Below are 60,948 nucleotides of genomic sequence, written 5' to 3' on the forward strand. Positions count from 1 at the left end.
TTGTGTGGATGATTGGTTTGGAGCCCCGAGGGCTTAGATGAGTTTCAGTCCTTTCGGACGTGTTTCGAAAAGGTTTGGACTGAAATAGGATTTTCTGGTGTGCCGATGCTCTGATGTAGCAATTGCGAGCACCGGCCTCACAATTGCGAGCATGGCAGGGGAGGCTCTGGTATCGCAATTGCGATAATTTGTTAGCAATTGTGAAGTATGGGGCTGGATAGGCTAGTTCGCATTTGCGACTGGTTTCTCGCATTTGTGAAGAGAACAGATTTCGCAATCTGTGTCGCAATTACGCCATTTCCTCATTGTATCATTGGTCACAATTGCGAGGGTTCGCAATTGCGAACCCAGTGTCACAATTGTGACATTTGCAACTGAACAAAAGGGCTGTGAATCGGGATTTCACATCATTTTCTCTCAATTTAGAACCCTAGACTCGGTAGGAGGCGATTTGGAGAGATGATTTTTATCTACAAATTTTGGGTAAGTAATTCTAATCAATTTTCTACTATATTTTATAATTATATCTTAGATTTAACATCAAATTTATGAGAATCAAAGAGGAAATTTGGAGATTTTGTCAAAAGTTTTGAAAAATAAAGATTTGGGTTCTGAAAGTCGATTTGGACTCGGATTTGAAAATAAAATACATATATGGACTCGTGGAGTTATGGATAGTCGAAATCTATCATTGGACCCGAATTTTGACCGGGCGGGCACAAGGTTGACTTTTGTTGACTTTTTGAGAAATGTGTAAAGATCATAGCTTTATCTATTATAATTGGTTTCTCTTGCATTGTTTGATGTTGTTAAGTCATTTTTATTAGATTTAAGCCGCGTGGAGGCAAATTTTAGGAGAAAAGCTATTTTCGAGGGTTGAGTTGGCCTAGTTGAGATAAGTATCTTGTCTAACTTTGTGTGTGGGAACTACCTCTTAGGATTTGGTTGATGTGCTCTTTGTGTTAATGTGGAAAATATGTACGCGAGGTGACGAGTGTGTACACTGGCTATATGTGGTACTTGACTGGTTTAGGTTATTTAGACTATTTCCATGCCTTTAATTGAATTGTCATAACATGTTATATTTTTCATTGTTAATCTACTCTTACATGTGTTAATCTACTCTTGCATACTACGTTGTTAGCACTTGTCCTACCTCTTACTTATTATAATGGCTCTCATATGCTTTAGTTGAAGTTGTTACCTTCCTTATTGTCTTAGTACCTCTTTATCGTTGCATTACTCTTACTTGAAATTGTTATTTCGTGGGAATATCTTCTTTTTGGATTATTGACCGTAACGATCCGACCAGTCATTTTACTTTTTAGAACCCCATTCCCCTAAATAAGACTTTTCGTACATGCTTTTACTGTTTTATGACTTGCGGGAATGGTTAGTTCGGGATTTGGAAGGGTTCGGGTTAAAATCGGAACACTTGGTTCCTTAAGGTTGGCTTAAAAGGTCAAGTTTGACTTCGGTCAATATTTTGAGTAAACGACCTCGGAATTGGGATTTGATGGTTCCAACAGGTTCGTATGATGATTTTGAACTTGGGCGTATGTTCGGATCTGGTTTTGGATGATCCGGGAGCGTTTTGGCGCCTAATAGTGAAAGTTAGTTCTTGAAGGCTTTAAAAGTTCTTTAAATTTGGTTTGAAGCGGGTTTTGGTGATATCGAGGTCCAAACGGAATTTTGAGACCGGAAATAGTTCCGTAATGTCATTTAAGACTTGTACATAAAATTTGGTGTCATTATGAGTAGTTTAAGTACGTTTCGGCGCATTGGAAGTAAATTGAAGAACTTGAAGTTGTTAAGTTTGGTTCAATTGGTTTTGGGGTGAGATTCTTAGTTTTAATGTCATTTCGAGCGTTCCGAGAGAGTCTGTTTTATGATTCCAAACTTGTTGGTATATTCAAAGGGGGCCCGAGTGTCAATCGGATGAGGCTCAAACTAAGATGAAAAATTGGAGTAACAGTTGATGCACCAGATCTGTCAAAACCGCACATGCGCTTGGTCAGCCGCAAGTGCGAGCTCGCAGGTGTGGGCCAAGCCTCGCAGAAGTGGACAAAGGAGGGCAACCCAGGTTCAGCATATGCGGCCCATTCTCCGCAGAAGCGATCTCAGTCGGCCTAGTGAATTCTGCAGAAGCGGACCCTTATCCACAAAAGCGAGGGCACAGGTGCGGCCCTGTGACCGCAGGTGCGGAAACCGCTGGAGGCAGTGAGCCTAATTTTTTACGGGTTAGGACCATTTTTATCACATTTGCTTCCACTCTTGGGTGATTTGAGAGCTTCTAAGGAGGGAATTTCGGCCTAGCTTTGTGAGGTAAGTAATTTCTTCTAAATATGAGTTTAGTACATATATTATGGGTATATTTCCACATGAAAATTGGTAGAAATCATGGGCTGAGATGAAAAAAAAACCTAGGGTTTAATAAAAATGAGATTTTACCACGAAAATGATTATGAAACTTAGTGAAAATCATATATTATATTCCTAAGGTTATGGGTAACAACTTTCTTCAAACAATTTTCGGAATCCGGGCGTGTGGGCCCGGGGAAATATTTTAGGAATCTTGCAATTTTGATTGGGTAATCACCTTAATAGTGGAGGTATGAACTTTTGAGTAATAGATTGATCGATTTATATTATGTTTGGCTAGTTCCGAGTCGTTTGGCATCAAATTTGGAAGTTTGAGCGCATTCTTGAATTGGGAAGTAAGCTTTGAGATGAGGTAAGTCTCTTTTCTAACCTTGTAAGAGAAAACTTACCTCATAGGTGAACTTAATTAATATGTGTTGTTATTTGTGAGGGCTACGTACGCACGAAGTGACATGAGTCCGTACGCAGCTACTATTCTTGTTTATGTCAGGATAGTTTTAGATTTACACCATGCTTGTGGACACCGTTATTTGATCATATTTATTAACTGTATCAAATGGAACTGAGTTGAGGATTTTTAAGGATTTAAAAGCTTCAAGTCGAATTGTCTTTATTTTGAAAAGAATCAAGGAAGGGTTATGATTTATTGATAAATTTATATTTGACCGCGTCGCATGTATGATTCGCGAACGGGGTAATAGATGCATCTATGGTTCACGCCGTTCGACCTCGGCAGTACACAATTTATATTTATGTTGGATCGGACCGAACGTCCTCGGTGGTATTCATGTGTGATAATAAAACTGGAAGTTCCTTTCATACTCGATATAAATTCATTATTTGTCTGATCGTATGTTTTAAAGGAAGGAAGTGATTCAAGCTCTTAAATATTTCTGAAGACTTGCTCAGTTATTTCTTGTTCTGAGACTTATTGTTGTATATCATGCTTAATTAGAATTTTATATTATCATGTTATTGGCCTTAGTAAGTGTCGGAGTCGACCCCTCATCACTACTTTTTCGTGGTTAGGCTAGATACGTACTGGGTACATATTATTTATGTACTCACGCTATACTTTTGTACTTAATTGTACAAGATCTGAGGCAGGTGCATCTGATTACCAGTCTGGTGCGCAGATTTGATCCCCATCTCGAGACTTCACGGTGAGTTGTCTTCCGAGCCGTTCTGCAGCAGCTGAAGTCTCCCTTATATTTTATTTTGTTTCTGTCTATTTCATTTCAGACAGTAGACTAGTGTTCTTTTGTATATTCTACTAGATTGCCCACATACTTGTGACACTAGGTCTTAGCACACACACTAGTAGACTTATGATTTTAGATTTGTTTACATGATTACGATTTGTACTCGTTAGCTTCCGTTTAATTATGTCACCTTTGCAAATTTCTAAATCTTTTAAACAAATGAGGAAATGTTATCCACTTAGTAATTTATTTAATCGGAAAGCCATTAGTTTGATCATTGTTGGCTTGCCTAACAATGGTGTTGGGCGCCATCGCAGCCTTAGATGAAATTGGGCCGTGACAACATGGTATCAGAGCAATAAGTTCACGTAGGTCTCACAAGTTATGGGCTGACTTAGTAGAGTCTTGTGGATCGGTACCGAGACGTCCGTACTTATCTTTGAGAGGCTATAGGGTGTTAGGAAACTACTTTTTATTAATCTCCTATCGTGCAATTGGTGGTATACTAAAACCCTTTCTCTCATTCTCTCACAGATGGTGAGGACGCGTACGGCGGACATTCATGACCCGGGAGAAGTTGCTCCCCCCGTTGCTAGAGGCCGAGGCAGAGGCCGGGGGAGGGCACCGACCCAAGGTAGGGGACGAGGGCATCCCAGAGCTGTCCCGGTAGCAACACCAATGGATCCAGTGGAGGATCCCATTATTGAGGAGCAGAGCTAGCCCCGACAGATTTCATGTCAGCACCGGGTTTTCAGAAGGTCATGGGTCGTATGCTGCGGTACATGGACACTATGACTCAGGCTGGTTTATTTCCAAAATACCTAGCCACATCTCAGGCGGGAGAGGGAGCGCAGACCCCTACTGCCCAGGCTCCGGCGCATGCAGCTGCAGTATATCAGACTCCGGGCACACTACCCGTAACGGTGCCTAGCCAGTTACAGCGGTTACACCTGAGCCTAGACCAGTTGCAGACGGCGATCCGTAGAAGCTATTGGACAGATGGACTAGGATACACCTTCCTATCTTCGGGGGCGAGCGGCATGAGGATCCCCAGGACTTCATTGATCGGTGCAGGGACAGACTGCACAATATGAGGATATTGGAGTCCCATGGAGTGGATTTCACTACTTCCCAGCTGGAGGGCAGGGCCCGTAGATGGTGGCAGTCTTATCTTCATGGCAGACCAGCGGCTTCTCCTCCCATGACTTGGAACCAGTTTACACAGCTCTTCTTGGACAGGTATATCCCACCCTCTCAGAGGGAAGAGTTGCGAGGTTAGTTCGAGCAGCTCGAGCAGGGTCAGATGTCAGTGACCGATTATGAGGCGGGATTCTCTAAGTTGTCTCACCACACACTTATGATACTTCCTACCGATGCAGAGTGAGTGCGGAGATTTGTCGCGGAGTTGCATCCCGGTATTCAGGCTAGTATGGCCCGAGAGGTTGAGATGGGTACTGATTATCAACTAGTAGTAGAGATTGCTCGGAGGATTGAGGGCTACCGCCAGAGGGGTAGAGAGCAGATGCAGCAGGACAAGAGGACCCATTTCTCTGGAGAGTTTAGAGGTGTCCCGACTAGGGGAAGAGGTCAGTTTGGGAGGGGTCAGCCTAGCAGGCCCACATATCCAGCACCACCACCTCCTCGGGGTGCTCCAGCGCGACCCTATTTTAGTGTTATGCCAGAGAGTTCTTATCGCCCACCAGCTCATCAGGGTTCTTCCAGTGCCTATTTTAGTGCTATGCTAGAGAGTTCTTATCGCCCACCGGCTCATCAGAGTTCTTCCAGTGCCTATTCCAGTACCATGTCGGAGAGTTCATACCGCCCACCAACCATCCAGGGTTTTTCTAATGGGTATTCAGGTCGTCAAGGTCAGACTTCGGGGCAGCGGTCTATGGTATCGAGAGGTTGTTACGAGTGTGGAGATACGGGTCACATGAAGAGAACATGTCCCAGACTTCGGAGCAAGGCAGTACAGTAGGGTCATCAGCCCATGATTGCAGCACCAGCCGTCCGACCGCCCAGAGGTGGAGGAAGACGAGTAGGGGCTGTCCTAGAGGTGGAGGCCAGGCAGGGGGAGGTCAGCCAACTATTGTTCAGTCAGGTGGAGGCTAGCCAGTCGATGCTCCAGCTAGATTCTATGCTTTTCCGGCAAGACCAGATGCAGTGGCCTCATATACCGTGATCACATGTATTATTTCTGTCTGCGGTAGGGATGCTTTGGTGTTATTTGATCCAGGATCCACCTATTTATATGCATCGTCTCTGTTTGCTCATTTCCTAGATATTCCTCGCGAGTCCTTGGGTACTCCTATTTATGTGTCCACTTTTATGAGAGATTCTGTGGTTGTGGATCGGATCGATCGATCCTGTGTGGTCACATTTTGTGATTACGAGACTAGAGCGGACCTTCTGTTACTTGATATGACTGACTTTGAGGTCATCCTGGGCATGGACTGGTTATCCCCATATCACGCCATCCTTGATTGCCATGCCAAGACTGTTACCATAGCAATGCCAGAGTTGCCTAGATTGGAATGGAAGGGTTCATCTGTCAGTACATCTAGTCGGGTTATCTCTTTTCTGAAGGCTCGACATATGGTCGAGAAGGGTTATTTGGCTTATCTAGCCTATGTTCGGGATACCACCGCAGAGTCTCCGACGATTGATTCAGTGCTAGTAGTCTGGGAGTTCGTCGATGTGTTTCCTTCTGACCTTCCAGGTATGCCACCGGATCGTGATATTGATTTCTGTATTGACTTGGCTCCAGGCACTCAGCCTATATCCATCCCACCATATCATATGGCTCTGAAAGAGTTGAAGGAACAACTTGAGGAGTTGCTAGCGAAGGGGTTCGTCAGGCCGAGTGTATCACCTTGGGGTGCACCAATAATATTTGTGAAGAAGAATGATGGGACTATACGGATGTGCATTGATTACCGCTAGTTGAACAAAGTCACCATTAAGAACAAGTACCTGTTGCCACGTATTGTTGATTTCTTTGACCAGTTGCAGGGTGCTAGGGTGTTTTCTAAGATCGACTTGAGATCGGGATACCATCAGTTGAAGATTCGGGACTCAGATGTTCCGAAGACCGCCTTCCGTACTAGATATGGCCATTATGAGTTTCTAGTGATGTCCTTCGGCCTGACTAATACCCCACTGACATTTATGGATTTGATGAACATGGTGTTCGGGCCTTATATCGATTCCTTTGTTATTGTCTTCATTGATGACATCTTGGTTTACTCACGTAGCATGGATGAGCATGAGTAGCATTTGAGAGTGGTGCTTCAGACCTTGAGGGAACAAAAGCTATATGCTAAGTTCTCCAAATGTGAGTTTTGGTTAGATTCTGTGGCATTCTTGGGGCACGTGGTATCAGGCGAGGGTATTAAGGTGGATCCCAAGAAGATAGAGGCGGTTCAGAGTTGGCCTCGTCCTACTTCAGTGACTGAGATCAGGAGTTTCTTGGGGCTAGCAGGTTATTATCGCCAATTTGTGGAGGACTTATCATCCATTGCAGCATCTTTGACTAGATTGACCCATAAGGGTGCTCCGTTCCGTTGGACCGATGATTGTGAGGCGAGCTTTCAGAAGCTCAAGACAGCTTTGACTACAACACCAGTTCTAGTGTTGCCTTCCGGTTCGAGGATGTATACGGTGTATTGCGATGCTTCACGCGTTGGCTTGGGTTGTGTATTAATGCAGGGGGGAGAGTTATTGCATATGCTTCACGTCAGCTGAAACCCCATGAAAAGAATTATCCTGTGCACGATTTGGAGTTGGCCGCGATTGTTCATGCTCTTAAGATCTTGAGGCATTATCTATATGGGGTGCCTTGTGAGGGTTACACTAATCACCGCAGTTTGCAGCACTTGTTCAAACAAAGGGATCTCAATTTGAGGCAGCGCATATGGCTTGAGTTATTAAAGGACTATGGCATCACTATTCTTTATCATCCGGGCAAGGCGAATGTAGTCGCAGATGCCTTGAGCAGGAATGTAGAGAGCATGGGTAGCTTGGCATTCATTTCAGTAGAGGAGAGGCCACTAGCTTTGGACATTCAGTCCTTGGCCAACAAACTTGTGAGGTTGGATATTTTAGAGCCCAGTCAAGTTCTTGCATGTGTTGTTGCCCAGTCTTCACTATTGGAGCAGATCAAGGCTCGACAGTTTGATGATCCGTACTTGGTAGTTCTCAAGGAGACGGTACTACAGGGTGTTGCCAAGGAGGTTTCTATTGGCGATGATGGTGTCCTACGACTCCAAAGTTATCTATGTGTTCCTAATGTCGATGGATTGAGGGAGAGGATCCTAGAGGAGGCACACAGTTCTTGATATTCCATTCATCCAGGTGTTACGAAGATATATCGGGACCTGAGACAGCATTATTGGTGGCAGCGGATGAAGAAAGACATAGTTGAGTATGTAGCTAGGTGCCTAAATTCCCAGTAGGTTAAGTATGAGCCCCAGAAGCCAGGTGGGTTACTCCAGCAGAAGACCATACCAGAATGGAAATGGAAGCGCATTACTATGGACTTCGTAGTTGGGTTGCCGCGGACCTTGCGGAAGTTTGATGCAGTTTGGGTCATTGTTGACAGGTTGACCAAGTCATCACACTTCATTCCAGTTGCAACTACTTATACTTCAGAGAGGTTGTCCCAGATTTATATTCGGGAGATAGTTTGGTTGCATGGTGTGCCTATTTCTATCATATCAGACAGAGGCCCTCAATTTACTTCGCATTTTTGGAGAGCTGTACAGAGTGAGTTGAGGACCCGTGTAGAGCTCAGCACTGCGTTTCATCCACAAACTGACGCGCAGTCAGAGCGGACAGTCCAGATCTTGGAGGACATGCTCAGAGCATGTGTGATTGACTTTGGGGGATAGTGGGATCATTTCTTGCCTTTGGCCGAGTTTGCTTACAATAACAGTTATCAGTCCAACATCGAGATGGCTCCATTTGAGGCTTTATATGGTCGGCGATGTCGTTCTCCTATCGGGTGGTTTGAGCCTGGCGAGGCTAATTTATATCGTACTGATTTGGTGAAGGATGCCTTGGAAAAGGTAAAGTTGATTCAGGAGCGACTTCGCACAGCGCAGTCCAAACAGAAGAGTTACGCGAATCAGAAGGCGCGTGATGTATCATTTATGGTAGGCGAGAATGTTCTCTTAAAAGTCTCGCCGATGAAGGGCATTATGAGATTTGGGAAGAAGGGCAAGTTGAGCCCAAGGTTTATAGGCCCATTTTAGGTGTTGAGGCGGGTTGGGGAGGTTTCTTATGAGCTTGCTTTACCTCCCAGCCTATTAGGGGTTCATCCGGTTTTTCACATGTCTTTGCTCCGGAGGTATCATGCCGACTTGTCATATGTGTTACACTTCAACACTATTCAACTAGATGAGAGCTTGGGTTATGAGGAGGAGCCAATTGCCATTGTTGCTAGACAGGATTGCCAGTTAAGATCCAAGAGTATTAAAGGTCCAGTGGAGGGGCCAACCAATTGAGGAGGTGACCTGGAAGTTCGAGGAGGACATGCGGAGTAGATATCCACACTTATTCAGCACTTCAGGTATGATTCTAAACCCGTTCGAGGACGAACGTTTGTTTAAGAGCTGGAAAATGTAACGACCCGACCGGTTGTTTTGCTTTCTAGAACTCCGTTCCCCTAAATAAGACTTTCCATACATGCTTTTACTGTTTTATGACTTGCGGGAATGGTTAGTTCGGGATTTGGAAAAGTTCGGGTTGAAATCGGAACACTTGGTTCCTTAAGGTTGGCTTAAAAGGCCAAATTTGACTTCGGTCAACATTTTGAGTAAACGACCTCAGAATTGAGATTTGACGGTTCCAATAGGTTCGTTTGATGATTTCGGACTTGGGCGTATGTTCAGATCGGGTTTTGGATGACCCGGGAGCGTTTCGGTGCATAATAGTGAAAGTTGGTTCTTAAAGGTTTTAAAAGTTCTTTAAATTTGGATTGGAGCAAATTTTGGTGATATCAAGGTCGAAATGGAATTCCAAGATCGGGAATAGTTCTGTAATGTCATTTAAGACCTGCACGTAAAATTTGGTGTCATTCCGAGTAGTTTAAGTACGTTTCGGCGCATTGGAAGTAAATTGAAGAACTTGAAGTTCTTAAGTTTGATTCAATTGGTTTTGGGGTGCGATTCTTAGTTTTAATGTTGTTTTAGGCGTTCCAAGAGTTCGAGCGAGTCCGTTTTATGATTCCAAACTTGTTGGTATGTTTGGTTGGGGCCTCGGGGGGCCCGAGTGTCAATCGAACGAGGCTCAGACCAGGATGAGAATTTGGAGCAGAAGTTGATGCACCAAATCTGTCAAAACCGCACCTGCGCTTGTTCAGCCGCATGTACCGGACAAGCCTTGTAGAAGCGGCCAAAGGAGGGCAGCCCAGGTTCCGCAGATGCGGCCCATCCTCCGCAGAAGCGGGTACTTGATCGCAGAAGCGAGGGCGCAGGTGCGGAAATCGGTAGAGGCAGTGAGCCTCATTTATTACGGGTTAGGACCATTTTTATCACATTTTCTTCCACTCTTGGGTGATTTGAGAGCTTCTAAGGAGGGGATTTCGACCTAGCTTTGTGAGGTAAGTAATTTCTTTTAAATATGAGTTTAGTACATATATTATGGGTAGATTTTCACATGAAAATTGGTAGAAATCATGGGTTGAGATGGAAAAAAAACCTAGGGTTTAATAAAAATGAGATTTTACCACGAAAATAATTATGAAACTTAGTGAAAATCATATCTTATGTTCCTGAGGTTATGGGTAACAACTTTCTTCAAAAATTTCCGAAATCTGGGCGTGTGGGCCTAGGGGTGAATTTTAGGAATCTTGCAATTTTGGTTGGGTAATCACCTTAATAGTGGAGGTATGAACTTTTGAGCAATAGATTGATCGATTTATATTATGTTTGGCTAGTTTGAGTCGTTTGCCATCAAATTTGGAGGTTTGAGCGCATTCTTGAATTGGGACGTAAGCTTTGAGACGAGGTAAGTCCTTTTTCTTACCTTGTAAGAGGGAACTTACCCCATAGGTGAACTTAATTAATATGTGTTATTATTTGTGGGGGCTACGTACGCACGAAGTGATGACAGTCAGTACGTAGCTACTATTCCTGTTTATGTCTGGGTAGTTTTAGGTTTACACCATGCTTGTGGACACCGTTATTTGATAATATTTGTTAACTGTATCAAATGGAATTGAGTTGAGGATTTTTAAGGATTTAAAAGCTTCAAGTCGAATTGTCTTTATTTTGAAAAGAATCAAGGAAAGGTTATGATTATTGATATATTTATATTTGACTGCGTCACATGTATGATTTTCGAGCGGGGTAATAGATGCATCTATGGTTCGCATCGTTCGACCCTCGGCAGTGCACATTTTACATTTATGTTGGATCGGGCCGAACATCCTTGGTGGTATTCGTGTGATAATAAAACTGGAAGTTCCTTTCATAATCAGTATAAATTTATTTTTTGTGTGATCATATGTTTTAAAGGAAGGAAGTGATTCAAGCTCTTAATTTCTGAAGACTTGCTCAATTATTTCTTGTTCTGAGTCTTATTGTTGTATATCATGCTTAATTTGAATTTCATATTATCATGTTATTGACCCTAGTAAGTGTCAGAGTCGACCCCTAGTCACTACTTCTTCGAGGTTAGGCTAGATACTTACTGGGTACATATTATTTATGTACTCACGCTACACTTTTGTACTTAATTGTACAAGATCTGAGGCAGGTGAGTCTGATTACCAGTCTGGTGCGCAGATTTGATCCCCATCTCGAGACATCACGGTGAGTTGTCTTCCGAAGTTTTGGGATTTGAAAGGCGATTTGGGGTCGGATTTGAATAATTTTTGTATGGTTGGACTCGTCATTGAATTGGTGTTTGGATTTTGTAACTTTTGTTGGATTCCGAAATGTGGGCCTAGGGTTAACTTTTGGGTTGACTTTTTGACCTTGGTTAAATATCTTAGCTTTATCATTTGGAGTCAATTCCTATAGCTTTTATTGATAGTATTACATTATTTTTGGCTAGATTCGAACCTTTCGGAGGTCGATACACGTGGGAAGGGCTTGCTAGCAGAGTGATTTGATTTTTTTGAGGTAAGCATCTTATTTAAACTCGGCTGAGGTACTAGTTGCCTGAATTGTTGTGATAGTTACGTGCTATTGGGTGTGCACATGTGTGGGGATGAACCCATGTGCGGGCACCGGGGTTATTTACTCATGTTCGGATTGTGCTCGGGCTCTTATAAGACTAGAATTGACTATTAAGCTTTAAGCTATGATATTTCTCTTATTTGCAACATTTTGTGTGAACTATTTTTGATGACCCAAAAGGTCATCTTTAAATTTAATAATTAATTCTGTGTTCTAAGTCCTCGAAAAGCACTATTCATCATTCCTCGACTTGCGTGCACAGTCCGTAAATTTTTCCGAAAAGTTTTTATGTGAAAAATTGATTAAAATGTGAAATAGAGCCTTAATATTGACTTTGGTCAATATTTTGAGAAAACGAACTCGGATCAGTGTTTTGACAATTCCGGTAGATCCGTATCGTAATTTGAGACTTGGTCGTATGTCCGGAATTTAATTTGGAGCTCCCTAGTTTGAATTATCACCAGTTGGCGAAAACTAGAAACTAAAGGCTTAAAGATTGCAAAGTTTGACCACAAATGGACTTTTATGGATATCGGGGTCGGATTCGAGTTCTGAAAATTTTATAGGTCCATTATGTCATTTATGACTTGTCTGTCGAATTTGGTGAGAAACGAAGTTGATTTGACGAGATTCGGACGATCGATTGTGAAAATAGAAGTTTTAAAGTTTTCTTAAAATTTTTATTTGATTTGGTGTCCAATTCGTAATTCTAGGTGTTAAATTGGTATTTTGATCGCGCGAGCGAGTTCATAATAGGTTTTTGGACTTGTGTGCATGTTTGGTTTGGAGCTCCGAGGGCTCGGGTGAGTTTCGGATGGCTTACAGACCATTTGAACTTTGAAAAAAATCTGGTTTTTAGCTTCAGCTGTCATCTGGTGCATTGTGCTTCGCGATCGCGAAGTCATTCCCGCGATTGCGAAGAGGAAATTTTGACCCGTGAGTTTTACCCTTCGCGGTCGCTAAGATAGGCACGCGATCATGGAAGGTTAGCTCCCAGTGCACTGTGAACACGAGGGCCAAGCCGCGTTCGCGTAGAAGGAATGAAGGCAAAAGCTCGACACGACATTTGTGCTACGCGATCGCACAAGTTAGTACGCGATCGCGTAAGGCTGAGAAAATGTTCTCCGCGATCGCATGACCATTTACGCGATCGTGTAGAGTTAATAATCTGGGCAGCCAAAATATGCTTCGCGATCACAAAGAGTTATCTGCGATCGTGAAGAGTAAAATGGACATAGGGAGAAATTGTTCTACGTGATCGCGAACGAATTCCCGCGATCGCGATGAGAAAACATCTAGGCAAACAGAACTTAAGTTCTAGAAATGAGATTTCGTCCCATTTTCCACCATTTTCGATTTTGAGCTCGGTAAGAAACTTTTTGGGCGATTTTCACGGGAAAATATTTGGGTAGGTTTTCCTTATCCTATATTGATTATATTTCATAATTCCATGCTTATTTACATCATGAATCCGTGAATTTATGGAAAAGAAATTAGATTTTATAAAATCTTTCAAAAATATAAAATGAAGATTTGAAAGCCAATCCGATGTCGGAATTCGATAATTTTTGTATGGTTGAACTCGTATTGGAACGGGTGTTTGGATTTCGTGAGTTTTTTCAGGATTCGAGATGTGGATCCCACTGTCGATTTTTAAAATAAATTTCAGATTTTAATCCGAAATATTAGTAAATTCATATGGAATTAATTTCTACGATTTGTATTAAGTATATTGAATTGTTTATGATTAGATTTGAGGATTTCGGACACGAATTCGCGAGGCAAAAGTTTATTGGATTCTTGAATTTGGTTGCAAAGCGAGGTAAGTGTCGTGGTTGACCTTGACTTGAGGGAGTATGACTTATTTGTCTATTTGCTATGTGATTTAATGTGCGGGTACAACATATATGTGAGGTGAGGAGTACTTATGCGTTGTAGTTGAGTCAAAGCATGCGGGTGGAATTTGTTGTTACACCCCGCAATATTACGTCGATGTTACACCCTGTAGTATTGTACGTTGAAATTATCGTAAGATAATTAACCTTAGTTCAAGGACAAGATTATTTGGAGATTATAAGTATTATGCTATTCAAACAAGTGATAAGTAAATTCGTGAAGGTGAGAGAGTAAGTGAATCGAAGAAAGTGAGTTTTCGTCGAAGTTTGACAATTTGGGGATAAAATACGGTCCAAGTTATAATACCCTGTATTTATGGACTTGTTCCATACAAGGTACCACATGACAATGATAGTGAGGTATATAAGGTATGTTAAAAGTGATTAGTATTTTAAGTAATTTGGGATAATTCTTAATTATGTGAGTAATTGGTTAATTATTAGATTAGTGGGGGATTAATAAGTTGATTAAGGAAAGGGATAAATTATTTTGGATAAACTTGATAGGCTCCTAACTTGGCAGCAAGTTTTGGCCAAATTAATGACTCTTAAGTCATGTAATTTGGTGGCACATTAGAGGACTTCTGGCTAAAGTCATCAAAGTGTGGGGCCCACACCCACTAATACAAAAGACTTCTTGAATTCACAAAATAAGATACTTACACCTCTAAAGTGACACATGAACTTCAGCAAAGAAAAGTTATATAAGATTAGGATCAAATTCAAAAGTGATGGCAAATAGGGGTGGACCCCACTGTCCACTAACTACAACTATTATATTTAATTTTTGATAGATAAACTTATGTCTTGAAAATCTATGTATATCATTAGCAACGCTTTAGCAAGTGTGGAGGAAATAAATATTTTGCCTCTTCTCAACATAGTTTAGAAAAAGGTCCCCTTGAGAAATATGAGCTACAACGTGTGGAGGTAAAGATATGTCCTTGCATGGAAAAAAAATACGAAGAACGACATAGAGATTATGCCTACGTCGGTTTCCTCCGGATGATTGCAAATCGGCTTCAAAGCAAAGTAAGTTAGAAGAAGAGTGTAATCTTTCTCAAAGACAGTATACATGTTTTGCGCACCACCTCGATCTCGTTGTTCTGTTTTGGCGCGTTGGATAATCCGAGCTTTCTTCTATGTGAAGTAAGGAGGGATAAGAGTATTTCTTGGAAAACAAGGTAAGAATTTTCCTTTCCTTGGTATATTTAAATTCTTCCAAGTCATGGCTAAATTGTAGGATGGGAATTATGGGATTAATAACGGAAACTCGTATATTGATGTTGCTATTGTTGTATTAGTTATTCGGTAATTTTCTAAGTTTTATTTTCGTGGCTGAAAATCATTAGAGTAACTTGGATATATAGTTGTAGTCATTATTGATATGTGTTTTGAAGGAAAGAAAATATTGAAGAAGTATGTTTGATAATCGTAGCGGAGCTTGCCGCTCATTGTATCATAGTTTGGGTTGTAAAACTTGTTGTGGGAGTTGCTAGTTGTGTTGTTATATTACCTTGACCATGGTAGGCTTGAGGGAATGATAAGAACTGGGAAAATGTCGCATGTTTCATGGTAGGATTGGTTACCTTCTCTTATGGATTAAGAGAATTATTTGTGTGGTTGACAATAATATTATTCGTGTTATTGATAATTATATATTGCTGGATTGCTCTAGTTGTTGTTGTTGGTATATGATATAGGAGAAGGCTCTTGTTACGAGGGAGATGCTACCCAAATTTACATAAACGAGCTACTAGTTTAAGTTGCGTACTTAGCCTTTACTCAAATGATTCACAGAGCTAATTCAGACATACACAGAGTTAATTCAGACATACATGTTGAGTCTTTTACTCAATGTTTCTCTCATGTCTATTGTTTACTGATTTTTATTCTTTACATACTCGGTATATTATTTATACTGATATCCCTTTTGCCTGGGGACGCTGCGTTTTATGCCCGCAGGTCCCGATAGACAGGTCGAGAGTCCTCCAAGTAGGCTATCAGCTCGGCGAAAGATGTTGGTGCTCTCTATTTGCTCCGGAGTTACTATTGGTCAGTATGATTAGGACATGTGTTGATTGGTATGGCGGGGCTCTATCCCAACCTATATGACAATTATGTATCCTTAGAGGCTTGTAGACATATGTTGTGTACGTGAAGGATTGTACGGCCTTATCGGCCTATGTTTAGTGTAATTTTGGTCTTATAGGTCAGTATGTCATATGTATAAGTTTGTATTCCGTCATGATTTACTCCGGTTCATTTACCTATGATAGAATGATACGAAAGATACGTTACGTTGGCACTCGATTGAGTAAAGTACCGGGTGCCCGTCGCGGCCCATCGGTTTGGGTCGTGACAAAAGTGGTATCAGAGCAGTTCTGTTCTAGGGAGTCTACAAGCCGTGTCTAGTAGAGTCTTGTTTATGGGTGTGTTGTGCACCACACTTATAAGCAGGAGGCTACAGGGCATTTAGGATTATCACTCTTTCTTCTTACTCTAGATCGTGTGGTAGAGCTCAGTTGTAAGAAATTTAAATTCCTAAATTCTATTTTATTCGTTATACAACGACATCTACAACCAGAAAGACAGTTGGTAAGAGATTGAATGTGGTTGTGGAAGAGTTGAGTTAGAGGAACTTGATTTTGCGTCATGCTTATGATGGGTAAATGTAAGGCCTTCAGTAGATATGCGTATACTACGACGTGTGAGCCTCTTGATAAGGAGCCCTAAGGCATGAATATCTATCTACCCCTATGGTAAGAAGCAACGAGAGAATCAGAAGGTAGATACAAGTTTCAACAAGTAAAAGAAGCTAGGTGAATAAGGATACGAGGTACCCAGTTAGTGAAGATTATATGTATTTACAATTCAGGCAGAGAAATATAAGCATTCTGAGTTACTTTCAACAATAACAAAGATATATTCACTTGACAACACCCATTTCAGTTATGCACAGTTGGAGCTAACATATATAATTTAAGAGAAGGATGGGATATCAGCATCCAGCTGGGGTTAGAGTAACCCAAAATTGTGGATGGATTGTTATCATTAGCTCACATTTCCGAGGGATATTGCAAACGTGGTAATGGTTCTCCTTGTGAGACACCCAGATGGTGCACTCTAGAATAGTACAATCAGATATGAATACTAGAATGTTCAGAAATTCCAGAAGATTGGCATTGGAATCCTAGAAGGGATAAATATTTACCTTAGTATAACTCTAGCCCCGAGTAAAAAAAAAAAGAGAATGTTAGGCATTCCGAAGAGCCAATGAGATGAAGCAAGGGGAGCTAAAAGTGAAAGAATGTTTTGTTGAAGTTTTAAGAATAAAGTGATAGGCAAAAATATTATCTGGAGAATAAGAAGAGAGTAAAATGAAGCATCATTAGTAAGATGCGATATATGGGTGATAAAGGTAAATCAAAATATGACACGATGCCAGAGTCTATAGTCAAGTGAAGGAAAAGACAAGAGGAGACATACCTTGAAACAATAGAAGAGTATAAGCCATAAAGTCATATCTTTCTTTCGAGAAATAAGTTGGTGACTCCAACGTGACTACCATAAGGAAACGTTAGACCCCGGAGTAATAGAAACTAGTATGAGATGGTAAACAAGATAAAATGAATATGAATTAGGGACCGAATGATTTGACAATAGCCGGCATCACGAGAATTTTAGAGATCACGTTCCGGCGATAATAGAATGGACAACAGAAAAATAACCTTTAATGGTCATTCAAGAAGACGCTTCCCTAAAGCGAGCACTATGATCCAAGTTAAGCTTAAGGGACTAAGTGTGACAGTTACACTAAGTGTCACCCTTGTGCGTAAGAAATTCAATTATCCCCGGTATAGAAGGGTTACCGCAAGGCGAGTAAGATGTCAGTGAAGATGTGGGAAAAAAAAACGCCAAAGATGAAGAGGTAATTATGGAATAGTAAAGGAAGAATGCGGTAAAAAGGTGAAAGGAATGAGATTGCATCTATTCAGATCCTACATATATGATATGACTCCAGAACATTATGCAAGCATGACGCTGAGGAGAAGCAGTAAGGGTTCCATCACTAGATGTTATTGATAAATAAGTGCAAATGAACACTGGATACATAAGGAGCCAGTGTGCGGGATAAGTTAAGACAAAGGATATAACCCAAGAGAGATTACGTAGATTATAGATATGAGAATGGACTAACGTGTAGTTAGTAGTTGATTCAGGAAGAGCCTAGCCATGGCTAAACAAGAGGATATAGACAAATCAGTAGGTTGTGCAGGATAAACATAGTGAAACCCAACATAGGGAATTCAGTTTCGCAAATATGATGACATCGTAATCCTTGAGAAATATTCAGATAGGAGTTGGGGTTGTACAGTCAAAAATTTCAGTTCAGAATCAACCTTACGAGTACAAGGGAGCGGAGGTAAGTAATTAGGGATAATTATATGTGAGTAAGAATGTAAAAAAAAACAAAAATCTTTCGGGTATACGATGTAATAAGGTCGCAACTTTACAAGAGTCAAAGGGTCTCTCTTAAGTACTACAAAGAAAGACTAGCTGAGGGAATAAGGAAGAAGGCTTCAACTTAAGCATAATGATATAAGGAAGAAATGGTCTTGTAACAACAGTATCACAACAACATTGTATGCACTCCATAAGAAAGTGGCACCTATCGTGGCTAATGAACGGGAAGAAGAAAAAAAATCAAAAAGTGATATTCAAGATCATATGGGTTGCATGGAATTCCAACATATGTGGGCACTAAGATGAACCAAGTATTCATGCAACACGTGGCAAAATGACCAGGAAAAGTCATTGCCTACATTTAAAACAACTGAGAAGGCATGGAAGGAAATCTAAGGTGCTAGCAATTTAAAGGAAGATTGCGAGTAGTATAAATATATATGTGTAGGTCGCAAGCTAAAGTATGACAGAGCGACAAAGTTTTAGGTAGATAAGAGTAAGGGTATGAAAAGGTGAGTGATAAGGTGACGAGAACAGGTAAGGCCTCGAGATTAAGCCATAAAAAAAAGAGCTAATGGTTTTCATAAGTTATAGAAACCTCGGTACAGTCTGAACGAACTCAGAGGAGTCTAAGAATATGAGCAATTAGAAGAGATGAAATGCAGCCCTGGTAGTAGAATAAGGGTGTAATGGTGATAGATAAGAGGATGACATTTAGGCCTTTGATTGAGTAATAATTTAAAGAAAAGAGATTTCATGGATGGAATGATATTAGAATACCCCCATAGGATAAATCACGTTGGGATGATATGAAGTACGGTTATTGAAGTATAGTATCACACCTAGGTGGATCAGAAAAATTATTACAAATGTTCTCCGATGAGACGTAAGCCCTAGTGGCAAGGTATTACATAAGAAGTTTCAAGTTATCAGTGGTAGATTGTAGATCAACATTGAGGTGAATCAACAATGGATGGATAAAAGTTACAAAGTATGAGATGAGATTAGACCACCGGTCTTAAGATGAACAGTAATGAAGAAGCATTAAAGGACTCAGATTTATACACATAGGATAAGCAACGAGAATAACCTAGAATTTGGTAGCAAACCTCAGTAACGGTAAACCGAAGTAAGAGTTATGGTATGGTATGACCTACTTAAATGCAGTAAAGTCATGTTGTAGAGAATCGGGTCTATGAAATAAGATATAGCAATATTCGTAAATTCGACAAAGTACCGAGCGAAGAACTTCAGTATATTTATAGATGCCTAGAGGGACATCTTGTCAAGTTTTGTATATGTTCACAAAGTGAGGCCTAGAGATTGGCTAAAAGCTGGAGGAAAGAGGAGAGAAGAGTCGCATAGGCGCACATACAAGGTAAGAGTCGTACAATATGCATGATAGAAGGTAGAAATAGTTACGAGATTGAAAGAATTCTGACCACAAGTCATGGTATGAGAAAGAGTCCTAAAGGGGGGAATGCCCTGACCTTTGGATTTATTCACAGAACAGTTGCCTAGAAGACAAGGACATTGTTAAAACTATTCGTAACAGATATCCGGTTATGAGACCAATAAGCGCAACAGTCAACATTCGAGGACGAATGTTCCAAATGGGGGAATGATGTTACACCCCGTAGTATTACGTCGATGTTACACCTTGTAGTATTGTACGTTGAAATTGTCGTAAGATAATTGACCTCAGTTCAAGGACAAGATTATTTGGAGATTATAAGTATTATTCTACTTCAAACAAGTGATAAGTAAATTCGTGAAGGTGAGAGAGTAAGCGAATCGAAGAAAGTGAGTTTTCGTCGAAGTTTGACAATTTGGGGATAAAATACGGTTCAAGCTATAATACGTCGTATTTATAAACTTGTTCCATACAAGGTACCACATGAACATGATAGTGAGGTGTATAAGATATGTTAAAAGTGAATAGTATTTTAAGTAATTTGGGATAATTCTTAATTATATGCGTAATTGGTTAATTATTAGATTAGTGGGGGATTAATAAGTTGATTAAGGAAAGGGGTAAATTATTTTGGATAAACTTGATAGGATCCTAACGTGGCAGCAAGTTTTGGCCAAATTAATGACTCTTAAGTCATGTAATTTGGTGGCACATTAGAGGACTTGTGGCCAAAGTCATCAAAGTGTGGGGGCCACACCCACTAATACAAAAGACTTCTTGAATTCACAAAATAAGATATTTACACCTCTAAAATGACTGATGAACTTCAGCAAAGAAAAGTTATATAAGATTAGGATCAAATTCAAAAGTGATGGCAAATGGGGGTGGACCCCACTATTCACTAATTACAACTATTATATTTACTTTTTGATGGATAAACTTATGTCTTGAAAATCTATGTATATCATCAGCAATGCTTTAGCAAGTGTGGAGGAAATAAATATTTTGCCTCTTCTCAACATAGTTTAGAAAAAGGTCCCCTTGAGAAATATGAGCTACAACGTGTGGAGGTGAAGATATGTCCTTGCATGGAAAAAAAATACGAAGAACGACATAGAGATTATGCCTACGTCGGTTTCCTCCGGATGATTTCAAATCGGCTTCAAAGCAAAGTAAGTTAGAAGAAGAGTGTAATCTTTCTCAAAGACAGTATACAGGTTTTGCGCACCACCTCGATCTCGTTGTTCTGTTTTGGCGCGTTGGTTAATCTGAGCTTTCTTCTATGTGAAGTAAGGAGGGATAAGAGTATTTCTTGGAAAACAAGGTAAGAATTTTTCTCTCCTTGGTATATTTAAATTCATCCAGGTCATGGCTAAATTGTAGGATGAGAATTATGGGATTAATAACGGAAACTCGTATTTTGACGTTGCTATTGTTGTATTAGTTATTCGATAATTTTTTAAGTTTTATTTTCATGGCTGGAAATCATTGGAGTAACTTGGATATATAGTTGTAGTCATTATTGATATGTGTTTTGAAGGAAAGAAAATATTGAAGAAGTATCTTTGATAATCGTAGCGGAGCTTGCCGCTCGTTGTATCATAGTTTGGGTTGTAAAACTTGTTGTGGGAGTTGCTAGTTGTGTTGTTATATTACCTTGACCATGGTAGGCTTGAGGGAATGATAGGAACTGGGGAAATGTCGCATGTTTCATTGTAGGATTGGTTACCTTCTCTTATGGATTAAGAGAATTGTTCGTGTGGTTGACAATAATATTATTCGTGTTATTTATAATTATGTATTGCTGGATTGCTCTGGTTATTGTTGTTGGTATATGGTATAGGAGGAGGCTCTTGTTACGAGGGAGATGTTACCCAAATTTACATAAACGAGCTACTAGTTTAAGTTGCGTACTTAGCCTTTACTCAACACTAATTTCGAATCTCCTTATGCTATTGTAGATTGAGTTGAGTTGTTTAAAGAATTGCTTGAAAGGTATTACAGACTCAACAGAGTTAAGGTATGTTAAAACTATCCCTTCTTTCTTTTTGGCATGATCCATATGATACAAACGAAACGAGCAAACACGGAACTTTCATAAATGACTCTATTCATAGAAGTACTAGGGGTGTCTATATTCTTGATTCCCAATGTGAATTATTATTATATTTTCTGTTCATAGGTATTAGAAAAATACGTATTTGATAAAGTTTATTCGAAAGGCATATTTATTTTATGACATTCCGAGAAATCTTATTAACGTATTTCTTATGCATTTCATGCATTTATACATGTACATTGACCCATGACCAGATGGCGTTATATACGCGTATATTATATGTATATGGGATATGGGAAAAGGTTACGACATTATATACGCACCACCACCTGATCAACTGGTATACGTTGATGATTTTGTCCACAGTGGCCGAGATGATATGATGGGATGCCCTCAGAGGCTTGATGATGTTATGAACTCATATACCTATACATGGTATGATATTTATACGCATATGCATGGCATTGTAAATATAAATGATTCACAGAGCTAATTCAGACATACATGTTGAGTCTTTTACTCAATGTTTCTCTCATATCTATTGTTTACTAATTTTTATTCCTTACATACTCGGTACATTATTTGTACTGACGTCCCTTTTGCCTGGGGACGCTACGTTTCATGCCCGCAGGTCCCGATAGACAGGTCGAGAGTCCTCCAAGTAGGCTATCAGCTCAGCGAAAGATGTTGGTGCGCTCTATTTGCTTCGGAGTTGCTATTGGTCAGTATGATTAGGACATGTGTTGATTGGTATGGCGGGGCTCTATCCCGACCTTTATAACAATTATGTATCCTTAGAGGTTTGTAGACATATGTCGTGTACGTGAAGGATTGTACGGCCTTATCGGCCTATGTTCAGTGTAATTTTGGTCTTATAGGACAGTATGTCATATGTATAAGTTTGTATTCCCTCATGCTTTACTCCGGTTCATTTACCTATGATAGAATGATACAAAACATACGTTACGTTAGTACTCGGTTTAGTAAGGTACCGGGTGCCCGTCGCGGCCCATCGGTTTGGGTCGTGACATTTGCTTATTACGAATAATTGCCTATTTAATTAAGACATTCTTGCTTAAGTTTATTATTGATTATTTGATCATTATTCGTGAAATTATTATTCATTTAATTATTGTTGAATATTTCGGAAGGTGAAGTCGGTATTCTGGTATTGAATTGATTGATAAGTGCATATCCCTGCATTTAAATACTCTTCTAAATTTATATTATTATTTTCATGATAAGGAAGAGTTTAAAAGCACAAAGGGTGATGCCGTGCCATTTTTATTATTTATAATATCATTATCATGGTAAGGAAGAGTGTAAAATCACGAAGGGTGTTTCCGTACCATTTGTGAGTATAAAAGCACGAAGGGTGTTGCCGTGCCATTTGTGAGTATAAAATCATGAAGGGTATTGCCGTGCCATTTGTGAGTGTAAAAGCACGAAGGGTGATGCCGTGTCATTTTCAGAAAGAGTAAAAGCACGAAGGGTGATGTCGTGTCAAATGAGAGTAAAAGCACGAAGGGTGGTGCCGTGCTCTTTTCATATTATCAATTGCTCATTTTATTGTTGATAAATTAAATGGCTGCCAAGTGATACTTCTCCTGCTGAAATTATTATATCATTCCCCTTCGCATGTTCCCTCCCAATTTGTAAATTGTTATTTATTGTATTATTGTTACTCTGTATTTGTATATACTTGTACAGGTGATTTACGTACGTGTCTTGTAATAGCCTCGTCACTACTTCGTCGAGGTTAGGCTCGGTACTTATCAGTACATGGGGTTGGTTATACTGATACTACACTCTGCACTTCTTATGCAGATTTCAGAGTTGGTCCCAGCGGCGTACTGTAGATTTGCCCGGATACAGCTACCGGTGGAGACTTGAGGTATAACTGTACGACGTTTGCAGTTCTGAAATCCCCTTCTATCTTATCTCACCTGTGTATTATATTTCAAACATCTTGAATTTTATTCAGACCTTTATTTGTATTATTCTAGAAGCTCGTGCACTTGTGACTCCAGTTCTGGGATGGTATTTAGATATCGCGATTATTATGGATTATTCGCTGTATTTCAGACTTTATTTCCGTATTTGTTTCCTTGTTATTAATTAATTTAAAATTTTGTTAAAATGACTAATTATATTCTAACGTTGGTTTGCCTAGCAAGTGAAATGTTAGGCCCCATCACGGTCCCGAAGGTGAGAATTTCGGATCGTGACACTATTTGAGCCATGTTTGAGGCTACATAGAGGTTTAATCCCTGAACGAATGATAAATGCTTTTCATTGATGAAGTTGCCGATTTGAGCTATGATGGCACACTTAACACATGCCTACACTTTAGCATGTCATTTATACCAGTCCCGGAGCATGAGATTTGTTATTCATTCATCACATACATGTATACTTGTTTAATTGCTCATGTATGATATGTTTGGACTGGAAGCCTGTGACCACGCCGGGCGGATTGTGTTGTTGTGCCTGTGATCATACCGGACGGATTATGTTATTGGCACGTGAGTTATCCGTGAGGATCTATATATTAATGTTATTGGCACGTGAGTTGCCCGTGCAGCATGTGAGTTATCCGTACAACACATGAGTTGTCCGTGCAGGGTGTGGATACGGATCCATCCCCCTAGGGTCACCCTCTCATGTTTCTCTCTTGATGGTGTACACTCAGATATTGGAAATACTGATTAGTGGTTTGGAACGAATATGAAAAGTTAAGAGAATCTGGCTAGTGTTTTGTTGGATTTTGCATTTCATTTACTTGCAATTTCCTTGATCATTTATATGATTTAACTGCATATCACCCCTATATGCCATGATATTGTCTGAGTAAAGTATTTGAGAAACTGTACTCATACATACACGAATGTTTTCTCACTAAACTTGTTGAGTTGATTTCACTATTATTTTGTACAGGAATTAAGGATGAAACTACACAGGTGATAGCTAGTATCATTAACAATTTGTGCTCCTTTTACCTTGCTGTGTTTTTTTACAATACTTATTGAGTACATTGGTCGGTTGTACTCATACTATACTCTGCACTTCGTGTGCAAATCCAGGTACTTCTGGGCATGACAGTTGTTGGCTTTGGAGCTTTATCTATTCGGAGACTATTGAGGTAGATGCTTTGGCGTCCGCATGCCTTGACTCTCCTTCCTTCAGTTTATTAGTATTGTTCTATCTTTCTAGATAGTGTCTTAGCAGTCAGACTATGATGTCATTTAGATACTCATGTACTCAGTGACACCTAGATTTTGGGAGATTTTGTATTGAGTTGCGGTATTTTCTTATCAATTATTATGAGATTTTCACTATTAAGCTTATTTCGTTATGTTTTAAATTTAAAGATGGGTGGTTATTTGTGATTGTTGGCTTACCTAGTATTGCGATAGGCGCCATCACGACATGTGAGATTTTGGGTCGTGACAAGTTGGTATCAGTTGTTATTATTTTGTGACATTGATACACATGCGGTGGTATAAAGATATGGGTTTATACACATGCGGTGAGATAAGGTGGGTTGATACGTATGTTGCTAGTAAGAGAATTACTTGAAGCCACGTGGTGAGATAAGGTGGGCTAAAACGCGTGTAGCTATTTCGGAAAAAATAATTTTTTAAAAACTAAATGTAAGGCTCACGCGGTGATATAAGGAAAGATTATGATTGAAATTGTGAAATATGAATACGAGGCGGGACCTCGATTGTGATCCTTGTTGCACCTTCCATGTTGAAAAGAATTGTTGGTTGAATAGTTCTTATTGTTTCTTCATTGCTTTACTTGTAATTATCCATATTTGCCTTCTCTTTGTTTCATTATGTGTTCACTCCTGGTTGCCTTTACTGCTTAAATCTCCATTGTTAGCTTACATTACTGAACTGTTTACTTGTCATTTACTTCCTTGTTTCCCATATTTAAACCATGCTATACTTTGTTTAGTTTCTTATCTCCTAGTAGGTGTCTTGACCTGGCCTCGTCACTACTCTAACGAAGTTAGGCTTGATACTTACTGGGTACCGTTGTGGTGTACTCTACTATGCTTCTACATATTTTTGTGCAGATCCAGGTACATCTGTCCTTGCTGGATGTCAGTGATTGATTAGTTACTTTTTGAGATTTCAAGGTATACTTGCTCGACATTCGCAGGCCTCGAAGTCACCTTCTACCTTTTAGATAATCTACTGTTTATTTCTTGTTCCAAAACAGTATTGTATTTCGAGACTATTAGTACACTCTTGTAGAGCTTATGACTCTGTTCCACCAGGTTTTGGGGAATTGTTGACAACTGCACTGTTGAGTTTTATTATGATAGTTTAATGGTTAAATTGAGATTTTATTATTATTTCTACTATTTTTCAATGTATGTTACTAGGTGCCATCACGATATTTTAAGGTGGAAAATTGGGTTGATGACACTTATATAGGTATTTGAGTTCAAAAAGTGTAGGCTGGAAAACTTGTATTCGAAGAAAGATGGCTTCTCGTATTGCTAAGGAAACTCTAACTTTGTGTGCCTCAACGATTAAGACTATGCTATCCGGATTGATATTTGCAAAAATCGAGGTGGCAATGTTGATTTTAGCCTGGGGAATCAACTTATGTCCTAAATTATCCTAATAAATAAGAAAATTAAAAATGTAATTAGAAAAAAATAAAAAGAGAAAAAGTATATGGTTTTGAATTTAGGTTTAGATCGTGGTGAGATGGACATTGTCTTTTACACACATTATATACGTAAGCATGTATGTTGAGTTAAAGACAGTAAGGACAAATTACATGCCTTGCTGCTCATGAGTGACTTTTAACTTAATAGAAGAATAGTTCAAATGTTTCCATTCCATTTTGCCCTAAAAGCAATTTAACAAAGTGTTTCAAAAGCCATATATTATATATCTTGAAGAACAGTTAACCTTTTATTCTGCGTAAGTTTGATAATAGTCACAATGCATCGTATAATGGGAAAATTATTTAGGAACAGGCTAGTTGAGGATTGAGGAATATAATATCACACATATGGTGTCTCACAACAATCTGTTCCTAAATAATTTTTAGGGATTTTTTTGGATAAAATATTCAACTATTTTTCTATCTGAAAACAAAATGAAAAGGGGTTAGTTAGGATACTATATACTTATTTTTTTTCTTGTTTCTTTTTGGATTGTGGACGGTCACCTTAGATCTTTACCAAAAGCAAATGTTCAATATATGGTCCAAACTCTAAAGTGACAGATTTTGATACGCGTGGTCTTCTATTGATTAAAACCTAAGAAAGCAAAACTACAAGCTTCATAGGCACCCAATTCAAAATGTTTTTGTAAATTGATCTTTACTTTGGATGGTCAATTCTAGTCTAGACTATAACAAAATGCATATATAAAGATATGGATGTATTTGAAGTTGTTTTCAATAGTCTTAATTTTCTTGGAGCAAATCATTGAGTACGTGGAAAAGAATCCTGCTCCATTTCTATAAATTCAGTTCTAGATTGGTCTCAATATATCTAATTCTTCGATAGAAACTTGGTAAACCTGAGCTTTCCTTGTACCAAACTACACTATTTAGTACTAGTGAAAAAGATGTTTGGTTTCTTTTTTCAACTCCCCATATGATGTTGTGCAACTCTCCAAGTATCTAACTGTTGAAAAATATCATGTCCAAATTCTTATAACAACTCATTGTGCAATTGATTGTAAAGCTAAAATCAAGTTTCTCTCAAGTGAACATGATATTACTACTTAGTTTCACAAGTTTGTAACAAAAAATAGGGGATAAAACTCTATATAATTACTGTGTAATTAATTAGAGGCTTGTCGAATAAGTTAAATATATAAGATTCTCCATATTAGCTAATCATATTACTTAACTTATTCCTTTTCTGCATTACAAATATTACATTACTTTATCTACACATTAAAACCACGGAATTATAAATTCATGAGATTTATGGTGTAATTGTGAGATGGATGCATTAGTTAATATTTTTAGAGGTTGTTTAGTAGGAGGTATAAGAATAGTGCTGAATATGATGTATTAGTAATACTGGTTTTAGTAACGTTGAGATTAGTTATGCTGGCATTAGTAATGCTAGAATTAGTTATGCTGGCATTAGTTATGCTGAGATTACTTCTTATCAACTATTTGGTTTGGTGTATGGGTGTACATATGTCGGGTTGGTTCGAATTTTTTAATTATCAAATCAAACCAATGGTGTCGGATTTTTAAATTTATAAACCAAACCAAACCAACAAAGTCGAGTTTTTCAATCTCGGTTTTTCTAGAATTTTTCGAGTTTTTTCGGGTTTTCGGGTTTTTTTCGGTAAAGTCTTCATAGCATAAAATATGTAACTTGTGCTCCAAATATTTCTTAAGTCCTAGTAAAATACAATTATATAATGTGTTTTCCAAGAAACTAACACAATAATATGAGATAAGTCATAACATTATACTAAAATATTCAATAACAAAGATAAAATAATAAAATTACATAAAATAAATATTGCTAATTAATAAGCCATAATAAAAATTAACATAATCTAAAATACTATATAGGTCAAGCTAAAATAAGTATAACTAATAAGTACTAATATTAATTACATAACTAAGCACTAAAGAAAAAGATAAACTAAGTTATGCATTTTCATTAAAAACCAATGTAAAGCTAAAATAATTATCCAACACTATCGGCATTCCTAGTATTGAATTGAATTTCTTTTGTTAACATTAATATTGATTTGAACTTTGTTTGAGTTACTACATTTATGGGCTATAAAATTTATTTACCATTCAAGAATGTTAAGTCTAAACTTGAAATAATACGTTAAAAGATAAAACTGTGAAAATTTTTAAGAAATATTTATAAATTACATTACAATAAATATTTATATGTATAAAATATATTTAAAAATTATATAAATGTATTATCGGGTTGGTTTGGTTTCGGTTTGACTTTTTTCAGTTAAAACCAAACCAAACCAATTATGGTCGGGTTTTATTTTTCAATACCAAACCACATCGGATTTTTTTTCGGTTTGACTCGGATTATCCGTTTGGTACGGTTTATCGGTTTTCTTTGTACACCCCTAATTTGGTGTATTAAAGCATTGCATGATTTCTAAAAAAAAATGATTGTTTACAAAATTATCCTGCACATTTTTTAACTTTGTACACTATTTTTACTGCAAAAATTTTATTACCTTCCACATTCTTTAGTCTCTCTAAAACGAACTTTTTTTTACCAGGGAGCAAAATTAAAAGAGAAAACTAATTGAGATATTAAAGTTAAAAGAGAAGAAAAATTTAATTGCTATGACATATAATACAAAACATCAATTATTAAAAAAATGGGATTTTAACCAAATAAAAAAAACTCTATTTTATATTTTGAACGAATTCAAAATCAAATTTAGTCTTAAATATGATATTATTTTGATTATAGTAAATTGCTAAAGGGGAAACACTAATTAAAATATCATAATATAAAATATACATACAAAATATGGAGAAAAGTATTTGGAATAGATTTTGAGGGATTTGGAGGGCAATATGTCTTTAACCATGTTTATGCAAGTATTAAAAACCGTTGCATTGCTAATACCATGGTTTGCTATGTATTAGTTATACATATGATAATACCAAATAAGATTTATAATTAATATTTGTATTAGTTATACATAGGTTGAAAAAATATACCAAATAATTAGGAATTAGTAATAAACAAAATTAATGATTGCACTATTTTTTCTAATATCTCTTACCAAACTACCCCTTATATTGTGATCGTATGATATGTAGTAGGCGTTTGGACATGAATTCCAAAAAAAAAAAAAAAAAAATTTGAAATTTCACTAAAATTTGAATTGAAGATGAAATTGTGTTTGGTTATAATTTTTGCAGCATATTTGAATATCTTTTTTTCAACATATTTTGCAACTAAAACTAGCAACCTTCCCATTTTCAATTGAAAAACTGGTTCTCGTCACCGATTTTTCAAATTTAAAAATACATTTTCAAGTGAGATTGGAAAAATTATAAGATTTTGATAACCAAACATTATTTTAAAAAAAAAAAAAAATCATATGTCCAAAGGGGCTCATAATCATGGAAAAGTTTAGAGAGACATGCCAGATACAACCTTGTATATTATTTTTTAAGGAAATTAAATTAAAGCTAAAAACTAAGACGTGATAACTACATTACGCGTAATGTTGCACACGATGCATGGGATCTGTAAATTGGAATACGAGCCCTTTCACCATCCATCATATATGATATACCCCATCAAGAGTAACAAGAGTTCATTTCCCTCTCACTTTTTTTTAATCAAAATTATTATTAAAGTCAACTACTTTTTGCATGTAGAAGTGACAGTTCGATGAGCCATGTCCCAACTAAAATGAGTAGAAGATGAAAGCACATACGTACGTCTTTTCTTCCCGTTATAATCTTATTACACTAGTAATCTATTAATTCGACTAATTCAAATTCACGTTAAATAGTATTAAATAGTTTAATATTAAAGAGAGAATTTATCACGATCCAAATCCTAATCTGTTGTGATGGCGGATATCTCAATACTAGTCAAACTGACAACCTCAATAAAACACAATTTCTTTTTAAGTTTGAAAATATAATATTTAAACACAATCCACAAGTCTCGCAATAACCGATACACACACTCCCAAAAACCTGGTGTCATTGAGTAAATGAGCATCTATACATTACAAGCCTGGAAAACGTGATCTATAATATTCTGAGACCAAATACAATAAACAAAGGATATGGAAGAAGAGACAAGGTCTGCGAAACATGACAGTTACCTTTGAATCTCCGAAAAATCGACTGTGTGAAAGAATCAACACCCAATGTATCCGGGATCACCTAGATCTGCACACGAAGTGAAGGGTGTAGTATGAGTACAACCAACTCAGTAAGTAACAATAATAAATAAAGAACTAAAAGTAGTGACGAGTTTCTCAGCTAAATCCAAATACAGTGCTTTCCAATATAAAAGAGCAGGCATGCTCTCAAGTTCAACATTTAGGATTTCACTGAAATTTCATATCAAGTTTGACTGAAACAGAAAATAATATTTTCCGAAGTTTTAAAAAACAATAGTGATATATGACAGCTGAAATGTAGCAAATAATGAAATCAATGCATCCTCTCAGAGTAACAGTCACGCAATCCTCCCATTCACTCCAACCTCACAGCCACTCTTTCCTCACAGTCACTCATTCCTCACAGTCGCTCATTCCTCACAGTCACTCATCACTCGGCACTTGCACTCAGTAAGTACCTGCGCTCATTGGGGGTGCGTACAGACTCCTGAGAGGCTCCTTCAGCCCAAGCGCTATATCAAGCCAACCGTGGCATAAATCAATGAACATACTGCAGCGTGTAACTCGATCCATAAATATCCTCATAATTAGGCCCTCGGCTCATTCAGTCATTAATCTCTCCAGTCTCTTGGGCTCAAGATGTCATGAAAATCAGCCCAAAATGATAATATGATGTATCAATAAATAGCAACAGAGACTGAGATATGACATGAACATGACTGAGTGTGAAATTACAATTTGAACATATAATTCAACCACAAAAATGACCTCAGTGGGTACCAATAATAACAACATATGTCTAAGCATGATTTTTAATACGAGTCTCAACTTAATTTTCTCTAACACATAGAGAATGTAGTGGTATCAGCATATTATTCAACTACACAGTTCCATGGAATTTGACCAAGTCACCATTCCTACGGTGCACGCCCATACGTCCGTCATCTAGCATGTGCGTCACCTCAAAATCAATCACATAATACATATTCCGGGGTTTTATACCCTCAGGACCAAATTTAGAACTGTTACTTACCTCAAACAGTGTAATTTTCTACTTTGCTATGCCTTTGCCTCGTGAATTGACCTCCAAAACGCCTCGAATCTAGCCATAAATAATTCGATTCAGTCAATAAAATTTATTGAAATTAATTTCATAAGAAACTATTAATTTTCCATCAAAATCTGAAATTTAGCTTAAAAATTGTCCGTGGGGCCCACGTCTCGGAACCTGACAAAAGTTATAAAATTCGGAAGCCCATTCAACCACGAGTCTAACCATACTAATTTTACCAAAATCCAACCTCAACTCGACCTCCAAATCTTCAAATCTTATTTTCAAATCCCTAAGTTCAAATCCCCAATTTATACATTAAAAACATGTAATCTAGTCGGATTATTCGATGATAATTCAATATATAGAGTAGAAATGATCACAAGTGACTTACCTCAAGATTTTCCGTGAAAACCTCGCTCAAAATCGCCCAGCTCGAGCTTGAAATGCCCAAAAATAGCAAAAGCTCAGAACCCCTATGTTTTTGTACTACCCAAGGGTTTCCGCTTCTGCGGGATTTTGTGCGCATCTGCGTACACGCTTCTGCGAGGAGTTGTCTGCTTCTGCGAAGCTGCCTCACTAAGCGCCCTTGCGCTTCTGCGATCATACGCCCGCAGGTGCGGGGCCGCTTCTGCGATCGAAGCCCCAGCCACACCTGGACGCACATGCGATGGAAGGCTCACTTCTGCGAGCTCGCACCTGCGATGGAAATTCCGCATGTGCGATTATATTAGATGGCAGAAACCTTCAGATTTTCTTCTAAGTCCGAATTTGATCTATTAATCATCCGAAACTCACCCAAGGTCCCCGGGACCTCAACTAAATATACCAACATGTCCCATAACATCATACGAACTTAGTCGAACCCTCAAATTACCTCAAACAACGCTAAAATCACGAATCATACCCCAATTCAAGCCTAATGAACTTTGAAATTTCAAGTTTCCATAAACGACGCCGGAACCTATCAAATCATGTCCGATTGACCTCAAATTTTGCACACAAGCTATAAATGACATAACATGCCTATTAAAATTTTTAGAATCGGATTTCGACCCCGATATCAAAAAGTCAGCCCCCGGTCAAACTTCCTAAAAATTCGACTTTCGCTATTTCAAGCCTGATTCCACTACGTACCTCCAAATAATTTTTCGGACATGCTTCTAAGTCCAAAATCACCATACAGAGCTATTGGAATCATCAGAATTAAATTCCGAGGTCGTTTACACATAAGTCAATATCCGATCAACTTTTCCAACTTAAGTTTTCAATTAAGAGACTAAGTGTCTCATTTTACTCTGAAATCCTTCCGGACTCGAACCAACTAACTCGTTAAATCATAAAACAACTGTAAAGCATAAATTGAGCAGTAAATAGGGGAACGGGGTTATAATACTCAAAACGACCGATCGGATCGTTACATAATTCTCTTTGTAGGAAATTTCTTCCATTTTTAGAGATTCCATTCATCCAACACATCCTGAATAGTAACACATGTATGCTATCATATGCATATTAGAGGTTGACGAATTAATTCTTTTCCATTTGTTTGAAGGGTAATCTTGGCGTACTGATAAAATTGTTGGTATATGACCAGGAGGTTACGGGTTCAAGCTGTGAAAATATGCTCTTGCAAAAATACAGGGGAAGACTACGTATAAAAAGATCCTTATAATCCACCCCTTTTTCGGATCCCGTGCGTAGGTGCGTGTTCAGCACTAAATAGAAGTTTATTAGTAGTATTGCTGAAAGCTGACGAATGGAGACTTCATCATTCTTGGAAAGCTACTAATACACCCTTTCGTTGCGCAGCTCAACCATGTGATGTTTGATTTGAATCCCACAGTTTGAATGCACTTAAACCTAGAGTCTTTTTTCATCTATAAAACAGAGAAGAAACATATTTTTTTCCTCATAGTTGTAAATTTCTAATTCCAATGACAATTTAATATGGTATCGACATAAAATTTTGGAATTATTTCACTCTAACAACTCTAAAAGATTTTCCAAACAAGGAAATCGTTTACTATAACGGAGGGCAATTTACACCCCATAGGTAATATATATTAATAGACATGCCACTACTTCTCTTAGCGGCCGACTAACCTTTTCTTTTGGTCTATTAAATCAAGATGCAAACTCAGATTCAGAAAACCAAGAAGGTCAATATTTTGACGAGAACAAATATTCAATTTTGTCATCCATTATACTTTTGATCAATTCATACCAGTAAATCGTCTCGTATGTCAATGGGTAGCTCCACCACGAAATGACATATCCAAATTTTTGGAAAAAGAAATATTCAAATTTATCGTTTAACTTTTGATTATGATTTTAAATTACTTACATATCGGGTATTTAATAGATGCCAACGACAAACTACTTTTTTCAATATTAAAAGAAAGGTTTAACAAATGACAAAGTTAGCTTAATTTTAGGGAAATATTTGATAATTTTCCTTTTGAGAGAAAAAGAGACAAGGGCATTAGTAAAGTAATAAGGGAGAAGAAATTGTCCATTTCCATAACAAATTTTGAAACATTTTTGCTATTCTCATTTCTGCGGGGTGTCAACAACGAGCAGAGCTTGTTGAATGTTCGTTTGAACTTCAAAAAAAGGGTCCCCTCCTGTTCCATCCCCTCATTTCTGAACCCACCCCTCAAAAAAGCAAAAGTTGGATAAAGTTTTTCATAAGATTCTTATTTCAGACTGTCACCACTTTCAACTTTCAAATCCTTCATTCTAACTCTCCCCTCTCTTTCCTTAAACAGTGGAAAAATACGGTTATGTTTGCTCTTCTGTGTGTGTGTGTGTGTAGAGACTCCAAATACCCATGATTCCAAAGACCCTTTTCTTAACTTCCCTATGACTGAAAGAATGATAAAGAAAAGGCTCTATCTAAAGAGGGAGATTCTTTTGAAAATAAAAAATGTTCGATTTGTCTCTTCATTCTTTTAATAATATCCATTGATCCAAAATCTTCCCTTTAGTTTCCTCTCTCTCTTTTTACACCTCTTCCTTGTACTAGTATATTCCAAAAAATCTATCTCCCTCTTTTTCCCTATTCCTTCCAACCCTTCTCTAATTTTTTTCAAGAATCAAATCCAATTAAGTCTTTTTCTTTTTCTTTTTCCCTCCCTTTGAACCATTTTTATTATACTTTTGTGTTTTCTTGATGTTTGGTTTGAAATGGGTAGGGAAGGAAGAGTGGAGGTGGTAAGCAGCAAAGGGTGTTCAAAGTTGTTAGTGGATTTTTCCTCTTCATTCAGAGGGATTCCTTCTTATTCATTAGAACCACTCATAATGTCTCCTGCTTCCTCTGCCTCTGTTATGTCTGAATCAACAGTTACCACTCGATCCAATTATCCATTTTATGGACTTGTTATCTGTGTTACTGGACTTTCTAAAGGTATGATTTTTGGAATATTTTGTGAGCTTTTGCCTAAATAAAAACTGTTTTGAATTGAAAGAGAAGATGAAAGATTGTAGCTTTTCTTGTTTTTTAGTATGAAGTTGACGGTGATGTGTTCTATTTAGTGGCGGAGCTAAGTGTGTTGATGGGGTTCAATTGAATAACTTGTGTCAAAAAATTACACCGCACAAATAGGGTAAAAATGAATTTTTTGGTTTATAGTAGTCGTTGAATCTCCTTGATAGTTTAGTGTATTCACTCACTTGTTCAAGTTTGCATTTGTTTGAATCCCTTGTTGGAGTTCCCGGCTCTGCCACTGGTTCGATTCCTCTACTTTTAATTTCTTTTTCTTCAACTTATAATTGTCTTCGATATGTTATTTACAGAAGCTAGGAAGCAAGTGATGGAAGCAACAGAGAGATTAGGTGGTAAATACAGCCCACATTTGCACCCTCAATGTACCCATCTGGTGGTTCAGATATCCTTTTTTTCCTGCATTTTTTAAATCCTTGATCATTATTTCTCTATACCCTCTTTATGTTTACGACTCTGGTAAACAATAGTACTTGTAGTATTTTATCCAGTTGACAGCTTATCTTTTCCATACTTAAACAACGAGGAGAAATGAGAATCGGATAGATGGATCTAGTTAAGTGTTTATAACTTGCTTATTACACACAGGTTATCGGGTGATTCAGGTCTAGTGTTTGTAATTTTTTGGTTAAGATTTGTTGCCTGGATTGGTATTCCTTAATGTCTACTACAGCTTTTCTGGACGTAAGTTTGAGCATGCCTCGAAACATGGTTCAAAAAATGGTCTCCAGGTTGTTACACTGTCATGGTTTGTGGATAGTGTAAGAAGGAATGGTAAGGAGTGTCATCTGTTTGTAATTTTTATTAGCTTCATTACTTGTTTTCTGTATCACTCTTGTATTGCATGTTTTATGTTCTTTTTCAATTGATTAACTTTCTTATTTATTCTTCCTCGAAATGGACTGTTGAATGTGCTGATCCTGCTTCTGTTTTTTGGGTAACCTTTACTTCTTTCAATTTGAATAACATAGTCAGTTGTGATTCGTAATAGATTTTTTTCGGCAAAGGAAGATACCCGATTTTAAGCCACTACCATTTTTTATGATAATGGATGCAAGTGTAGTATAAATATATATTCTGGAAAATTTTCGACGACTTATACATTGTTTAAGCAGAAGGCAGTGGGTTAGCGCTTTGGATCCACCATCGCTTCATAGCATTTAATTCTATTCTACAGAAGCACAACTGTAGAACAGAGAGACAATGCTGATATATAGGCTTTCTTGAATTTCCTGAACTTAATGCATGAACACATTTGGTGTTAAAATGGTTGAAAAGATACACGAAGCTTTATCCTTCATGTTTTTATTTAGATGAAATAAGCCGCTTCTTTTCTTTCTTGAAGATGCTTAAGATGCTTCTACATGGATAATCAACTAAAAGTAGTTACAAAAATTGATGGTTAACTAGAATTTGTTTCCTTCTGTAATGAATAAGCCTTTTACTTTTCGTTTGTTATCAAAGCACAATCCATATTTCTGTCGCTTCTTTCACAAAAGGTTTAGGAAATTTGTTACTTTTGATTTGTCCTATTTTGTCTATGACTAAAACATTATTGCTTGTGTTTGCTCCAGTGAGGTTGAGTGAATCTCTTTATAGTGTTAAAGGTGTTGGACAAGATGGTCTCTCAGTAGATGATATCGACGGGCTTGCTCAGAGAGCCAGCAGGCAGCGTTCATGTCTCCCTGTTGCATTGCCTGAAAATAGCAAACCACCTCACATGATTGAAGAGCCACTTATGCATACTGAAAGAGAACCTAATAGAAGGACTCTGTTCAATCATACCTTTTATGTTGATGCAGATGTATCTGATGAGCTGCGTAGTAAGGTATGTTTAGGTTGTTATAGAAAAGCTCAAAATTGATATTTCTTTCAACATATACAAGATTGTTTTGCTGCAGTACTGCTTATCTAAGTCTTATATGTTTATTCCTTTTGTTTCACTGAAAATCGTTGCTATGCCACTTGGCATTTTTCTTTGTTTGTTACAGCAATACGCGTCCCTATATTGCATCATATTCTGAAGCTTAGGTCATCTGAATATAATCAAGTTATTAAAGGTGGGTTGTACTATTTTCTGACTTGTTGTAAAACTTAGGTCATCGAGTCTGCTGCAGCAGAAGGTGCTTGTTTGGTGGATCAGTGGTTTGTTGGTTGTGCTGCAAGTCATGTAGTCTGTGAAGGAAACTCAATTCGGAAATACCTTGGCCATTCCTCTAACATTGTCACAGTAAGTGTTACTCCATCCATTTAGTGAGTAAGCATGAATGCTTTCTCATGTTCGCAATTTTAATGAGAAGTGAAAATTTAAGTTTGATGAATTTACATTTCTCTGATCCCACTTTTATCTTGTCTTAGGCAAGAGCTTTACATTCCCCTCAAGGAATATCGTATCATTCCCCCGATTCATTTCTTCATTTGAATTGCTTCTAAAAATAAATAAACCTTTTTGTCAGCCGCTTTGGGTTCTGAAGAGTGCAAAGGAAAAGCGCCTGCAAAGGCTTGTTCATATGTCTGCTGATTTGGCTAGGCAAACTGGAATATTACTTGATAGCATTCAGAATACAATTAATAGCAAAGTATGTATTCACCCACCTTCCTTCTCTTTCTCTCTCTCCATATTATTACTGGTGAACTTTCCAAAGGTGCTTTCTCTATCATCTTAAAGACTGTTTAGAATATCTTCCAATTTTTTAAATCCAAAGGATGTTAGCTTTGTGGTTTCTATGACAATGCTCCTTCAGAAAGCAGATTGATCTACGTCATTACAAAAAACATATTTATCCTTTTCTTTCTCGCACAAGGACAACATACTAATTGAAGGATCTGGTTAATCTTTTATTTGAGGTTGGTGCCATGGTGCAGTAATTCTGTGAGTACATGTGGATGTATGTGCTTATCTGAAAGTCACATAACTTGGGCTTTAATTGCGGTTGGTGGTCCAGGGAAACTAGTCTAACATTGGTTCAAGGATTTGTAGTTTTGACCATGTGCTAGGGGTTTTTAGTCTTTATTTAGAAGTAGTACTCTGTTTTTCTGGTTTTCCCACAAATCTCAAAGAAAACATACATGTCATAAGGGTATCATGGTAATTTTTTCCCAAACTCTTAAGGATTGTCTTTTTCCTAATGTAAGATCTCTAGATGGACCATGTATTTTTGGTTTTGTATGTATATAGGGTTTCCCATTGATGTAGCTTTATATCCTTGCCCTTGACTATGGACTCGGAGTAGTTACGGAATTTGCAATTGGATCCTAGTTAAACTCAGTAATTCACTGCTGGCATTGACCAAAATATGGAAGTAGTCTTTCTGGTTAGCTCCAAAGTGATCACCACTTTTCTTTAAGGAAACATTCTAAGACTTCTTATATAACAATACATAAAGTTCAGCAGGGCCCTTCTTTTACTCTTTTCAGCACAACTTTTCCTCTATACTATTCTCCAAATACACAAAGTTAACTTGTAACTTCACATTTCTAATCAACTACTTCTGCAGTTCTCTATTTCAAACCTTTTCTTGGTAGTTATGCCAAGGCAGAGGTGGACTATAGTAACGGATGAACAGAGCAATTTATAGTAAGAGAGTGATCCTTGCATCTTGTGGCTATTGTAAGGTCCTTTGATCTACAGTTGATTGGTGGATATATAGTGAGGAGGTTGGCTGGTCATTAAATACCTTGACTATCTTTCTAATTTCTTGACTTAAACTACAGACGTCATAGTTGAATGCTATGCAGACATAGGTGCTGAACGGATGCCATGTAAACGTTGCCTGGGTTTGTCATCACCTACTTTTCCTAAACTTCAAGATGTAGCAAGTGATTAGTTGGATAGGGTGGCCTCCAGTGGCTGACTTTTCAAATTGGTCATGTACTAATAAAAATGTGAATGAATTTGAATTTTCTGTTGATATATTTCCTGAATGTTCTGCATTGTAGGACGTCCTTTGGAGATTTTCCTGCTATAGTTCTTCAATTTTAAAATTTCTTATGACTTGTTTATAGGAAATTAATGCTGGTGCTCATATTCAAGATACCACAAGTTCTACACCTAGAGTGAACCAGGAAGAAAGACTAAATGTTGTCAATGTGGCCAAAGAGGGAGTAAGGAAGCGTCGTGGTTGGCGTATGCAGGTAAAAGAACTTCAGTTTTTTTGGTGGAGCTCACTATGTAATTAGATGCATAGATAGTTTAGGTTTACTATATTGTGTCCTGTTATGGCACTTGGCAATATACTATAACTTTCTGTTATGACATGACATACCTCTCTTCTCTTTATCATAGTGAATTCTTTTTACTCTTGTTCTTCCCTTGTTTGGGTATAGCACTCAATTTGCCAAGAATTAATCTTGATCTTGTATATATTATTGTTCTCAATGAAATTTAAATTTAATTTTATTTGTCGATTTTGTTATTTCAGACATGTCAGACCCCTTTACGTCACCTATCTCCGAGCAGCCTTCTAGATTCCATCTGCTGGTCGATATCTGACCCAACTTCGGCTGCTTCGATTTACATGGACTCTTCTAGTGCTGAAGATGCAAATCAACAGAACACCTCTGTAGTCTTTGATGCGAAGGAGGATCACAAAGCATCTGAAGCTTCATTTGTGAACCTATCCCGACCGCTTTCAGAAAGGTTTGTCAGATCTCTTACTTTCAGTGACTGTTACAGTTTCAACGAGCAGACTTAAAACTTGTGAGATATAGTGCTCCTTTCACCTTGACTCAGTCGACACTTTTTGACAAAATAGACTACTGCCTTGGTATCTTGCAATATATCTTTTAGCTGTGTCAAACAAGTGTTTGAAATTTGTATGCAAATTATTGCATATATCTTTGCTTCGCTGAGCATATCATGTTGGTTCTGTTAGAGTATTAACATGTACTTGGAAATTTGAATAGGTTTTAGATTATGTTTGTGTATGGTCCAATGATTGCGTTAGATAGGTATTATACTTTCAAGTGTCAACAACTAATCCTATTATTTCTAATTCTACATCAACTCTTACTAACAGTTCTTATACTACATTAACTCTTTTTGGTACCGGATGTTACACAAATGTTGATATCATTTCCAACAGGAAAAATGCTTTTTCAATTATTTCATCGAACCAGAAATGCCAATGATGAAAGTCATGTGCTTGTCACATGCAGTTGGGTACTTATTAGAATTTAACGTAGGACAGTTCAAAGATCAATGTCAAACTGTTGGGTTACTCTTGGTAGAACTGATGCAATAGGGATCGAATTGCAACTTAGCTCAATCATTGAGGACTATAGATGTGATTTACTCTCTTGTTTTTTATTCCGTTTATCTTGTATTCTGTAACACACTTGTAATAATCTTCCTTTGATTGCTTTTTGTCGTTTTTGTTTGATTGCAGTGAAAAATCTGAGTTAATATTGAAAACCAACTTCCTTACTATACTGTTTCCAGTTGATCGATTTTCCGAAATGGGTCCATGTTCCAGGACCTTTTTTAGTGAGAAAGGGTTCACGTGTTTACGGGTGTTGGATTACATACATGCATTTTACCAGGTATTGGGTTTTTCCCTTGCTAGATTTGCTGCTTTTATTTATGGTGGTGATTTTGGTGAATTTTTAGGTTTATTTCAAGAATGGATTCCAAACAGAAAGATTTCACTTCCTAAAACATTACGTTTATAATTTCTGTAGGAAAACATGTCCGTTGCAGAGGTGGAGATAGCGATTCACACAGATTCAAGGCATGCTGACCGCCTAAGATCAGTTTATTGTAGTAAAGAGACTAGCGAGCGTGGTTATGTAGAATTCAAACGGATTGAATTTCTGGGTAGCCGTAAAAGTTTTGAAATGCTGAAGCGTGTTTCTGGTGATAACAACTGTAATGTCTATGAGTTATTGATCAGAGCATAAGTTCATAGGAAAAAGAGTTGGATGACATTCTACTTTGGTTTTGATTTGGCTGGTAAGCTACAACTTCTTCTGAGTTACAGAGTTTGATGTAGTGAAGATTAAAGAGAAACTGTATATATTCATCATCAAAATCATTTTTGCAATGTGATATTTTGTGTGTATATATATATCATATAGTATGGAAATGTACAATGAACTCCAGAACAACTGTACGCTAGGGAAAGTAAATTACCTATAGCTTCGGTATGATACCTGACTACTCCGCACTTGCGTCTTTTTCTTCTTCTACTACTCCTTGAGGAATACTTTATATGCTTGGTGAAAGAGTTTACAGGTTAATTAGTAAAACTAGGTTGGAGTAAAAGGAAGGAAGAAGGAGAGATTTTGTATTTGTTAAATTGAGTGCCTTTATGGATTACTAAAGAATTGGGTTCGTTACCTTACTCCTTAAGCGTAAAGTAAAATATGTGTAAAGTAAACACAACAATTTTTACTTGGAAAATTATCCGGCTCAAAAGGTGCAAAAATCATGACCTATCATATAGGATTTTAACTTCAACTTCACTAGAACAATGATCCAAATGTATGATTACAAATCCGTAACTCAATACTCTCCAGTTTTACTACTTAAACTACTCCCTCCGTTTCAATTTATGTGAACCCATTTGATTGGGCACATAGTTTAAGAAAAGAGAGAAGACTTTTGAACTTGTGGTGTAAAATGAGGTACATATATTTTGTGTGGCTATAAATTATTGTATAAAGGTAAATTGTTTCCAAATAAGGAAAGAGGTCATTCTTTTTGGCACGAACTAAAAAGGAAATATGTTCACATAAATTGAAACATAGGGAGTATTTGATTTGCAAGTTACTCTAACTTGCAAAATCCAAACACTCACTCCAAGTCACTGATCGTATATGACACTTTGATTACAACTCGATTTCCTAAAACACATTTACTAGATTAACTCAAAAAGAACACAACACTGGTACTCGACTTGAGTATAGAAAATGTAGTTCTTCAGTTGATATGCCAAAATGATGATCTCAACAGTCCAAAAAGATAGTAGTTAAATTCCCTGGACTCCGAGATCTTTTAGGAATCCTATGTGTAGTCAGCTTCTCGTTTGATAGGGCTCCTACTACTCCAAGGACTCCACAAGTCTTGGGACTCTTGTCTCTCACTTATGCAAACGTTTCTTCTTGGACAACAACCCTTATCATGTTTAGCAGTCCTCTTCCAACAAACTCGGACTTGGGTAACTTTGAGATAAAGTTATTGTCTTGCAAAAACATGCAGTCATCAACCTTGAGGAGCTGGTTCTTAACCTTGAGGAGTTGGTTCTTAGTGCAGTTAAGCAACTACGTTGAGGACCTGGTTCTTAGAGCATTTCATCTGAATAAACTTTGTTAATCATCAAAACCTCAATACTCAACAAATTCCCCTTTTTTTATGATGACAAACTTTGTGCACATTAAAATCAGGTAATCACTTCATATCACCACACTATGACCAGAACTAGAACATGTACAACATATGTACAACAAGCATACAACATCAAACATCAACACTAACATCCCCAACTCTATCTTTCCCCTTTTGGCATCATCGAAAAAAATAAAAAGATGTTAGACGGACTAAGCACAGTTAATGAAAGATTCATGACCATTTAGGCTACAATACAAGCACAAGAATTATCAAAGCAAATAAACTAAGGTGATGATATAACCATGTGAGAAGCATTAAAACATTATAAGAGATTGCATTTAGCAGTGCCAAATTAAGCCCACGACCTTGACTCAAAATATTAGAGAAAAATAAACTAAACATCCTGCAACCTACTCAGAGCTAGAACAAAAGAAGCAAGAACTAAAGTACCATTGGGATAACAAAATAAGCTGAATCCAGGGGGTGAAGGACCAGGGTCAAGGGTGAGAGGAGGATGGGGTTAAGGCTTTCACAAGGGTGACAATCTGTTGGGCATGATCCTCTTTGTCCCTTGTGAGCTCCTCCCCAAACTACCTAGTTTCTTTTCTCAACTTATCATTGTCTTCTCTAAGCTTGGAATTCTCCTCAAGGGCTAACTCCAACCTTTTAGTAAGCTCTGCTGCCCAGCTGCTACCAGGTAGAATCGCAGAACCTGTTAGTCCCCTCGCCTTGATCTCCTCATAGCTACACTGCTTGAGGGTAACAACATCCAAAATATCATTGTGGTTTCCAAACTTAAGCTCAGGCAACATAATATTGAGCTTGTCAAACAACTCAGTTAACATGAAGCCATAAGGCATAACATACTTAGGTTTGGAAGTGTTTGCAGCCCTTGCCATGTGCTAAATCATCAAGTTAGGGAGATTGATAGCTCTACCAGTGTCAAGCAGTTCCATCACAACCATGTCCAATAGGGTAGCCTCGTGCCTCCTATCAAATCTTTTGCAATATGCAGGAGTTCACAAAGTGAAACAACAACTTGTGAAAGGGAGTTATATTAGTCTTGTACACCTTCTAGGGAGCATCTAACTCAAACTTCTGAGAGAACTTCCTTGTGACCACAATTCCTGTGTCCACATCATTGTCTATGGCTGGCCACTTTTTCTTCAAGTAGTTGTCAAAACCTAAGGAGAGAATATTCAGAAGCATCCTATGCTCTTCAGCATCAAATTCCATCTCAAACCCCTTACAAAACTCTTGACTACTTTGCCATCAAATTGGAAGTTTGCATAGAATTCCACCACAACAAGCACATACACAGGGGGAAATGCCTTAACAAACATGTGTCTCCATCCCTGTAGCTCAAGTTTTTCAACTAACTGAGCCATCCCTTTCTCAACAGCGTTTGCAAGAATTTTCCCATTCAACACTTTTATGTTCCTGAACTCATTGAGCTTATCAACCACAACAGACATACTTTTCTTTCCTTTACTGGCCTTCTTAGAAGTGGTAGCTACCCTGGTGGGTTTAACAACCTTCCTCTTTTGTGCTGATGTCTTTTCTTGCAAAGTAGAATCAGACTCATCTTCTTCATTCGACTCAACCCAGGTTCAACAACTGGAACTTGCTTTCTTGGCACCTCTGGACTCCTTAATGATTTGTTCATCAACAACCTTTCTTTTACTTCTTGTGAGAGGAGTCCTAGCAGGAGGAGACACTTCTTGCAGGGATAACGGACTTTGTTGCTTTCACAAGGGTTTTCTTGCTCTTCTTCCCTACTGCAGACAAGGGTAAATGATCCTCACCACTGTTGACCTCCTCATCTCTAGTGAAAGGAGTTAACAAAGGCTCAGTTTCTTTAGCCCTTTTATCTCCACTTGCTTCTTCTGAAGGGGCTATGACAATGTTCCCAATAGCCATAGAGCCTTCAGATTCCCTTTTGCATTCTCTTCCTCACTCTATTGTTCAATACTCTCACTTTCACTTCCCTTTTATTCTTCCTCACCTTTACTCTCAGAATCACCTTCTTCCTCACTATCTTTTTCTTCCTCTCCAGAATCCCTCACTTGTTCATCTAAATTATCTTCCGCCTCACTCTCCTTCTCCTCATCAGATTCCCCCTCATTCTCACTCCTTTTCTCATCAGTATCATCATGAGCCATGTCGTGAGCCTGATGCTCCTCATGACTAGCCACCACTTGTCCTTCTTCCTCACCTCTATCATCATCCTCATCGTCAATCCAACTGAAAGAGAAACCATTAGAAGCCTCTTTATTCACTGGTTCTTTATCACCTTTCCCCTTAACCATAGGCATAACATTAGTGGTATCTACTCTTTTCTCCTGAGTTGTAATGTCTGGTTCTACAGTAGGTTCCTCTACTCGTGGTTTATCACTTGTACGTGGAACAATATATAAGGGTGAAACATTAATAACAGAAATCAGAACATCTAACTTTACCTGATCTGTAGTAGTTGACACTGATTCCCCCCGAGCCATAGCTTCCTTAACTACTGTGTCCACTTAGGAGCAACATCGATCACCACCTTGTCACTCTTAACATATTTTTTTGATGTAGCCTTGATCTTAGTGGACTTAGAGGTGTTTTTCAAAGCAGACACAGGTGTATGAGAAGATGGTTTTAGAAGTGAAGGTCCAGTAGATGTGGGAATAATGGGTAAAACAGAAATATGGGAAGATGGTGCAGTACAGTAGAGGGTATATGTGGAGAAGGAATAGTTGTGGGTGCAGGTTCACTTGATGATTTAGCACTTTTATTTGATTTAGGCTTCATGTTCTTGGGTTTGGCTTCAATCTTGGATGATGAGTTTGCTTTAGAGGGAGTTTGGCTGGATTTAGGCATGGTGATGAGAGAATGAAATTGATGAAAGAACGAGAGAAATATTTCTTGATTCTTGCTTAGGGTTTGAGAGGAATAGTGAGGTATGAGAAATGGATCAAAAGGGGACTTTTAAAGAGGTAACTCCTGATTTGACTGGAAGAAAGAGAGCAACTGAATTTGAGTTCTAACGGGACTTTAATAACAGTTACAATTGACTGTTAGAATTTTAGGAGTAATTAGACTCTATTTGCTCTAGGATTCCCCCTTAATCTTTGACTGGATGACAACTAGGAGTGATGTTAACATGATTAGAGAGTCTGAGTATAGAAGTAATTTCAGATATTAAGCCCCAATGAATTAAGACAAGATAACACGTACCTGAGTCATAGGACCAACTCCTTAGTAACTCCTTACTCATTTCTGCAATAAAGCTTCAACACTATAGGTTAGTATCATAAGACATAGTTATCAACTAGACTTTTCTGGGCGACTGTGTGTGCTCAAAACAAGCACGAGACTGAATCAAACACATTGTACTCGACCATCTATATCTAATTATACATTTTCTAGCGAATCATTGGGGTTCAAACTAGTTAGAAGTATTAATTAGACCCAGTTCCAGTCTATTTCTCTCAAAGTGATCCCTACTCAGAGCTTTAGTAAAAATATCAGCAATTTGCTCTTTAGTTTTACATAAGTTAATTGAGATATTTCCTTTTTCAACATTTTCTCTGAGAAAATGATGTCTAATGTCAATGTGCTTGGACCTCTTGTGTTGACATGAATTTTTAGCTATGTTTATAGCACTAGTGTTATCACAGAGTATAGGAAAACAATCAACAAAAATATCATAGTCCCTTAGTTGTTGTCTTATCCACAACAACTGAGCACATCAAGTTGTTGCTGCCATATATTCTGCTTCAGCTATAGATAAAGACACTGAGTTCTGCTTCTTTGTTTCCCAAGACACTAGGCAAGAACCAAGAAAGTGTGTTATTCCTGAAGTGCTTTTCCTGTCAACATGAAAACATGCATAGTCTGCATCAGCATAACCAACTAGATCAAAGTTATACCCTCTAAGATACCACATACATGGATCAGGAGTCCCTTTAAGATATCTGAGTATCCTCTTGATAGCCTTCACATGAGACTCTTTGGGATTTACTTGAAATCTTGCACATAATCCCAGACTGAATACAATATCAGGCCATCTTGCTATGAAATACAACAATGATCCAATCATTCCTCTATACAGCTTCTGTTCAACACTTTTCCCTTCTTCATCAAGGTCCAGCTTTGTTGAAATGGAAATGAGAGCGTCTATGGATTTAGAAGAATCTATGTTAAATTTCTTCAGCAGTTCCTTGATGTATTTTTGCTGATGTATCATGATTCTAGTAGGTATTTGCTTGATTTGCAAACCCAAGAAGAAGTTCAATTTACCCATCATACTCATTCCCCATCATCTCAGCAAATTCCTTGCACATTGCTTCATTAGTAGCCCCAAAGATAATATCATCCACATATATTTGTACAATCAGAACATTTTTACCTTTACTCCTCAGAAACAGTGTGATGTCCACCTTTTCCCTTACAAAGTTATTGGTTAAGAGGAATTTTGAGAGTTTTTCATACCAAGCTCTTGGAGCCTGTTTCAGTCCATACATGGCTTTGTCTAACTTGAACACATAGTCAGGAAATTCTTCACTCTCAAACCCAGGAGGTTGTTTGACTAACACTTCCTCCTTCAGGTAGCCGTTCAAAAATGCACTCTTTACATCCATCTGATCAAGGGTGAACTCTATGTGTGAAACAAAAGCTATTAGCATCCTTATAACTTCCATTCTGGCTACATGTGCAAATGTCTCATCATAGTCAATGCTTTCTTCTTGATTGTATCCCTGAACCACAAGTTTGTCCTTGTTCCTTGTGATATTTCCTTGCTCATCCAGCTTATTTCTGAACACCCATCTGGTACCTATGACAGTTCTGTTCTTGGGTCTCTACACCAAGTGCTAGACCTTGTTTCTTTCAAACTGATTTAGCTCCTCTTGTATGGCTATAATCCAATCTGGATCCTGTAGAGTTTCCTTTATATTCTTAGGTTTAACCTATGAGCAGAATGTTGTAAGTGCACATAGATTTCTTAAGGATAACCTAGTTTGCACTCCCACATTAGGATCAAAGATGATGTTCTCAAGGGGGTGTGAACTTTGATGTTTCCATGGTCTAATCTGCATCCCCAGAGATGGTTCACCCAAGGAGTGATCTAAAGGAACAATGTCAGTAGGTACAACTTCATCAATCCGGTTAGCAGTCAGAGTAGTTTTCTCTTCTTCTTGTTCCTCATGATCACTTTCAAGTTCCTTAGGATCTCCTGATCCATCTTCAGATTGATGTTCAGGTTCTTTAGAAACTCCTTCATCAGTGAGTCCTATGTCATAGTCTTCATCCTGGAGACCTTTCTAAGCCATGTTGTTAGATTCATAAAAAATAAAATAAATATTTTCTTCTACGCACATAGTTCTTTTATTAAAAACTTTGTAAGCTTTACTATGTGGTGAGTATCTCAAGAAAATTCCCTCATCACATCTGTCATCAAACTTACCTAGAGATTCTTTGCCATTATTGTGCACAAAATATTTGCACCCAAAAGCTCTTAGGTGAGTGATGTTGGGCTTTCTCCCTCGAAGTAACTCATAGGAAGTTTTATCAAGAATGGGTCTGACCATGCATCTGTTTAGCAAGTAACAAGCAATATTGACTGGCTCAGCCTAGAAGCTCTTAGGCAGTCCACTGGCAATCAGCTTGGTCCTCCCTATGTCTTCTAGGGATCTATCCTTTCTTTCTACAATACCATTTTGTTGTGGAGTTCTAAGTGCAGAGAAGTTATGATCAATACCATGTGTGCTACAGAACTCAAGGAATTTAGAAATTTCAAACTCAGTTCCATTAGGGGTGTCAATGGTTCGGTTCGGCCGATTATTTTATAAAATTTATACCATACTAATTTTTCGGTTATTCTATTATGTATAACCAAAATTAGACTTTTCGAAACCATCCCAATCATGTCAGTTTCTCTTCGGTATCGGTACGGTTCAGTTATTTTTCAGTATTTTTTAAATATCATGTAAAATTCACCAATAGAAGTAGAATGCAATAACATACGTTCTTTTATAGGACTTAGCAAAACTCTCTAGATATTTTTACTGTTTAAAGGGGGATGAATTAAAAAAATGAAAGATAACTTGAGTATAGATCCATCAACTATTCTACAACAACGTAAAAAAAAAACCAAGCAAAGGCAAAGAAAATATAAATCACACGAGTGGAAAGATATTAACCAAGCTGGGACTCAAGAATAAAGTCTATAGAAGATTAAATATTCAAAAAGATACATCTAAATTATATGAAAGGAAACATATTCAAAACATTGTAGTTTGCTACTCATTATCGCTAGAATACTTCGTGTCTTCCTAATAAAGATACTTGAAATAACTTAGTTTAAGTAGATGTAGCATAATAGGTTTTAGGAATTAGTATTTTGAGTTTAATTACTTGTTGGCTTGTAATAGTTTTCATAATTCCAAGGCCCAAAGAAAAATTTAATGCATTACTATTTTTAAACTTACTAGATAAATATATTTTTCACATGTAAAATTTATTCGGTACGGTTCAGTATTTTTTCGGTTTATTTTTATAAAATAAAAAACTTACCCTAATTATCGGTGCGGTTATATATTTATATAAAAACCTACAGTTTCTTAAAAAAGAAACCTAAAAATCGATTTGGTACGGTACGGTACGGTCGGTTTAATCGGTTTTTGAATATCCATTGATACCCCTAAGTTCCATGGTCTGTTCTTATACCTAAAACAACACAGCCCAGTTTTTGTTGAATCATTCTGACAAACACACAGAAAACATCAAAAGTTTCATCTTTAGATGCCAGAAATAGGGTCCATGAGTCCCTAAAATCATCTACAACGACAAAGACATACCTCTTGCCTCCCCTGCTCCTCACTCTCATTGGTCCACATAGGTTCATGTGAAGGAGTTCTAGGGGTTTGGTAGTACTGACAACCTTTTTAGATTTGAAAGATGACCTCACATGTTTCTCCCTGACACAAGCATCACATACCTTGTCTGAGGTGAACTCAACTTTTAGTAGTCCAAGGACCGAGTCCTTTGCTGCCAACTTGCTGAGTTGAGATAGACTAGCATGTGCCAAATTTCTATGCCATAACAGTGGGTCATCTTCCATTACACTAAAGCATATGTGCTCATTCTGAGGAAGAGACATAATAGATATCTTGTAGACATTGTTGTGTCTCTTACCTTTTAACACAATTTCATCAATATTAAGCTTAGTGACAGTGCAGATTTTGGAATTGAATTTTGCCTCATTTTCTTTATCACGCATTTGAGAAATACTAAGAATATTATGTTTAAGACCTTCTACATAATACACATCTTCTATAGCATGAGAGAGTGACTTACCGACCTTACCAATACCTGTTATCTGGCCCTTTTTCTCATTTTTAAATGACACACTCCCTCCTTGAAGGGCTGTCAGTGAGAGGAAGTTTTTATTTTCTCCAGTTTTATGTCTTGACCATCTACTGTCTAGATACCAGTCTAGATTGTTCCCTCTCACTTTAGCCTGCACCAGAAATCATAAGTTAGTCTTGGGAACCTAGACAAGCTTGGGTCTCTTTTTATTTGAAAAAGGATTAAGCAGATCTCTCCTTGCCCAGAAGGGAAGAGGATTAACAATTGTCTTCTTGTTGACCTTAATCCACTTAGTTTGGATAAAAGGTTTGACTTTTGGTTCTTCTTCCTTCTTCACAGTTTTAGCAAGACCAAAAGTGTTCTTAAACTAAGCATGAATTAGGGCAAGGTAAGTATCTCTAAAGTGTCCTACCTTCCCACAATGAGTGCACATTTTGTTATGAGAAATTCCTACATACTTTGGATCAAATTAAGGAGCATGTTTTCTATAGCCAATTCCTAATTTGTTAGTGCTGCAGTTTTCATTTAGCAAATTTAATGCATTCGAGGATCTATGCCATTTGCTTAGCCTAGATAGTTCATATTTAGTTTTTTTTTAGATTTTCTTGCAATACTTTATTCCTACTCTCAACATCACAAAGATTATCTGTAACCTCTTTTAGTTCCTTTTCAAGCTTATCTTGCAGATCACTCATTTTTCTTTACCATGTGCATCGGATGATTTCTCATTTTTAGAAGTGAGCTCAAGAACCTAGTTCTTAAGGTCTTTGACCTGTCCTTCAAGATCAGCTTTGTCAGATTCAAGATCTTTGAGGTCAAGTTTAACACATGAAATGTTTCTTATTAACTGATCATTTCCAGTACTCGTCTTGTCCATCTCACTCATCATGGTTACAATTATGTCCATCAACTGTTTTTTATACATAGCATGAATATTTTCTTTTAAGTTAGAGATACTCACCTGATTTGTTTTATCTTCAGTCTTTGAATCACTCATGGCCATCATCCTTATTACTTCTTCTTCTGTTTGGCTTTCTTCAAAATCAGCGCCACTTCAAGGTTTTCATCTCCAAAATAAACCTCCAAGGTCCTCCATATATCATGAGCAGAAATGCAAGAGGACACCTTGTAGAGAATATTTCTTACCAAGCTTCTATAGAGCAGGTCCTTTGCTTCAGCATTTTTCTCGATTACTTGACGATCTTCATCCTCATAATCCTCTTCTCTCTTGTTACATTTGTTTCCTTCACTATCCACTATGGTGGGGATAATTGGTCCATGACTGACAATTATCTATAGATCAAGGTCAGTGGCCTGAAGGAACTTTTCCATACGCATCTTCCATTCATCATAGTGATGTCCATCAAATAGAGGAGGCCTTCCAATGTACATTCCAAGCTGTACCGGAGGTTCAGTCTCCACTGTCTGATGTGTATCAATTACAACATAGAGACTTATGGCCTCATCCTTTTTCTCTTCCTCTTTATTACTTCAACTGTCCTCATATGCTTCTAGAAAAGCCTGTTTCATTATTTTAGTGAATCCTTTACCTAGGATTTTCCTTTGTTTGGACCCTTCTCTCTCAGTTTTTCCCGTTTCTCCTTTTAAGCTCTTTCTTTCTTCCACTCAATTTCCGACATTGGGCAGTCTTTGACCATGTGGTCTAGATTGTTACACTTGTAGCACCCATCATCAGTGGCTTTGTCGATCTGCTTAGGATTACCATTGTTCTCTCTCTTAGATGTATTTTTGGAATTCCTCATGAACTTCTTGAATTTAGCAAACATTGCTAGGTCAGGATCATAATTGTCAGATTCATCTTCTTCAGATGCCTTAAGAACCAAGGCCTTATCCCTCATTGGTTCTTCCTTGTGCAGTTCTATCTTTCTCATCTCATGAGTCTTTAAGTTTCTAACCAACTCATCAAGTGAGATCTTATCCAGCTCCTTTGCTTCTTGAATAACTGTGACTTTTGATTCCCATGAAACTAGAAGAATCCTTAGAACTTTGCTAACCAGATCTTCTGAAGTAAACACCTTTCTAAGTGATTTCAGTTCATTTGTTATTATAGTAAACTTAGTCATCATCTCCTGGATGGGCTCAGACTCCTTCATGGAGAAAGCTCATAGTTCCTCAAAGCAATTCGATCCTTGATCTCGTTACTTGGTTTGTTCTTTCATGAGCAGTTTGAAGTGTATCCCAGATCTCTTTTGCATTAGAGCAAGCTGATATCCTGTTGTACTCATCAAGACCGAGTCCACAAATAAGAATTTTCTTTACCTTTGCATTCTTCTCCATCATTCTGAAGTCTGCTGCTACAAATTTAAAGGTGTCTTTGCGAACAATTTCATTTTGCCTATTTTATTTAGTAGGAGTTAGTGGACCTTGGTTCACTATGGTCCATAGTTCATAATCCTGAGCCGTTAGAAAATATTCCATTCTTACTTTCCACTAACTGTAGTATTTTTCATTAAACAGGGGTGGTCTGGTAGTTGACTGTCCTTTGTTAATTCCAAGCGGAACACTTATTTTGCTTCCAAGATTTCTCTAGGTGTTAACCGTGTGTGAGAGAACCTACTCTAGTACCAATTGTTAATTTGATTGCCTTTATGGATTACTAAAGAATTAGGTTCGTTACTTACTCCTTACGCGTAAAGTAAAATAAGCAGTAAAGTAAACACAATAATTTTTTCTGTGAAAAATCACCCGACTCAAAAGGTGCAAAAATCACGACCTACCACGCAGGATTTTAACTTTAACTTCACTAGAACAATGAGCCAAATGCATCGTGTACAAATCTGTAACTCAATACTCTCAAGTTCTCCCACTTCAACTATTTGATTTACAAGTTACTTTAACTTGCAAAATCAAAACATTCACTCCAACTCACTCATTGCATATGACACTTTGATTACAATTCGATTTCCTAAAACACATTTACTAGACTGACACAAAAAGAACACAACACTGGTACTCGACTTGAGTATAGAAAATATAGTTCTTCAGTTGATGTGCCAAAAGGATAATCTCAGCAGTCTAAAAAGATAGTATTTAAATTCCATGGACTCCGAGATCTTTTTAGGAATCCTATGTGTAGTCAGCTTCTAGTTTGATAGGACTCCTACTGCTCCAAGGACTCCACAAGTCTTGGGACTCTTGTCTCTCACTTATGGAAACGTATCTTCTTGGACAACCCTTATCATGTTTAGCAATCCTCTTCCTATAAACTCGGACTTGGGTAACTTTGAGATAAAGTTAATGTCTTGCAAAAACGTGCAATCATCAACCTTGAGGAGCTGGTTCTTAGAGCAGTTATGGAGCTACATTGATGACCTGGTTCTTAGAGCATTTCATCTGAACAAACTTTGTTAATCATCAAAACCTTAATACTCAACAGTATTTTTTAGGCTATTTTTTCCTTGATCCCATTAAAGAGAAAGCGTGACATATCAGATCTATTTTATTTTTAGAGCTTAAACTCGAAACCTTACGAGGGTAGGTAATCTTATCCATCAGACCAATAAATTTAGGTAAAATCCACTGATATGGGTAGGGTTAACTGGTGAATGTCCTAGACATCTTTTCGCTCCCATAATACAAAGCCAAACCCCACGTATCCCCCTCCACACCCGGCACCCCGGGTATGAATCATAGTCCTTTTTTAATAATAAAATCAACTTGTCCCTATGTCCTTATTGCTTGTTTAAGGTTTTGTGATAGGCATTAATAAGAAGTTATTTAATATTAATGGTGAAAATTAAAACAAGAAAGGTTGATGGTTCTTTTTATGGGTTTTCTAAGGTGACCGATAAGAGAACTGGAGGGAGTACTTCATTTTAATTTGTTCGGCTATTTTTCCGACAAAACTTTAATTTGCTACACCAATCTATATTGTTTTAATATCCCACCAAAAATGATATAATTGGCACACTTTTCATTGAATTAAAGAAAGTTTACATTTATTCACAAATTAAATCTGTAACTTTTAGACCCATAACTCTTCAAATACAATCAATAACATTCTTATCTAATACTATTGCCAGGCAAATTAAGACGATAGCTTAAATCGGGAAGTAAAACTGAATCTCCCTAGTCCCAATAATGATCTGAACGTATTTACTAAGAACTCAACCCTAAAAATGAATGGATGCTCAATGGGTTCGAATAATTTGTTTCACACAATTTGTATCGGAGTATCCACACTTGAGATACCCTTTTCGTATTCCTCTAAATATAATATTTTAGGGATTAATTATATAAATACTGCAACATAGAGCTCAACGTTAATTAGCACCTTAAAATGAATTTGATCCCAAGTATTGCAGCTCTATCACTATTTGCCTAAAACTAAATACTTGCTATGATCCACTTTAATTTTTTTTTTTTGTATGCTTTCACACATATTAAAGAATTCACATTTTAGCATTAATTAACAATAAAATTAACCATATTAACCTTAATTTGTTCATTGGGAATATAACAAATACTCTTAGGCTCTTTACTTCAAAGACAACTTTGGGAAAAAGAAGTTAATTCCTTCTTGATATCTGAGAAAATTAAATATTGTGGACCACAAAAACAAATACCAAAAAATCAATTAAATCGGACCAAAGAAAGTAGTTTAGGAATACAGGCGTAAGAAATCTAACTTATGCATCAAAGTGTCAAATATTGGATCTCGAAAATCCCACAAACTATTCGGATATACACAAAGAGATTATCTCGAGAATACAATAAGAAAATCAAATAATATTTTTCTTATGAAAGTTGAAGTGGTCAAGAGACGTTTTTCCTCAAGATCAACTCGAAATGCAGTCGAACAATTCGGAGAGGAAAATCAATGGAACAATCGAAATTGTACTCATGATTGGTTAATAAGCTTACTTTTTATATTAAAAAAGTGCTAACTATGGATAGTACACTACTGATAAGGTACTCTATGCGTGACATTAAACTTCTGACTGTAATTAATTGACCTTCACCCTTCTAATTCTTAAAATTTTATTCTCCCCCTAGAGTTACACTATGTGTTGTTACCTGCAGCATATTATGGATTATTAAATGCAATGGAACAATTATTATCCTATTGTATACACTTGCAAAATACAAGTGAGACTTAATTCTTTCCAAATTGATAAAAAGAATTGAAAGAGCTGGTTTATTCTCTCTCTTTCCCCACCTCAATATATGCAGAATATATAATGGCTATAGATAGATAATTAATGTCACTCAACCCATAAGGTAGATATTACACACCAAGTTTTTTGATAGCACACCGTACGAACAACATTAATAATAGGTCTTAAGTCACCAAATAAATCAAGGTTTTTTAGAACCTCTCCTGCAAATTGGGCTGCATTGGCTGTACTCGGAAGGCAAAAGGAATCTGAGTTTGATATTCATTCTCCCTTTGGTGAAACACTTCCCCTATTTCTCCCATATTCCTATTCATGCTTGCTATCTCAAGTTGCCGCTGTCATTAGTGAAAAAACAAACAAACATTAATTAGTAAATTAAATAACCAAAGTATTTCGTTTGAAAACATTAGAATTTTTTTTAAGGTGTATGAAGAATCTTACGACTACAAAATCATCTCGGATTGAGATTAAAAGGAAGTAGGATTTCCATCACTTCATTCAAAATCATTCTAAACTAGTACTCTTTATATATGAATCAAAAGTTAGCTTACTAAGGGTAAGGTTCTTAGGTTCTTGAGAAATGACATTAACATTCTTTTCAATTTTATAAACTGTAAAACAAAATTATCTATTTTTTCTGCTAAAAATGTTTACCGCTGATATGTTCATTATCATTGGAAACTTTTGTTCCATAAGTTTGAAATAGTCTTTCAGGATTTAAAAGTCACACTGTGCCTCCCAATGCAGTTGTTTACGTTTCTCTTTTCTGGTGTCGATTGAACATCAAAATAGCTATAAATTTTATTTATTTAATTAATGTGATAAGTAACATACCAATTGGCAATTAAGTTGGTCTTGCTCCTCTTCCATACTTTGAGTCTGAGTAATATCCATCCAAAGACCACAGTAGGTTAGAACATATAATTGAAAACAGTAAATTAAGAGCAAACAGTTAAAAGAAAGGAAATTTTGAACAGAAAATATATAGGCACATTGGTGCTTGACATACCTTTTTCCTCATCATCCTCAGAAACTCATTCTATATCATAAGGTAACAAACAAGAACGCAATCAAAGTGTGGACTAATTCCAATAGCACATTAATACAAAAAATTAAAGGAAAAGTTAGTTGTAGAATGAGTACTACCTGCTTGTTACGGATACTAGTTAGTCCATTTTCAAGGGCATCTTCCAACATCATCAGCTCTCTGTGGTTCAAAGATGTTATATCTTCCCCCTTTAGGTGCCTAAAACAACTCAAGGATAAACATTAAGCCAAAGATTTTATTTTTTTTAATAAATTTATTCTTTCATACTACTTTTCTTCTTCTTCTTTTCCGCCCGCTTAATTAGCTCACCTCGACTATTCCAAGGGTACATACTTTTCTTTTTTTTATTGGGTCAAGAGGGGTTGGTGGGTGGGTGTGGTAGAGGTGGATGCAACTATTTTTAATGGCCGATTCAACTGATAAACCCAATATTGTCGACATGAGGAATATAGATATATATACAAAAATAATTAATGTTTCAACAAATATTAAGTTTGAACATCATAATTTCAGAAGTATAATATGTTTTATTCTAAAAATATTAAAGTTAAATTATGAATTTGCTTCTTGTGATATAGGTGGGAGGAGAGGGAGTGAAGAGAAAAGTTAGAAGCCATACTAATGATGTTTAATTTACCTGAGTTCAATTTGCATGTTGTCATTGTCTTTCTTGACTTTGTTGATTTCATTGTCCAAGTTCTGTTTTCAATCCAAGAACCAATTTATCAAAACTTAAGAACTCAAAAATAAAATAAAAACAGTGAAATCAGGTTATAATAAAGAGAGGGAGCTAATCAATCAACATTTGATGTGTCATAGGCACATAAATTCAACCATATAGCTTTCACCTTTTTTTGGGGGTTGCTAAAAACTATGTATGAAAAGACTTGCAAACAAAAGGAAGGGGTAAGACTTCATTTTCTTTACCAGATCTGTTTCTTGACCAGAAGAATAAAACCATCACCCCTTAAAAGAATTTGGCTTAGGGATATAGCTATAGGAAGTACATGCCTATATTTAGATCTGTTCATAGAATTCATGTTTCATACCTAACATATTTCTAGCAACAAAATCATCCCTTTTCCCTAAAAGGGATGTCTCAAAAACCAGTTAAAAGGAGAGATCTTGCATGTTAAAGGATAAAACCCTACTCCCTTCTTTTTTTCCTCAAAAAAGAAGCCAAATAGGAAAAAACAACTTGCTTTTTCTAGATCTGTTCAAAGATTTCATGTGTTCAAGTGAACTAACGTTGTTTTAGCAAAAAAACACATGTTTCTCTAATTTATTTATTTTTCCTAAGTTTTTAAGGGTTTAATTTTTACCTCCTGCTTAGCATCCCACAATCTTCTTCCAGTAAGTTTGTGATATTGATCCAAAATATCAACCAACCTTCAAAAATAATCAAACCAAATTTAATTTAGAGGAAAAAAAGTTGAATATGATAATGAAAAATTAATTAAAATAAGGAAGGAAGATAATTAATTAAGAGAACATACGAAGTAGAGGAGAACTCATGCATCTTGCCAGAACTAGCAAAAATAATGACAGAAACACGAGCATCACAAAGAACACTGATTTCCTTAGCTTTTTTCAAGATCCCATTTCTTCTTTTTGAGTAAGTCACTTGCCTGTTGCTTGAGTTCTCTATTCTTTTGATCTCTATCTTTCCTCTCCCCATTTTTTCTTTTCTCTTGTTGTTATTTTTCTTGAGTTGAAGCTAAGTATATAATAGGGTTAGTGGAAGAGAAAGAAGAGAAGAAGAAATGAATGAGATTATCTATTAAGGGATTGACAGACAATCAACTTTCGTATGTTTCAGAAAAAGTTGGTTTGTTTTAAGGCATTTGACAATGCCAACTCCATCTGTTTCTTTACTTTAAGTTACCCCTTCTCCTAACCCTTTCTTCGCACCTTCTTATCCTTCGGTTATTCTCCTTCTTCATCACGAACTTAGCGCCCACATTTTAAAAAATGTCGTTTAATAATAAATTAACCATAGTTAGTACTATATATTCTCACTTCGTTAATTCATTTAACCATGATAACCATTGTTTTTACACACACTGTAGCATTTTCAACTGTAGCATTTTTACACATGCTATATAGCAGGGAATATTGTTAAGGGTCTTCATAACACTAAACAAGTCAATAAACTTTTTTATCGATGATGAATGGTGTGCCAAATTTTTTAAAATCAAATTATGCAACATTTAGTATTAAACAATAAAAATACTTGTAATCGAACTATAATTTTATAAATCAAAATTAACATAAAAAAGACAACATTAAAAAAATTTACTAATAAAAGTAAGCATAAAATTAAGGAAAGAGAGAGTCGAGAGGTTTTGTATTCTCTACTCTTTAGAGAGATTTTATTGAAGAAATTTTTGTAGAGCTTGACTTTTAAATTATAAAATTTATGAAAAAACTGTTAATTAAAAAAAATTACTTTTAAGATTAGTTGTTTGTTTTTATACAAATTTAAATTTTAAAAGTTATTTTATTAAAATAAATTAGATTGAAAAAGAGTCAAATAGTCCATACACACGATGGTCTCCGTTTAATTTTGGCAAACAAAATGAGCAAACTTTGAATATTCCATGAACAACATATCACTTTGAACACCCTGAACTGCTGGAGTATTGCCTCACTCGGCTATGTTAGGGATGTTCAAAATATAATATATAATCATATAAAGTAGTATTTGATTTATATATATATAGTATAATTTTTCGGCGAATAGTGATCACTTGATCACCCTTGGCATAGGCTACGCTACTGATCATAATATACACTGTTAAAATAATTTCCTACAGAAAATATTTGAAATAGGGGTAGTGATTATCAGCTTCCGAACATGCACGCGTAACTAAACCAATATTTTCGTGAAACAATATGATTGGCTATCAAAAAAAGGGAAATCATACCACAATATGGGGCCTCCGTTTTAATTTGTATGATGTAATTTGACTAGGAACTTTCATTTCAATTGGAATTTGGTTATTCACCATGTCGCTAAGCATCCATGGCTTAATGGTTAAAGCGCCCAACTCATAATTGGCGAATTTGTAGGTTCAATTCCTACTGGATGGGAAGCTCACTCTCGGCCGGACTGGAAGCAGAAGGTAGAATATAATATCTCTTGTTGGTTCAGCTCATCAAGCTATTACAAAAGAGTCTAGCGGAGAAAAATGCCAATGGGACCCTCTAATAAGTCTATTGGAATTGGCTCTATATCAATGGAATCTCATCATCCATACATAATGAATTGATGTGGTATAGACATATCATAATATATGAATAATAAGCGTATGGGCGAAAAACTTCATGTCATGCATTTGACCTGGTCAACGGCGATAAAGCCTTTGAAGGTTGTGACGTGTTGACGCTGATCCAAAAGGTCGAGGTCATATGAAGAAGATAAATCGACGTCGAGGTCGAGGTAGTTTGACAGAAGACGAGGACGAGGACCAACACCCGTCTTCGGTACAAGTAACGGCTAGTTTTAGATTTAGATTCCCTAGAGAATATTCTGATGGATATTCCTTTCTATTGTACTATCTAAGGTTTTATGGCCCATGCACTCTTATAAATAGGAAGATATGTAGTTGAAAAGGGGATATACTCTTTTGTAAAGAATACCATTGACATTCTCTGCACAAGATTCTCTCTTTATTGAATAGAAACAAAGTCTCACTTTACATCTATTTTCTTTCACCTTTCTCTCCCGATTCAAGAACACTTGGAATATTCAACCGCTTATCACCATCCATCATTGTCAGAAAGTATATTGGAAAATCTCACCCTTGTAGGGTGAACTTTGCCTCATTTATTACTTAAAAGCCATTTAATATTACTTATTGCTACCTTTTACATTTATAAGCCTTTATTGCTCTATTATTGCTCAAAGATAATACTATCTGATACTACATATTAAATATCCATCCTAAAAACGCTAGATCTGTTATAGAATATTGATATTGACTATGATTAACCCTATGTTTCTATAAATATTATTATATAGGAACCTAGATTTGATTTTTGGGCTATACAATTTGGCGCCGTCTGTGTTTTGTTTTTAGTCAAACCATCAGTTTTCATTCAGAACAGCAATATTCGATAGCTTGTTAACCTAACATACTATAAAGCTATCTTTTTTCTTTCGCATACAAAGATTCTCTCACTCAACCTGATGAGTGCCATTGATGAAGGGTACGGAACTCAAGATGAAGAAGTGATTCCCACGACATCCCACAGGTTAGGGAAGTCGCCAACGCCCTTCTGTAGCACAACAAAACCAAACAGAAAAGAGGTTTCTAGAAGAGGAAGCACCATTCATTGTGAAGAAACTCTTGGAGGCTTGGCTAACTGACACTTTGGTCAGCGTGATGAGCAAGAAGGCCCCGTGTACGACCGTGGAAACCTCAAGGATCCCTACATCCAAGCATGAGAATGGACGGGACGACCAACCGAACCCTCTTACTTCAAGTAACGTCCATAAAACTACTGACAGTACATGTGATAACGACCTCACCGTTGTGTTAAAGAGAATGGAAGAAATGGAAAAAGAGAATAGGGACCTCAAAGAACAGATGAAGGAGCACCAAGAACGGGTAGACAAGATACCAGGTGCCCCTAAATTTCTACCAAAAAGAGATGCCGACAGGTTCGTGGAACAACCATATAGGGAGGAAGCAGCTCCTCATCCCATACCAAAAACTTTCAAAATGTCCCCATACCTCAGAATCTATGAAGGGACAGCTGATCCCGAGGACCATGTAACCCACTACGTCACCGCAGTGAAAGGCAACCACCTCACTAAAGAACAAGTGTCCTCCATCTTATTGAAAAAGCTCGGTGAAACCCTCACGGGAGGGGTGTTGACATGGTATTCGTAGTTTCCGGCCTATTCCATAGAAACATTTGAAATAATGGCGAACAAGTTCGTGACGGCGCATGTTGGGGCCAAGAAAGCTGAAACAGGGGTAAATGATATCTTCGCCATCAATGCAGTTGAACTAACTGCGGGCGAGATCACGCTCCCCGTCCTCGCCAGTGAGGTG

At 37.3% G+C, this 60,948-nt stretch overlaps 3 protein-coding genes across 4 annotated transcripts; 1 reads left to right on the forward strand and 2 right to left on the reverse strand.

Moving 5' to 3' along the window:
* Positions 1 to 34,002: 34,002 nt before the first annotated feature.
* LOC104086343 (uncharacterized) lies at positions 34,003 to 41,082 on the forward strand. The gene is made up of 10 exons (XM_009590598.4): positions 34,003 to 34,923; positions 35,313 to 35,404; positions 35,691 to 35,793; positions 36,594 to 36,847; positions 37,118 to 37,249; positions 37,476 to 37,598; positions 39,025 to 39,153; positions 39,441 to 39,658; positions 40,407 to 40,560; positions 40,699 to 41,082. Exons 1-10 carry the CDS (start codon positions 34,704 to 34,706, stop codon positions 40,915 to 40,917), a joined length of 1,644 nt encoding a protein of 547 aa, XP_009588893.1. The 5' UTR covers positions 34,003 to 34,703; the 3' UTR covers positions 40,918 to 41,082.
* Positions 41,083 to 46,079: 4,997 nt separating this feature from the next.
* On the reverse strand, positions 46,080 to 46,577 carry LOC138897781 (secreted RxLR effector protein 161-like). The gene has a single exon (XM_070183792.1). The coding sequence runs from the start codon at positions 46,575 to 46,577 to the stop codon at positions 46,080 to 46,082; it is 498 nt and encodes a 165-aa protein (XP_070039893.1).
* An 8,308-nt stretch (positions 46,578 to 54,885) lies between these two features.
* GLOBOSA (floral homeotic protein GLOBOSA) lies at positions 54,886 to 57,809 on the reverse strand. Of its 2 annotated transcripts, none has more exons than XM_009590612.4 (7): positions 57,382 to 57,809; positions 57,208 to 57,274; positions 56,523 to 56,584; positions 55,984 to 56,044; positions 55,847 to 55,876; positions 55,672 to 55,716; positions 54,886 to 55,172 (listed from the first exon to the last, which is right to left on the reverse strand). In XM_009590612.4, exons 1-7 carry the CDS (start codon positions 57,561 to 57,563, stop codon positions 55,029 to 55,031), a joined length of 591 nt encoding a protein of 196 aa, XP_009588907.1. In that variant the 5' UTR covers positions 57,564 to 57,809; the 3' UTR covers positions 54,886 to 55,028. The 2 variants fall into 2 exon arrangements, with proteins under 2 accessions (XP_009588907.1, XP_009588903.1); XM_009590608.4 differs by having other exon boundaries at positions 55,984 to 56,083.
* Between the last annotated feature and the right edge of the window lie 3,139 nt (positions 57,810 to 60,948).

This window comes from Nicotiana tomentosiformis, chromosome 8 (assembly GCF_000390325.3).
Source record: "Nicotiana tomentosiformis chromosome 8, ASM39032v3, whole genome shotgun sequence".
Lineage (NCBI taxonomy): Eukaryota > Viridiplantae > Streptophyta > Magnoliopsida > Solanales > Solanaceae > Nicotiana > Nicotiana tomentosiformis.

Bases quoted from the DNA above. Each gene is read 5' to 3' on its own strand.
- LOC104086343 (XM_009590598.4), top strand. From the start codon at position 34,704: ATGGGTAGGGAAGGAAGAGTGGAGGTGGTAAGCAGCAAAGGGTGTTCA. The intron at 35,405-35,690 runs ATATCCTTTTTT...AATGTCTACTAC, and splicing joins GTACCCATCTGGTGGTTCAG to AGCTTTTCTGGACGTAAGTT. The intron at 39,659-40,406 runs GTTTGTCAGATC...GTTTGATTGCAG, and splicing joins TCCCGACCGCTTTCAGAAAG to TGAAAAATCTGAGTTAATAT.
- LOC138897781 (XM_070183792.1), bottom strand. From the start codon at position 46,577: ATGATACATCAGCAAAAATACATCAAGGAACTGCTGAAGAAATTTAAC.
- GLOBOSA (XM_009590608.4), bottom strand. From the start codon at position 57,563: ATGGGGAGAGGAAAGATAGAGATCAAAAGAATAGAGAACTCAAGCAAC. The intron at 57,275-57,381 runs GTATGTTCTCTT...TTATTTTTGAAG, and splicing joins CATGAGTTCTCCTCTACTTC to GTTGGTTGATATTTTGGATC. The intron at 56,084-56,522 runs GTAAATTAAACA...GAGTTGTTTTAG, and splicing joins AACATGCAAATTGAACTCAG to GCACCTAAAGGGGGAAGATA.